The following is a 71,706-nucleotide window of genomic DNA, read 5'->3' as shown; positions in this document are numbered from 1 at the left end:
GTAAAATCAGGGTTACCTGAAAACAAGCTTTGCAGTACCATAACAGTAGGGCTGTTAACCAGGATGGCAAGTGAGTCACTCACAGGCAGGTAGTGTATACAACAGCTTGGAAAGGCTGGACAAGCATGAGTCACATCCTGAGCAGGACAGAGTGAGACAGTGCAAGATTCCATTGTACTACTCAGAAAGGGGTGCTACTTAAAACTTACAAATCGTGTCTTTCTAGAATTTTCCTTTTAATATTTTCAGATCATAATTGATCACGGATAACTGAAAGTGGGGAAAATGAAGCCATGGATAAGGGGGAGCCACAGCATTATCAGAAATAACTGTCATATTGGAAAAAGAGCCAAATCAATCACATAAGATTAAAAAGGGAATTGTTCAACTAGAAAATAAAGATGGAGAAAATACCTAGACTGTAGCATGCATTTCCATGGGACATTTGAGAGAGAAGGAAAAAATATATTCCAGATAGACTGAGACAGTCTCACCGTACCCAGACACAGAAATAATAGTCAGCAAAGGAGAAGTTTCCGTACTCATGGTCCATAGAAACAAGAGGTGCAGTATGTCTTAACCACACAGGGCGGGTCAGCAGGCAGAGGGTCAAAGGGGAGACATGGACAGGAGCGTTGGTTGTGGTTCCTGTGGGAAGGACCAAGCAAAGCAGGGAGGGAGGACTGAGGACTGGCGACATTGAATGACTGTGGTGTGCTCCCTCTCCAGTTGCCTGGTCCCTGGGCTGGGCTCAGGGAAAGGGAGAGAAGATACGGGGGTCCAGCATAGGGGGTGTAGGGTGCAAGAGCTCTGGATTGGTCAGTGTGCACATGAAGGAGCCTCTAGGGGTGTCTACTACTTCTAGGAATCAGCTAGCTCTGGGAGGGATGGACTCTCCAGGATCAGCAAGGCCCCAAGGTGCCAAAGAACCAGAAAACACAAGACAAAAATGTAAAACATGATTGACAGGCTAACACGTGTCTCCTATGAGTCTGAGAAACAGGGGATAGAGAAAATGGAGGAGATAAATAGCATCTGAAGAGAGGACGAGGCGTTTTCCAGAACTGATATAAACAAATCCAGGAAACACAACGTAACTCGGACAGGACAAGGTTTACAACAAACTATTCTCTAGCCGTCAAGCCCCTCTCCCAGCTTCTCACCGGCTGAGTACTATGCGGTTACAATCTTCCTGGCATTTGCTTCAACTGTTTTAGCCGTTCCTAACATCTTGTTTCCCTGAGAACGTTCCAGGAGCATGTAACGTAGCTGCTATGCTAGCTAGCTACTTGTCCACACACCTGCAAGCTGTTATACTGGCTGGTTGTCTACTCACAGGTGAACACCTTACTTTGGAAACGAGCCAAATAGCTTCACTTCTCACACTCAGGAGCCTGGACAGTCAGTGACAGATAAAAAGAACAGCAAGAAAGAAGGCCAACAGTTTAAGAACTTGGCCTGGACTCAAAAGCAGCACAAAACTGAGTGAGGAGAGAAACGGCTCCAAGAGCAGCTCAGAGAGAATGAGGGAAAACCCACGTTCTTTCTCTCCTGTTTGCTTTCTCTCTCACCCCAGCCCTCCAACATAGCAGCAGCAACAGTGATGGCCCCAGTAGTCAGCCAGTCACTTAGAATTTCAAAGGAGGGGGCCAGCACTATGGCCTAGCAGGTAAAGCCTCTTCCTGCAGTGCCAGCATCCCATATGGATGCCGGTTTGAGTCCCAGCTGCTCCACTTCCAATCCAGTTCCCTGACAATGGCCTGGGAAAGCAGTAGATTACCCAAATGCTTGAGCCCCTATATCCACATGGAAAACCTGGAAGAAGCTTTTGGCTCCTGTACCTGAGAAAGCAGCAAAGGATAGTCTAAGTGTGTGGGACCCTGCACCCATGTGGGAGACCCAGAAGAATCTCCTGGCTCCTGGCTTCTGCCTGGCCCAGCCCTAGCCTTTGCAGCCATTTGGAGAGTGAACCATTGAATAGAAGATCTCTCTCTCTCTCTTTCTCTCTCTCTTTCTCCCTCTGTAACTCTGCCTTTCAAATAAATAAATAAATCTTAAAAACAGAAAAGAACATGAAAAAAATCTCTGGAGGAATTAATCTAAAATAGAAGAAATTACAACTCAATATTAGCAATGAAAAATGAACATAATTGTATATCTTCAAACTGAGATGCTTTATGAGACAGTCCTGTCAACCTTCCAAACAATAGACCACCACTATTTTACAAACTTTTCCAGATACTAGAAAAAGAGAACATTCCTTAAGTTGGTTGATTAAATCATAATAGCAAAACCAGATAAAGTTGCCAGCATTGTGGAGTAGCAGGTAAAGCCTCCACTTGCAATGCCGACATCCCATATGGGCTCTTATTCAAGAGACAACTACTCTACTTCCAATCCAGCTCCTTGCTAGTGCACCTTGGAAAGCAGCAGAAGATGGTCCAAGTCCTTGGGCCCCTCCACCCGCATTGGAGACCTGAAAGAAGCTCCTGGCTCCTGGCTTTGGATTAGCTCAGCTCTGGCTTTTGCGGACATCTGAGGAGTGAACCAGCGGATGGAAGACTTCTCTCTCTCTCTCTCTCTCTCTCTCTCTCTCTCTCTCTCTGCCTTTGTCTCTGCCTCTGCCTCTCTGTAAGTCTGCCTTTCAAATAAATAAATAAATCTTTGGAAGGAAGGAAGGAAGGGAGGGAGGGAGGGAGGGAGGGAGGGAAGAAGGCAGGAAGGAAGGAAGGAGAATAAAGAAAAAAAGGAAGGAAGGAAGGAAGGAAGGAAGGAAGGAAGGAAGGAAGATCTCTTGTGATCAGGAAATGTTCAGTAATTCTCCTAATTCTTAAAAAAAAAAAAAAAAAAGAGTGGGCATTTGACTCAGAACTAAGATGTAGGTTAACATGCCCAGGATGGCTGGTTTCCTGGCTCTGCACCTAACTTCAGCTCCTGCTAATCCATACCCTGGGAAGCAGCAGATAAGGGCTCAGGTGGTTGAGTCCCTGCCAACCATGTGGAAGACCAGAATGGATTTCTCAGCTGCCAGTTCTGTCCTGGCTGTTCTGGGCATCTGGGGGCTAAATTAGTATATGTTCTCCCTCTCTCTCTCTCTCTCTCTCTTTCCCCCTCAAATTAAAAAAAAAAAAAAGAGCTCTTTTTTCTTTAAAGGCACATACAGAAAGTGAAAATGCAGACCACAAGCTAAAAGAATATATTGTCAATACATGTTATTAGCCAAGGGTGAGTATCCAATACATTTTTTAAAGTTTCAAATCATAAAAAAGACAAAAATCCCATAGAAAAATGGACAATACAAAAAGGCATTTCACAAAAGAGAAAACAAAATACAAACTGGATATATGAAAAACATGCTTACGTGAATTGATAACTAGGGAAGTAGAGGTTAGAATACAAGACAGCATCCACACCCATTAGTTAGCAAAGTCAGGATGTCTAGAATTCCAAGCGTTAGGGCAGGAATTTAAGGTTCTTATATGGCGAGGGTGGAAGGGTAATTTGGTGCAACAATTTTGGAAAATATTTTGGCATTATCTTATAAGTCGGTAGTTACATTTTCTTTTCTTTTTAAAGATTTATTTGTTTATTTGAAAGGCAGAGTTACACAGAGAGAGGAGAGGCAAAAGAGAGAGAGGTCTTCCATCCTCTGGTCCACTCCCCAATTGGCCACAACCTCTGGAGCTGCACTGATCCAAAGCCAGGAACCAAGAGCTTCTTCCGGGTCTCCCATGTGGGTGCACAGGTCCAAGGACAGGCCATAGCAGAGAGCTGGATCAGAAGTGGAGCAGCCAGGTATCTTACCAGCACCCATATGGGATGCCAGTGCTTCAGGCCAGGGCTTTAACCCACTGCGCCACAGCGCTGGCCCCAGTAGTTACATTTTTTAGCAGTCACATTAAAAAAACTTAAACAAATCAAATGGAATTTAATTTTAAGAATATATTGTATTTTATCCAGTATAGCTATTATAAAAAGAATTACTAGTGAAATAGCTTACTTTTTGTAAGTCTTCAAACAATCCAGATGGATTTTACACACAGATCACATTTCAATTCAGAGGCAAAATGGTCACTGGGAATTTTTTAGAGTTCATAAAATTTAGGGTTGAAAAAGTAATTCACATATTGAAATTATTTCAAACACAATGAAAATTTTGAGTATTAAGATCTTGAGTTTCAGTGTTTAAATTAAAATTAAATTATTCCTCATTCACTAGAGTTGCTATAATGAAACCATTTTTACTCTAAAATGCAAAGCGATGAACAACCAAAATTGAGATAGTGTTTACCTCAGGGTTAAAGGAGAGGCATAATGTTAGACTAGCTTCACAAGTTTCTGTTATTTTATTATGCTTTATAAATTATAGTGTGTCATGCTATGTTATTTTGATAAATTATAAATATGAAACATAATAAAGAACATAAAATATAAAATGTAAAATCAGGAGCTAGCATTGTAGCATAGTGGGTAAAGCTGCCACCAGTGATGCTGGCATCCCATGTCCTGTTCATGTCCTGTCTGCTCCACTTCCAATCCAGCTCCTTGCTAATGACCTGGGAAAAGCAGTGGAAAATAACCAAGTGGGAGACCTGAGTGAAGCTCCTGGCCCCTGACTTTGGCCTGGCCTATCTCTGGCTATGTGGTCAATTGGGAAGTGAACCAACAGATGGAAGCTTGCTCTCTCTCCCTCTCTCAATCTGTGTGTGTGTGTGTGTGTCCTCCTCTCTCAGTAACTCAAATAAATAAATCTCTTTTTAAGATGTGAAATCATATTATATATCACATAATCCCAAATATGTTAAAAATTCACACATTGATAGAAACAACGAAAAAAGTGTGGAAGAAATATATCCGGATGTTAACAGTATAACCACTGGGTTGTAGAATTTGGATGTTTTTTCTTTCTCTGTAATTGTAGGCTTTCTACAAAACACATGCAGTGCTTTCTACTTAGAGAAGCTTGTTTATTTTTGTCTTCACTGCATATGGAATTCAGCCTGCTATCTTCGGTTATTCCCTAAACCCTCTGTTCATTGCTGCACCACCACAGTGCAGATCTTAAAAATAACCCATTTCTATGCTGCTCAGATGCCTTCTCATGTTTTTATTAATGACATAGTGACAATGATGGCTGGCATTTATTTAGTGCCTACTATGTGCTTTTATGTTCCAACTATCCAGTGAACAAATGAGGTTAACTCTAACAAAACCCTAAGAACTGGATACAACTATCTTTCTCATTCTACAGACCTAGAAAAGGTGCTCACTTTCGTCATTTGGTTAAGTTGCTTGCCCAAGGCTATGTAGCCAAGAAGGTAGTTTCCTACCCACAAGATCAGTGAAAAGGAAAGCAACAAACTGTGTTTCATATCTAAGTCCTGTTTTATGGTCCATTTTCTCAAGAATCACTTAGTGAGATTATTCTATAAACTGACAAAAAAAATGGGTTGAGGACTCATGGAAAATTTATTAGATTTCCTGATCTAATAAATTAAAACAAGCAATTGTAATTACAGTCGATGACAGAACTTCCTGACCCAAATCAATATCTGTCTCCATGAGCAGTGTTTGGCTATTCTCAGTCTAATCAAGACAAGCAGAAACCTGGATGACATCAGCTGTGGTCAGAGTCAAAGCTCCCTCAGCTTCCTCGGGCCCCAGGGACTCATGTGATTTGGTTCACCTTCCAAAGGGAAGAGCTTAAGATTCAGTGGCTGTGCTATTGACTGCCAGAGCAAGTTTCCCTGATGCTCTCTCTCATTTTTCATGGGCACAGATATTTTCATCTTTGATGCTGAGAGAATCAATCATCTAGGTTGCAAAATACAATGGAGATAGATGTTATTGATTTCTTAAAGCACCATCATGCTGGCACACTGAGGCCACATGGGTCCACTGGCATTGCTTTTCAAACAAAAGTAGCCTGAGTCATCTCCAAACAACTTGTTTAATTCTATTCTAATAGAATCTTCAACTGCATCAGCATCTCTCCCACAGCCCAGCACCAGGACTCTTTGGAAGTGTCATATTTCTTTTTGTTTTCTTTCTACTTTCCTCATACTTCAGTGATAACTTTAAATCTTTAGAAATCCCAACTCTCTTCCTTTAAAAAAAAAAGTCCATTTAGTTTAATTTCATGTTAAAGAAGTGAGTGCCTTATTGAAAAACCAAAACCTCAAATCCTTAATGGCAGCAACACTTGAGTGCATTTGTGTGTATAAGCCTGAGCTACAGAGTTTGGGTCCTACCAGACCCAGAGTGACCACGAAGACTGTTGAGAGCTGTGTTAGATCAAGCTAATGATTTGTATCAGGTACCAGGAAAGACAGAGTAAAACCCCAACCCAGCAGCTGAGGACAGAGAATTCATGTAGGCAGAGGAACCAACACCCAAACAGGCCTTCTGACCAGAAGAAAATCTAGAACGTGGTCTGGTGAGTCATTTACAGCCTAGCAGTTGACCTGAAGAAGCAGTTTCCTCTGAGTGAATGCTAGAGCTGCTGAGATTTTGCTAGAAAAGCACTCAGCAAGGCGATCTCCAGGAGGAAGGGCCGTAGGCTGCAATGTTCTGCATTGGTTCGAACTCCCTTTCTGCCACTCCCTAGGATGAGATTCTAGGTCCACTACCTGAACTCCTTTGACCCAGTTTCCTCCTCTGTAAACATCATGATAGGATCTATGTTGGAAATTGGAGGATTAAAAGCAACTATACATATGAAGTGCCTAGTTCATGATAAGATCCTACAAACAGGACAAGGGTGGAGAACATGGCAGAATGGGACTCTGGTGATTTCTGCAGAAATGTGAATTTGAACAACCATCCACACACAGAAATGGCTTTATAAGCACTAAGAAAACCAAGTGAGGGATCATAGTACCTGCTTTTAGCACAATAATTAGGAAAGACACAAGGCTGGGTATGTGGCCTGGCAGTTGGGACACCAGTTGAGGTACACATGTCCCTGCTCAGAGTGCAGCATTCAGTGCCTACTTCTGGCTCCTGATGGTATGGATCCCAAGAGGCTGCAATGGTGCTCACCCCGGGTGATTCAGGGATTGGGTTCCTAACACCAGATGGGAAACCTGAATGGAGTTCCTGGCTCCTGACTTTGGCATCAGACAATCCCTGGTCATTGTGGGCATTTGGGAGTGAGCCAGTGAATGAGAGTCAGTCTCTCTCTCTCTCTCTCTCTCTCTCTCTCTCTCTTCTCTCTCTCTCTTTCTCTTTCTCTCTCTCTCACTCTATCTCTATCTCTCTCTCTCCTCCACCCTCTCCCTCTCCTTCTCAAATAAATAAGTAAAACTGTTTTTTAAAAACGTAGGAAGGATAATGTTACATGAGCCCTGTCACCCTTCCCCCAAGCCAAGCTAGCACAGTGTGAAGACCATTGCCATTTACTGAGGGAAAGAGAGAGAAATAAATGTAGGTCTCTGCTTTGGTTCCTAGTGAAACAGGAAGGCAGAGGGAGCAGTGGAGCTATGTGGGGCAGCTCCTATTATCTCAAGGCCCACAGGATGTGGGTTTGTTTCTTTTTGCTTTGAAGATACACACAACCCCCTTATGGATCAGTTCATATCAGTTTATGAAGCCAAACTTGACTTAGATTGGCCTTTATTTCCTTTATACATTCACTGTAATACATCAACATGCCAATGACACACTACTGCCATTCCCTGAGCACACCTGCACTCTGTGGAGTGTGCTATTGCAATAAAATGCTTGTTGATTTCTATTCACCATCTTCCAACTCACTCATGAACTCTTCCTTGAAGTGAAGTCGAGAATCTGGGTACTAGGCAGAGCTCACTGTCCACTGTCACTAGCACTAGGCCTGCCAGAGTGAAAACCATCATCGAACAGACCCCTGTGGTGCCAGGTTCAGTGCCAGTACCCACAGACTAAGTACCCAGGCTTCCTCAGTGTCAGATAGGAACCTACGGCTCCTGCTCCTGCAAAGCTGATGCAGTCTGCAGTCCACATCACCACCAGCTGACTGCAACAGGTTGAGGCTCCAGGAAGTTCTCAGTACCAGGAGGGCCTCAGTGGTGCAGGCATTGGCCACACATCAGTGCTGCATTGCCCTCAGCAATCACAGGGTACCAGCCTGACTAACTGCTGCCTGCAGTGATCACAGGCTTAGGATGCCTCCTCGTGCAGTCTCAGGCACAGAGGCCATGCCTGTTGGTCTGTCCAGAATCTCTGAACAGAGTTACTGGAGAAGGGCATTTCCAGACAAAACCCACATGCAAAGGTTATGATTAAGTACCCACTCATCACATGTGCAGGTGTATGTGCATGACCGCAAGGAGCAAGAGCAATCAAAGAAATAGAACATCACCAAGCAGACAAAATAAAGTGCCAATGACTGACCCTAAAGAACTGAAGATGTATGAATTCCTTGGCAAAGAATATGAAGTAACTGTTTTAATGAAGTTCATCTAACTTCAAAAGAGAAACAATCAAAATAGGTGAGAAAAACACAGTAAGTAGCGGCGCCGGCACACCGGATTCTAGTCCCGGTTGGGGCGCCGGATTCTGTCCCGGTTGCCCCTCTTTCAGGCCAGCTCTCTGCTACGGCCCGGGAAGGCAGTGGAGGACGGCCCAAGTGCTTGGGCCCTGCACCCCATGGGAGACCAGGAGAAGCACCTGGCTCCTGCCTTCGGATCAGCGCGGTGTGCCGGCCACAGCGCGCCAGCTGTGGCGGCCATTGGAGGGTGAACCAACGGCAAAAGGAAGACCTTTCTCTCTGTCTCTCTCTCACTGTCCACTCTGCCTGTCAAAAAAAAAAAAAATACATAGTAAGTGACCAGAATGAGAAACTTAACAGAAATTGAGAAAATGTTTTTTAAATCGAGGAGAGCTCCATGAGCTGAAAAATACAGTGAACAAAACAAAAAATGTAATAGAAAACATCAACAGTGGAACTGATCGAGCATAAGAAAGAATCTGTCAACTCAAAGATAGGATTTCTGGGAAAATGCAGTCAGATAAGAAAGAACAAATGAAAAATAAAGAAAAAAACTTATAGGACTTGTGGAACAGCATCAAAAAAGCAAATGTTAAAGTCAGTGAACTTAAAAGGACAAAAGAAAATAATAAAGGGATCAAAAATTTATTTTTAAAAATAATAGAAGAGGCCTGCACCGTGGCTTAAAAGGCTAATCCTCCGCCTTGCAGCGCCGGCACACCGGGTTCTAGTCCCGGTTGGGGCGCTGGATTCTATCCCGGTTTCCCCTCTTCCAGGCCAGTTCTCTGCTATGGCCCGGGAAGGCAGTGGAGGATGGCCCAAGTGCTTGGGCCCGGCACCCACATGGGAGACCAGGAGAAGCACCTGGCTCCTTGCTTCGGATCAGCGCGATGAGCCGGCTGCAGTGGCCATTGGAGGGTGAACCAACGGCAAAAAGGAAGACCTTTCTCTCTGTCTCTCTCACTATCCACTCTGCCTGTCAAAAAAAAGAAAAAAAAGAAAAAAAAATAATAAAAGAAAGCTTACCAAATCTGAAGAAAAAATAAATATCTAGGTATATGAAGACCAAAAGTCTCAATTCTGACACAATCCAAATAAGACCACTCCAAGACCTGTAATAAAACCATCAAAAGTTAAAGGCAAAGAGAGAATTCTAAAAGCAGCTTAAAGGGGGAGGGAGAAGAGAACATGTAAATGAGTTTGCATACACCTAGCAAAGCCCTTCAACAGAAACTTTATAGGCAAAGAGACGTTGGGATGTTATAGTCAAGCTGCTGAGGGGAAAAACTCCCAACCAACCAAGAATGTTCTGGCCAACAAGTCTTCCTGCAGAAACAAAGACAAGAATGACCATCCCAGAAAAACAAAAGCTGAGAGAGAACTTCATTATGAAACCTGTACTACAAAAAATATCAAAGGGAGCACTTAAAGCCAAAAGCAAGCATGCCAATAAGTCACACAAAAATTACTGAAAGCATAAAATTCACCATAAAAGTAAGTGCACAGTCAAATGTAAGATTTTCTATTACTGTAATGGTAGCACAAAAATCACTTTTATCTTTTGTATAAAGGTTAAAAGACAAAACCACTTGAAAATTTTAACTATAACAGTTCATTAAGAAATATGCAATATAAAAAGATGTAAATGGTGTAATCCAAAATTCAGAATGTGAAGGAAGAAAGTAAAAATGTAGAGGATTTTTCTTGCAAAGTTAAGTTTATATCAGCTTAAAATAACCCATCATCACTCTAAAATGTTTTGTAAGGCTTATGGTAACCACAAAGCCAAAATCAATAGTAGATGAAAATCAAAAGCTCATTATCTCTATGCCAACAGAGAAAACCACTTATACACAAAGGAAGACAGTCAGAGGAAGAAGAAAAATAAAAATCTACTAAACAAATAGAAAATAATTAACAAAATGGCAGTAGTAAGTCCTTAACTATCATTGATTGCCTCAAACACAAACAGATTAAATTCTCCAATTGAAAGATATTGAGTGGCTTAACCAGGTTTTTAAAAAACTAATTGTTTCCCACAAGAGACTTGTGTCACTACAAGGACACACAGAATCAAAGTGAAAGGATGGGGAAAATATTCCGTGCAAAAATGAGCAGGAGTAGCCATAGTCAAATCAAATAAAATAGACACTAAGTCAACAACTCTAAGATGAGACAAAGAAGGTTATTATACTGATAAAGATGATATAATAAGCACCCAGCATCAGAGTGTCTAAGTATGTAAAGTAAATGTGATTAGATCTGAAGGGAAGGTGAGGTTTACCACATTAAAAGCAGGTGATTTTATTACTCCTTTTCAGTAAAATCCAGATAGAAAGTCAATAAGGAAATATTGGCCTTATACTACATTCTAGACCAAACAGACGTAACACCAACTGGTATACAAGATATCCCGTTGAAAGACAACATTTTTCTCCAGTGAACATTGAATAGCCTCTAGGATAGATTATGTGTTGGGCCACAAAACAAATCTTAACAAATTTAAGAAGATTGAACTTATATAAAGTACTTTTTCTGATCACAAGGAAATAAAATCAGAAATCAATGACAAACTTCAGAAAATTCACAAATACATGGAAATTAAACAACACACTCCTAAATAACCAATGGATCAATGAAGTAGTCATAAAGTAAATTTAAGAGTATATTGAGAGAAAAATAGAAATATAGCATCCCAAAATGCATGGGCTGTAACCAAAGCAATTCTAAGAAGGAAGTTCACAGCAGTAAACACCCAAAGTTAAAAAGTATAAAGATCTAAAATTACAAATTGCACTCAAGGAATTAGAAAAAACAAGAACTAAACCCAAAATTAATATAAAGAAGAAAGCAAGAAAATCACAGAACAAATAAATGGAATAGAGACTAGAAAGAAACAGAAAAAAATCCACAAAATTAGTAACTTTTAAAAAATATTAAAAAATACACAGATTAAAAAAGCAAGAGTGAAAATTTTTATAAAATCAGAGATAAAAAAGGAAACATTGCAATCGATACCCCAGAAATTCAATGACTCAGAATACACTATTATGAATAATTATATACAAAAAAAACCTGAATAAGTTAGTGGAAATGTATAAATTCTTTGACCCATACAAGCTACCCAGATTGAACTATGAAGAAATGGAAAATCTGAACAGACCAGTGATGCAGAGATTGAATCAGAAATAAAAAGTTTTCCACCGGGGCCGGTACCTTGGTGCATGCAGTAGGTTAATCCTCCGCCTGCAGCTCCAGCATCCTATATGGCTGCCAATTCTAGTCCCGGCTGCTCCTCTTCCAATCCAGCTCTCTGCTGTGGCCTGGGAAAGCAGTAGAAGATGGCCCAAGTCCTTGGGCCCCTGCACCCACATGGGAGACCCAAAGAAGCTCCTGGCACCTGGCTTCAGATCAGCACAGCTCTAGCTGTTGCGGCCATTTAGGGAGTGAACCAACAGACGGAAGACTTTCCCTCTGTCTCTGACTCTCACTGTAATTCTACCTCTCAAGTAAATAAATAAAATCTTTTTTTTTTTTGACAGGCAGAGTTAGACAGTGAGAGAGAGAGAGAGAGAGAGACAGAGAGAAAGGTCTTCCTTCCATTAAGTTCATCCCCCAGATGGCTGCTACGGCTGGCGCGCTGTGCCGATCCGATGCAAGGAGTCAGGTGCAGGGCCTAAGCACTTGGGCCATCCTCCACTGCCTTCCCAGGCCACAGCAGAGAGCTGGACTGGAAGAGGAGCAACTAGGACAGAATCTGGCGCCCCAACCAGGACTAGAACCCGGTGTGCCGGCGCCACAGGCAGAGGATTAGCCTAGTGAGCCGTGGCGCCGGCCAGTAAATAAAATCTTTTAAAAAAAAGTTTTCCACCAAATAAAAGCCCAAGACCTGAAGATTTCACTACCTAATTCTACCAAATATTTTCTTAAAGATTTATTTTATTTATCTGAAAAGCAGAGTTCAGAGTAAGAGGGGAAGGAGAAGGAGGAGGAGGCTAAAAAGGAGGAGGAGGGAGAGAGAGAGAGAGAGAGGGAGAGAGAGAGAATTAGTCTTCCATCTTTCCATCTGCTGATTCACTCCCCAAATGGCCACAGTGGATGGGGCTAGGCAGGTTGAAGCTCAGAGCCAGGAACTCCATCTGGGTCTCCCCTGTGGGTTGCAGGGACCCAAGCACTTGGGCCATCTTCCTCTGCTTTCCCAGGCGCATTAGCAGGGAGCTGGATCAGAAGCAGAGCAGCTAGGATTCAAACCAGTGTCCATATAGGATTCCAGCTTCACAGCCAAGCTTAACTTGCTGTGCCACAATGCCAACCCCCTACCAAATCTTTACATAAGAACCAACTTATCCTTCCCAAAAGTTGAGGAGGAAGGAATTCTTTCAAACTCATTTTATGAAACCACCATTAACCTGATCCCAAACCCAGAAATGGATGCAAACTATAGGCTAACACCCTTAATGAACATGGGTACAAGGATCCTCAGCAAAACACTAACAAACCTAACTTAACAGCACATTTTTTAAAGATTTATTTTTTTATTTCAAAGTCAGAGTTACACAGAGAGAGAAGGAGAGGCAGAGAGAGAGAGACAGAGAGAGAGACAGAGACAGAGACAGGTCTTCCATCTGCTGGTTCACTCCCCAATTGGTCACAAAGGCCAGAGCTGTGCTGATCCGAAGCCAGGAGCTTCCTCTGGGTCTTCCCATGTGGGTGCAAGAGCCTAAGGACTTGGGCCATCTTCTACTGCCTTCCCAGGCCATAGCAGAGAGCTGGATCGGAAGTGGAGCAGCCAGAACTTGCACCAGTGCCCATATGGGATGCCGGCACTTGCAGGCAGTGGCTTTACCTGCTTTGCCACAGCGCCAGCCCCCTAACAGTGCATTAAAAAGATCATTCATCATGACCAACTGGGTCTCATCCCAGAGGTGTAAGGATTGCTCAACATATGCAAAGCAATAAACTAATACATCACATTAATAGAAGGAAGGACAAAAACATTTAAAGAAATTCAACAAGACTATAAACAGGGGCCAGCGCTGTGGTGCAGTAGGTTCATCCTGGGCCTGTGGCACCGGCATCCCATATGGGCACTGGCTCTAGTCCCAATGCTTCTCTTCCAATCCAGCTGTCTACTGTGGCCCAGGAGGGCAGTGGAGGATGGCCCGAGTACTTGGGCCCCTGCACCTGTGTGGGAGACCTGGAGGAAGCTCCTGGCTCCTGGCTCCTGGCTCCTGGCTTCAGATTGGCAACTCCTGCCATTTTGGTCATTTAGGGAGTGAACCAGTGGATGGAAGACCTTTCTCTCTGTCTCTCCCTCTTACTGTCTGTAACTCTACTTCTCAAATAAATAATAAATAAAATCTTTAAGGGCTAGTACTATGGCTCACTTGGTTAATCCTCCGCCTGCAGCACCGGCATCCCATGGGGGCGCCGGGTTCTAGTGCCGGTTGCTCTTCTTCCAATCCAGCTCTCTACTGTGGCCCAGGAGGGCAGAGGAGGATGGCCTGAGTGCTTGGGCCCCTGCATCCACATGGGAGACCAGGAAGAACCACCTGGCTCCTGGCTTCAGATCGGCACAGAGTGCCAGCCGTGGCAGCCATTTGGGGAGTGAACCAATCGAAGGAAACCTTTCTCTCTGTCTCTCTCTCTCACTGTCTATAACTCTACCTGTCAAATAAAAATAAATAAATAAAATCTTTAAAAATACATTTTAAAAGACTATACACAAGTCTAATAAACCCACATCTAACATGCTTTTTGGAGGAAAATTAAAAGCTGTTCTAAAATCCAGAAGAAGACACATCCATTTTCCATTCACCATGGTACAGGAAGCCCCAGACAGCAATTAGGCAAAAGGAAGAAACAAAAGGTACTCAAATTTGAAAGGAAGAAGTTTTAAATTGTCCCCATTTGCAGATGACATGATTTTATATGTAGAAAGCTTTAAAGATGCCACCAAAAAAAATTACAAAAACTGATGAAGAGGGGCTAGCACTGTGGCATAGAGGGCTAAGCCTCCATCTGTGGTGTCAGCATCCCATATGGGCACTGGTTCAAGTCCCAGTTGCTCCTCTTTTTTTTTTTTTTTTTTGACAGGCAGAGTGGACAGTGAGAGAGAGAAACAGAGAGAAAGGTCTTCCTTTTTCCATTGATTCACCCCCACAATGGCCGCTGCAGCCGGCGCACCGCACTGACCCGAAGCCAGGAGCCAGGTGCTTCTCCTGGTCTCCCATGCGGGTGCAGGGCCCAAGCACTTGGGCCACCCTCCACTGCCCTCCTGGGCCACAGCAGAGAGTTAGACTGGAAGAGGAGCAACTGTGACAGAATCCAGCTCCCCGACCAGGGCTAGAACCCGGTGTGCCGGCGCCACAGGCAGAGGATTAGCCAAGTGAGCCACGGCGCCAGCCAAGTTGCTCCTCTTCTGATCCAGCTCTCTTCCATGGCCTAGGAAAAGCAGTAGAGGATGGCCCAGGTGCTTGGGCCCCTGCATCTATATGGGAGACCTGAAGGAAGTGCCTGCCTCCTAGCTTCGGATTGACCCAACTCCAGCCGTTTTGGCCATTTAGGGAGAGAACCCTCTCTGCCTCTCTCTGTCTGTAACTCTACCTCTCAAATAAATAAATGAAATCTTTTTAAAAACAGTGATGAAGAAATTCAGCCAAATTGCAGAACACAAAAAGTAGCATTCCTGTTTAATAACAGAAAGCACCTAAAAACTAATCAAGAAAATTATCCCATTTATGACAGCTACCTAAAAGATACAACTGAACAGAGATGTAACCAATGACGAGAAACATTGCTACACTGCCAATTGTAAAACACTTGTGAAAGAAATTGAATATACAAATCAATGGAAAGATAGCCCTTGTTCATTAGAAGAACCAATATTGTTAAAACACCATGCTACCAAAAAAAAAGCTACAAATTCAGGTGAATCCCTATTAAAATATCAGTGATGTTCTTTACAAACACACAAAAAAAATTCTAAAATTTGTGTGAAACCATAAGGATCCTAAATAGCAATCTAATGCAAAGAAAACAAAGCTGGAAGCATCATACTACCTGAAGTCAAAATACACTACAAAGCTGCTGTAACCTAAACAGCATGGTGCTAGCATAAAAACAGACATACAGACCAACTGAACAGAATAGAGAGCTCACAAATAGACCCATGCATCCACACACAATAGGGAATGGACAATCTTCAAAAACAATGTTGGGGAAATGGACTATCCACATACAGATGAATGATATTAGAACCTTATCTTGAGGCCGGCCCTGTGGCATAGTGGGTAAAGCCGCCGCTTGCAGTGCCAGCATCCCATAAGGGCGCCAGTTCAACTCCCGGCTTCTCTACTTCCAAACCGGCTCTCTGCTAAGGCCTGGGAAAGCAGTAGAAGATGGCCCAAGTCCTTGGGCCCCTGCACCCATGTGGGAGACCTGGAAGAAGCGCCTGGCTCATGGCTTTGGATCAGCACAGCTTTGGCTATTACAGCTAACTAGGGAGTGAACCAGCGGATGGAAGACTTCTCTCTCTCTCTCTGCTTCTCCTTCTCTCTCTGTATAACTCTGACTTTCAAATAAATAAATAAGTCTTTAAAAAATTTAAAAAAAGAGGCTGCTGTAATGTTTTTTAAAAAAAGAACCTTATCTTACACCCTCTACAAAAAAAATCAACTTCAAATGAATTACAGATTAAGTGTAAAGCCTAAAATTATAAAGCTACTAAAAGAAAGTATAGCAGCTAAGTTTTATGACATTGGTCTGGCAGCGATCTTTAGACATGACCTCAAAAGCACAGGCAACAGTTGCTGAAGTAAAAAATGGATAAGTCTAACTAAGAAGTGTCTGCACAGCAAAGAAAACAATCAACAGAGTGAAGAAGCAGCTTACAGAATGAGAGAAAATATTTGCAAACCATATTGATAAAGGGTCAATAACTAAAATCTATAAGGAACCCAAGCAATTCAATAGCAAGAAAACTGATTTAAAATGGGAGAAAGACCTGAACAGACATTTCTCAAAACAAGGCACACAGATGACCAACATTTTGAAATGTTCAATATCACTAAGCATTAGGGAAATGCCTCGTTAACACCCTAATGACATACTGCCTCACACATGTTACAACGGCTATCATTGAAAGGACAAAATACAACAAATGTTGGTGAAGATGTGGAGAAAAGGGAACTCTTGCACACTGCTGGTGGGAATGTTAATTAGTACCATCATTGTGGAAAACTGTGAATGCTCTGCAAACAATTAGAAATGGAACAATTGGGACTAGTGTTGTGGTACAGCAGGTTAAACTGCTGCCTGCAACACTGGCATCCCAGATCAGAGTCATGGTGTGAGTCCTGGGTGCTCTGCTTTCGATCCAGCTCCCTGCTAATGTGCCTGGGAAGGCAGTAGAAGATGGCCTAAGTGTTTGTTTGGCTCCTGGCAACCCACATGGGAGACTTGGATGGAGTTTCTGGCTCCTGGTTTTGACCTGGATCAGTTCCAGCTATTGTAGTCATTTAGGGAATGAACCAAAGGAAGAAAGACTCTCTCTCTCTCTCTCTCTCTCTCTCTCTCTCTTTCTCTTTCTTTCTCTCTCTCTGCAACTGTTTTTCAAATAAACAAATAAAACTTTAAAAATACAACTACCATATGATCTAGGAGTCCCACACCTGGGAAAAGTAAGTGCAAGATACTCCAATACTCAAATCAGTATGTCAGAGGTGTCTGCACTCCCATGTTTACTGCAGCACCATTCTCGATAACTAAAATATGGCATCAACCTGAGTATCCATCAATGAATCGATGTGTAAAGTGGATGTGATGCACACATATCCACACTCAATGGATACTCTTCAGCCATTAAAAAAGAAATACAGTAACCGGAGAGAACATGAATGAACTGGAAGATGCTATATTAAATGAAATAAGTCAGGCACAGAGGCAAATATCACATGGTCTCCCTCATATGTACATGGACGAAAGCTGATCACACAGAAGTAGAGAGTAGAACAGTGGATGCCAGAGGCTAGGAGGTTGGGGCTGAGGGGACTGAGGAGTTGCTGGTCAGACAATAGAAGATGACAGTTAGATAGGAGTCATAGATCCCAGGGATCTAAAGCACAGCATGGTGACTCCAGCACGTGATGATAGACCGTATTCTTGAAAAAATGCTGGAAGTGGCGTGTTCAGTGTTCTCACCACAGAAAATGATAGCTATGTGAAGCGTGTGTGTGTATGTATTTATAATGTTAATTGGCTGGGCTTCACAAATTCCTCACTGTATATGACTTCAAAACATCTTTGTTGTACATGATAAATATAAGGAGTCTGCAAATAGAATGTGTATTAAGAAAAAATGCACAGATTTTAACTTTTTTTTTTTTTGACAGGCAGAGTGGATAGTGAGAGAGAGAGACAGAGAGAAGGGTCTTCCCTTTTGCCGTTGGTTCACCCTCCAATGGCCGCTGCGGCCGGCGCATCGTGCTGATCCGAAGCCAGGAGCCAGGTGCTTCTCCTGGTCTCCCATGCGGGTGCAGGGCCCAAGCACTTGGGCCATCCTCCACTGCCTTCCCGGGCCATAGCAGAGAGCTGGCCTGGAAGAGGAGCAACCAGGATAGAATCCGGCACCCCAACCGGGACTAGAACCCGGTGTGCCGGCGCCGCAAGGTGGAGGATTAGCCTGTTAAGCCACAGCGCCAGCCCAGATTTTAACTTTCTTTGCACCAAATAAACTTACATTATTTCTTAAATTATTTGTTTATTTTCTTTGAAAGACAAAGACAAACAATAGACGAGATCTTTGATCTTTTGTGTCACTTCCCAAATGCCCACACACTGGGGCTGGGCCACACCAAAGCCAAGAGCTGGGAACTCATTGTAGGTCTCCCATGTGGGTGGCAAGGCCCAGTCACTTGAGCTATCACCAGTGCCTTCCAGGGACTGCATTAGCAGCAAGCTGGAATTCAGAGTGGAGCTGGGACTCGAACCCAGGTACTCCAGTAAGGGATGCAGTCATCCAACTGGCTTCTTAACCACTATACCAAACTCCTGCCTGAAACTTACCTTGTAAATCCCATTTTTCCATGAGCTTTTAAAATTATTCCCACACATACAATTTTGTCTGTCAATTGTTTTAAAAATGAAGGAAAGAGGGCTGGTGCCATGGCTCACTTGGCTAATCCTCCAGCATCCCATGTGGGCACCGGGTTCTAGTCCCGGTTGCTCCTCTTCCAGTCCAGTTCTCTGCTGTGGCCAAGGAGGGCAGTGGAGGATGGCCCAAGTGTTTGGGCTCCTGCACCCACATGGGAGACCGGGAAGAAGCACCTGGCTCCTGGTTTTGGATAGGTGCGTTGCTGGCCGTAGCGGCCATTTGGGGAGTGAACCAATGGAAGGAAGAACTTTCTCTCTGTCTCTCTCTCTCTCTCTCTCTCTCTCTCGCTGTCTATAACTCTACCTGTCAAAAAAAAATAAAGGAAAGAAAAAGTTTTTAATGGACTCTACAAATAGTAGCTGCAAAGGGCAATGGTGGGAGACCTACCTTTGACTGTGAGCCAAAGAAATGGGTAGCCTCTTCCAGAAGCTAGGAAAGGAAAAGAAACAGATGTTCCCCCAAGATCCTACAGAAGGAAAACAGGCCTGCTGAACCCGTGGTTCTAGCCCAGTGAGGTCTGGTTTAGACTTCCAGCATTCAGAATGCAAAGACAATATATGGTATTGGCGAAGTACAAAGTTCTTCTATTCGTTATAGCTGCGATAGAAACTAACCTGCAGACCTAAATGCAAGAGCTAAAAACACAAAATTCCTAGAAGAAACCAAAAGAGTAACTGTTTGTACCTTAGGCAATGGTTCCTTAAATATAACACCCAAAACAGGAGCAATAAAGAAAATAGATAAGATAGATTACATTACAATTATATTACATTACAATTAAATTACATTACATTACAAATTAAAAACTGATGCTTCCATTGTAATCCATAAGCTGTACACTGGAAATTTATATTCATTAAATAAAAGTTAAAAAAAAAATCGGAGTTGGCGAACTCAAAAGGCTTCCACAGCCTTGGCAACTCATGACAAGAGCCTCAGGTGATTACTGACGCCATAAACAAGAGTGTCAATTGTTAAGTCAACAACAGGAGTCACTGTGTACTTACTCCCCATGTAGGATCTCTGTCCTTAATGTGTTGTACAATGTAAATTAATGCTATAACTAGTACTCAAACAGCACTTTGCACTTTGTGTTTCAGTGTGGGTGCAAACTGTTGAAATCTTTACTTAATATATACTAAATTGATCTTCGGTATATAATGATAATTGAAAATGAATCTTGATGTGAATGGAATGGGAGAGGGAGAGGGAGAGGGGAGGGTTGCAGGTGGGAGGGAAATTATGGGGGGGGGGGAGCCACTGTAATCCAAAAGTTGTACTGTGGAAATTTATATTTATTAAATAAAAGTTAAAAAAAAAAACTGATGCTTCAAAGGGCACTGTCAAGAAAGGGAAAAATCAGTTCAGAGAACAAAAGAAAATGTTGCAAATTATATATGTGATTAGGGAGGACCACTCTTCAGAATGCATGGGAATTCTTACAATTTAACAATAAAGACACAAATAACCCAATTTTTAAATTTGCAAAAGATCTTAATAGACATTTCCCCAAAAAAGATATGCAAATGGGCAATAAATATATAAAAAGATGCTTGGCCACAATGTGATACCACTTTACACTGAATAGAATAGACATAAATTTTAAAAAATATATATCAAATTTTGACAAAGATGTGGAGAAAATGGAAATTTGTTTTTCAAGATTTATTTTATTTATTTGAATGGTAGAGTTACAGAGAGAGAGAGAGAGAGAAAGGGAGAGACAGAGAGGAGATCTTCCATGGTTCTCACAGTTCTGGAGGCAGGAAGTCCAAGATCAGAACGCCAGCATGATCGAATTCTTACAAGGGTGCTTCCTCCTGCAGACTGCTCATTTCTCATTCCACCCTCAAATGGCAAAACGTGGCAACAGAGCTAACTGAGATCTCTTTTATTTACTTACTTTTAGGATTTGCTTTTTATTTATTTATTTGAAAGGGAGAGAGAGAGAGAGAAAGGGGGAGACAGAGAGATCTTCCATCTGCTGGTTCACTCTCCAGATGGCTACACCGGCCAGGGCTGGGCCAGGCCAAAGCCAGGAGCCTCATTCCAGTCTCCCACGTGCATGCAGCATTAGCTGGGAGCTGGACCAGAAGTGGAGAAGCCAGGGCTCGAACCAGCGCTCATATGGGATCCTGGCACTACAGGTGATGGTTTAACACAATATGCTACAACACCAGCCCCAGTGCAGCCACTTTGGAAAACTGTTCAAGTTCCTCAAAAGGCTAAAGAAACATATGACCCTGCAATTCCACCCTAAGTAAAAACCCAAGATCAAAAATGTGTGTGTGTGTGTCTGTGTCTGTATATATTTCACAGCAGCTCCTTCCATAATCGCCAAAGCAGAAACAATGCAAGTCTTTAACCACTTGATGAATGGCTGAATTGGTTGTGCCATTTTTATCTAATGGAATACCATTCAGCAAAAAAAAGGGGGGGGGGGCATGAAGTATTGATACATTCTACAACCTGGATAAACCCTGAAAATACTACACTCAGTGAAAGAAAGCACATACTGGGGCCGACGCTGTGGTGCAGTGGGTTAATCCTCCATCTGCAGCATCGGCATCCCATATGGGCGTCGGTTCAGGTCCTGGCTGCTCCTCTTCCGATCCAGCTCTCTGCTGTGGCCTAGGAAAGCAGTAGAAGGTGGCCCAAGCACTTAGGCCCCTGCACCTGTGAGGGAGACCTGGAAGAAGCTCCTGGCTCCTGGCTTCAGATCGGCCCAGCTCTGGCCATTGTGGTCATTTGGGGAGTGAACTAGCAGGCAGAAGACCTCTCTCTCTCTTGTCTTCCCTCTCATTGTCTGTAAATCTACCTCTCAAATAAATTAAAAAAGAAAGAAAGAAGGCACATACCAATGACCACATTGGTATGATTCTACTTATGCACAATATTTTCAGAAGAGGCAAAGCTATACAGACAGAACGCAGATTAGTGGCAGCATACAGGGGGTGCCAGTGGGCGGGACTTTTTGTTTTTGTTTTTTTGTTTGTTTGTTTGTTTGTTTTTTGACAGGCAGAGTGGACAGTGAGAGAGAGAGACAGAGAGAAAGGTCTTCCTTTGCCATTGGTTCACCCTCCAATGGCTGCCGCGGCCAGCGTGCTGCAGCCGGCGAACCGCGCTGATCCGAAGCCAGGAGCCAGGCGCTTCTCCTGGTCTCCCATGCAGGTGCAGGGCCCAAGCACTTGGGCCATCCTCCACTGCCTTCCCGGGCCACAGCAGAGAGCTGGACTGGAAGAGGAGCAACCAGGACAGAATCTGGCGCCCCGACCGGGACTAGAACCTGATGTGCCGGCGCCGCAGGTGGAGGATTAGCCTAGTGAGCCATGGTGCCGGCTGGGATGTTTCTTTTAGGGGGTAAAAAAAATACTTTGTTGGGGCTGATAAAAACATACTGTGGTGAAGGTTTCAATGCTCTGTGAATATACTAAAAAACCACTAAATTTTGTTTATCCATACTTTAAAAGTATGGATTACATGGTCTGAATGTGTCCCCCGGAGTTCGTATATGAAAATTTAATCACCAACGTGATCATCTTAAGAGGCAGTGTCTTTAGGAGGTCATTAAGTTACCTCGCAGATGGGATTAGAAACCTGATAAAGAGGATGCAAGGCATTTCCTTATAGCAATACCCATGCATTAAGCCACATAGTCTATGAGTCACATCTCAATAAAGGTGTTAAAAATTAAACTACTACCAAAAATATCTCTTCCCACCCATTTAATCCCAGGTCAGTAGGGTCACTGCTCAAATGATCAACAGATATTTCTTCCTTTGTAGTTTTATTTATGTTTTTAAGCAGTGATAGCCTGGAGTGTCTTCCAAAACATAGCTCATTTTGCTCTGCCCAAGCTCAGTGACTGTGGACGCTAAGTCTTTGTACCCAGTTTTCCAAAGTTGCCAATAGTGACCATGTTCAGCCTGATACTTGGCAAAGGAGGTAATTCAGGAACCAACTCAACCACTTCTCACCTTACGATCTTTAAATTCTTTCCCAGTGCAGGCAAATGTTTCCCAGCCACCATCAGACACTACTGCCTATAGTCCGGATGCCCTATATGGTCATCTCATTCGTGTTACTCTCTAATAGAATGTGGATGAGTCAACTTGGGGTGGAGAGTTAGGGGCAATTATTTTTTATATAACTAGGTTATTAGTGAACCCGTGTCTGTTGTCCGGAATCCTGCAGCTGCAATCCAAAAGCTCCCTTGGGAGACGGTGTTGACAAGAATTGGAAACATGGAAAATCCCCTAAGCTTGGGTGTGGAGAGGCGCTCCAAGAGAGAGCCACCCTAACCCGAGCAACACCATCGTCTCCAAGCTGCCGTCTTTCCTTCATGTCCATCTCGTCTACGTAAACTCTCCACTGCCATGCCCATCACATACTGTCACCTTGATCTTCTGAATTCATCTTTAGACTCTGCTGAGAAACATAGTCCACATTCTTTCGTGAGCTATGCACACAGCCGCTCGTAGCAAGCATTCCTCTCAATTCCCTTTCTTGTGCTTCTCTGTTTCTCTATTTCTCCAAAGAGAGCAGAACACAGAGGCCTTGGTGCAGCAGTCAGTACATGCCAAGCCCGTCCCTCCAGGACCCAGAAGAACACAACAGATCCTTAACGCCAATGCCCTGCACTTCCCCAACCATTTCATTCCCCTGACTTTGAAGAACCTTGAGCCATTTCAAAGAATTCTCTCATCCAACAAATATTTGTTGTGCTTCCACTATGGTCCAAGCATCGTGCTTGTCTCTGGGGATTCAATGGCTAGCATACTACACAGCATTCTTGCCCTTGAGAAGCTATGAAGGGAAAGGAGTAAGCCATCACTAAAAAGAAAAAGCAAGTAGGGGTGGGCATTTATTGCAGTAGTTGTGACACTGCTTGAGATGCACGCATCCCATTTCAAAGTGCCTGGGTTCAAGTCTCAGCTCCACTCCCAATTCCAACTCCCTGAAATTGCACACCCTAGGAGGCACTGGTCATGACTCAGGTACATAGATCCTTCCACACATGTAGGAAAACTGGATTGAGTTTCCAGTTCCCACAGCTTTGGTCTGGCCAAGACCCAACTGTTGCAGGCATGTGGGGAATGAACCAGTAAATGAGATCTCTCTTTCTCACTCTCCCTCTCACTCTCTGATGTTTGTGCCTTTCAAATAAATGAAATAAAATAAAAGCAAACAAAATATTCAGTGTCTAAGTACTTAGTACACATTCATGTTTCATTTTCCCAGTTATCCTAAGAGTTGTTATTATTTATTTGTCCAATTTACAGGTGAAGAAGATGAAGTTCGAAGAGACTAAGCAACTTGCCTAAGGTTATTTACCTAAATAGTAATGGAGCCATGATCCAAACCCATGCCATCAGGGTACAGATTTCGTGTTCTTGCCTTTTGCAATGTGTTATCTCTATGACATCATGAACACAAATATTCCCCATGCTATGCATTCATCATTTTGCAGAAATATCTATTTTCTCTATAGTGACAGACCAGAAAGTAGACTGTTGGAACCAGGACAAAGAAGAAAATGATCAATCGTGTGCCTGGCATCAAGCTTGGGAACTCAGCCAAACTGGAGGGGAGTCTTTGGAAGCTCTAGGAATGAGCATCAGCCTTGGCTCGCACTTCCCAGAGGCAGCCTTCAACGCCCTCTACCATTTGCAACGGTCTTGACCGAGGGAGTGTGACTGCCCTGTGGGTGACAGTTCTGGATGAGCCTACTCTGGCCCCAGAATGGATCCCTGGCCTCATCCAAAATCAGACCCCTGACGCTACCTGTCACTTTCTCACCTAGTGCGGTAGCCTTGCCCTCTACCTGAGACCCTGTGTACAAGGAGACGCATCCTAGCATCCACACTACTACAAGGAGTAGTGTGAGATCACAACAAAACCTGCCCTCACCCAGAAACCACTTCTTCTCCTTCCAAAACTCAAATATAAGCAGCTCCATGGTGGGCACTGCTCAACAGTGTGCAGCTGCAGGTGCAGCTTGCAGTATCACTGAGGGGGCTGTCCCAGTATCACTGAGGGGACTGTCCCAGGGCCAGAGCCTCATTCATTGAGGACACACCCAGCTTCAGCTGTAGCATACACTTAGATGTCAATCTAAGAAGGGAATAAATTTTTTATAAAACAGTGAACAAGACCCCAAACTCCATGCACCTGTCTGCTGAGACCATGAGGCCTCAGCCAGGTTCTGGGAGAGAAATCTACAGAGAAGATGAAGCCAAAGCTGCACTACTGGACAGAGCTTTGCCCTCACCCTTCTCTGTGGAACCCTGGAGGGGTAGATGGAATCCTATGGCAGCAGGTCTTGCCTTGGCTGCTCTACACTGGCCTGAGCAGTCTGACTGAAACCATGTGCGTGGCTTCTCTCTCCCGCGGTCCCTAGGCCCACACTCTCTCTGAGTCCTCAAGCTCTTACCCATGGTGAGAAGAGAAAAGGAAAGAGAAACCTGTGGGGAAATATGACTAATAAAAGAAGAATCTTTCCTGGATGTACTCACCCTGGAATCTTCCTAGGACGAGGAGGAAGAGGAAGACTAGCAAGGGACAAAAGACTCCCAGCCTTTCTCTCAGCTTGAAGGGAGGGAAGCGTCCCACAGACGACAGCTCCAGTAAGAAACTCCCAAGTAGTATTTCATACCAGTATACTCAGCAGCAGCATTCAAGACAGCCAGAGGTAAAACAACCCAAGTGCTGTACAATGCAATATCGTGCAGCCATATGGAATGAAATCTTGGCATGTACTACAACATGGATCGATGTGAAAAACGTTGTGCTAAAAAGTCAATTGTGGAAGGCGGCAAGATGGCGGAATAGGCAGGGAGCACACTTAGTCTGGGGGGAGAGAAAGTTTAATATAAGTGGAGATACTGCAGGGTCAAGGAAGAGTAGGGGATGAAACAGCAGAGGAAACTCTTCCGGAACTAGTGATTCACAGTGGACCTGCGTGGAGAGCGTGGGAGCCCAAGTAAAGGACACCAGCGGCAGACTCAACGCACCAGCGCTGGAACGCGAGGTGAGCCGAACCTCCATAGCCCGAGATACCAGCAGGCAAGCGGAAAGAGGAGGCTAGAGGGAACGAGGCTTGAAACTCCGTGGGGAAAAGTTCACCAGGCTAACTAGAAGAGAGAGAAAAAAAATTAAAAAAGTGACCGATACAGACACAAGTTTCTCTCTCTCTCCGCTCACCTCTCAAAGGCGAGCAAGACAGAGCAGGCACCATTTTGGACATACGTCATAAGCAGGGCGACCTCAGGTCTGCACCAGCCCTGAGCCTAGCAGAAAAACCTGACTCTGGGGGCAGGGGTGAAATAACAGGAGATTAGCATCTAACTTGGCAACCCAGTGGGAGACTACAGGAGAATTGGAGCCCACACTGAGGGCAGCAGAGATTCCCTGTGTGGCCCTTGGGAAAGAGCTTCCAATCTCTGGCTCCTGTGGGTATATCATTTGCCTGCTAACTACCTCCAATTACGTTCAGCTGTGCGGAATTACTTCCCTTTTGAATCAAAAAAAGAAAGAGAGATTTACCATACCTAACCTGGGAGTGTCATCTTTGACACACCCTCAGCCCTGAGGAACCAAACCCAGCTCTCAGTCCACACTCACCTCAAGCCTCTAAGGCTCCACTGAAAGCAGACAGTCCACTTAATATAGAGCCATAGTGTAACAAGAAAAAACACCACAGTGAAGAAACCAAATATCTCCAACATGCCAAACAACAAACGCAAAAACCAAGCTAACAAGAACAAGGAAGAAACTATGACGCCCCCAAATGAAAAAGACACCCCAATTCAAGATTATGAAGATGATGAGATCAAAGAAATGCAAGAAGCGGATCTCAAAAAATTGATAAGAACATTAAGAAGTTCTCAAAAACAAATTCTTGAACTACAGAAATCCTTCATGGACAAGATAGAAATTCTCTCTTGAAAGTGAAATATTAAGGAGGAATCAAAATGAAATGAAACAACTAGTGGAACAAGAAACTCTGATAGTGACTAGAAATCATAATGAAATGAAGACTTCAATAGATCAAATGACAAACACATTAGAGAGCCTTAAAAACAGAATGGGCAAAGCAGAAGAGAGAATATCAGACTTAGAAGACAGAGAACAGGAAAGGAAACAGGCAAACCAAAGAAAAGAAGAAGAAATTAGAAATCTAAAAAATATTGTCGGGAATCTACAGGATACTATTAAAAAACCCAACATTCGGGTTCTAGGAGTTCCTGAAGGCATGGAGAGGGAGAAAGGATTAGAAGGCATTTTCAGTGAGATACTAGCAGAAAATTTCCCAGGTTTGGAGAAGGACAGAGGCATCTTAGTACAGGAAGCTTATAGAACCCCTAATAAACATGACCAAAAGAGATCCTCACCACGACATGTTGTAATCAAACTCACCACAGTGAAACATAAAGAAAAGATCCTAAAAGGTGCAAGAGAGAAACGTCAGATCACTCTTAGAGGATCTCCAATTAGACTCACAGCAGACTTCTCATCAGAAACCCTACAAGCTAGAAGGGAATGGCGAGACACAGCCCAGGTACTAAGAGAGAAAAACTGCCAGCCCAGAATATTATATCCTGCAAAGCTCTCATTTGTGAATGAAGGTGAAATTAAGACTTTTCATAGCAAACAGAAACTGAAAGAATTTGTTGCCACTCATCCTGCCCTGCAAAAGATGCTTAAAGATGTGTTACACACAGAAACACAGAAACATGGTCACCAATATGAAAGAAGGTAAAGGAAGGAAACCTCACAGCAAAAGATCACAGGAAGCTCAATTTCTCTTTGACATAGAATTAAACTCTGATGCTCTGTTAAAGCAATGTGTTAAAGTAATCTATTATGTTCTCTTGATGTCTGTTAAATTCTAATTGTTCAAAAACAGCTGCATTTTTATTAAGAGCTATGGGTTATTTAAATATGTGTTTTTTTCAAAAATTTGAATAATCACCTTGTAACAATGATCAAATTTGGTCTATGTTATGTCATGATTTTAAGAAATCTTATTTCAACCAGATATATTGGATTTTGAGCCTTCTTGGCATTCTTGACAGGCATTCAAAAAATCAAAGTTTCAAACAATCTGGTCTCTAAAATTTCCAGTAAATCCTGGACTTTGGTTTTTCCAGTTTGGGCCCAACTGAAAAAATCGAAGGACCTATGTCTCTCATCTTATAGAGACACCAACTAATCAGTCTATTTGGAGTATATTAGAAGGACTGTCAAGATGTGATGTGGTACCAGACTTTAAGTTTCTATAATGGAAAATGCTATTAATACAAATGTTTGAGAATTAAAAAGTCTAATGATCTTGTGTTACTAGACATGATAGTTATCTTAATGAGAAAGCCCCAGAGGCTTAAAGGGTTAAATACTTGTAAAATCCTACAGGTGCTTTCAAAAATACTGTGAAGTAAGCAAGTGCCTCTTGTTGGTTGATGAGTTTATAATTTTAAACATGGCGACTTAAAGTCTTTTGTCATCCACAGTTATATATGATCTGCTGCTCATAAAACTAAAGCGTTGTTGGTTCTGTGTTTAGCTGTCCTCCTATAGGTTCCTATGGACTTTTACCAGCCACTTTTATTGTATTCAGTATTTTGGGATGGCTCTGTAAACAGATGAAGCCAATAATGTATTAACAGTACCAACTGAGAGAAAGTATGGTTAACTGAGGTTACTAAAAAGAAAAAGCAATTCAAATCAATTGGCAATCTACAAAAAGAGTTAAAGATTTTAAAAGCTATTATTAAAATTGCTATATTGGTCTATTATGCTATATTATATGTGTGTACATATTGTATGTCCACATGGGGAAATTTTATTAAGAGTTTTATTTTAAATGGCTTATAGATAAGATTGTCCATAAATTTAAGCTGCTAAAATCAATCAAAGATACATTTTAATTTGTGTGACCTGAATCTGTGTATCATATGTTTTAGACTTGTTGGTAGAAAGAAACTAAAAACATTTTAGATGGTTGTGCTTAAGTTTACTGGCTAAACAAACTACACCATGTTAGATATTTAAGAGGTGTTTTCAAATACATGATTCTTAAAATTTATAGAAGGCATTGGACCTTCTGGTAAATGTTTTCTTAAGTTGTTATCTAATGGTTGAAACGGTTTGCTAAGTATTCATGTGATATTGCTATTGTCAGCAAGCGATCTAGGACTTGCTCCCTCATTTCTCTATTCTAAGCCCAACTTGTTCTTTCATTTCTCTATTCTCTTCAAGGTAGGAAACTAATTCTATTATGAAGGAATCTGTAGGATGCACAATTTAATCTTTAGACCTTATAAAAGAGATGACTAACATTTTTCTGCAATAGCATAGCCAAAATAAGAACTTAAATAATAATCTCATAGCTAGATTCACTTCGCCATCAGCAAAGTATACAGTAAGTAGAAAAAACCTCCCTTTCAGACCAAAGGGAAAGAAAGTTTTAAAGTGAGAATATAATTTTCCTCATGGGCATTGTCTACCTTAGAAAAACTACTACAGAACATGCCTGTGACTATAGACTTGTAGTTCAGGCCACCGAAGATTAGAGATGGGAAACGGGCACTCCCTTGACTTGCATCCTCTGGTCTGCTTTAACACAAACCAGGAGGAAAAGAAAGCTCGGCATCAGAAGCAATGGGTGGCAGGCCTATTAATGGCTGATCTGTACAGTGATCTGCCCTCAAGGAGACCCAACAGGCCAGTCCACTGCAGTGGCTTTCAATGTGGTAAGCCTGGGCTTCAGCAGAAGTCAGCTTGTGAAGAGCCCTGGCAGCTCTGCCAAGAGTTGGATCACTGGAAATGGACCTGCCCTGGAGTCGAAGGATGCCCAGGTCAGAGCCACAGATCTTATTGGCTCTAAGCTGAAAAGCCCTTCACTCAGCCCAACTTCCAAAGTGACCACTGCAGCTGAGGGGATGGTCAAGTAGGGTCAGCAACATTGCAGGCAGAACTGTAAATTTCTTGTTAGAGATGCCCCCTGCCTTTACCTGGCCAGCTCTCCTCCCAGGCCAGCCAAGTAATGAAAGTCAACAGAGTGCCTTCCCCTAGGAGGTTCACACCTCCCTTAAGATGTACCCCATGTGAAGAGATAGATAGGTCTGGGCCTCTGAATTTACAAGGCCTAAAGCCCACCAGATTATTATCAAGCCCCTTCTGTCAGGTTCTATTTGCCTCTCAGTCAGAAAAATTACTTGTAGCTTAGACAGCACCTTTCTTAGCTCCTCTAATAATGACTCTGTCCTTTGTTCTAGGCCCTGTCTAGCACACTTGGGCCTCATTCCTTTGTAATCATAACCTCTACTCTACCACCAATGGCTCTACTCCCAACATGTGTGTACTGATGGTCCTCTTCCCCACTTAATGCTGTATAATTGTTCAGACCTGGTTAATGCCACTCTTAGGATCATTGGTTACTATCCTCACTCTGTCTTTTATGACCTTGTCTAAATATGATCAGAGTCGGCAAACTTGGAAGGCTTCCATAGCCTTGGCAACTCATGACGACAGCCTAGGATGGTTACTGGCGCCATAAACTAGAGTGTCAATTTGTTGGGTCAACAACAGAAGCCACTGTGCACTTGCTCCTCATGTGGGATCTCTGTCCTTAATGTGCTGTACATTGTGATTTAATGCTATAACTAGTACTCCAACAGTATGTTTCACTTTGTGTTTCTATGTGGGTGCAAACTGTTGAAATCTTTATACTAAATTGATCTTCTGTATATAAAGAGAATTGAAAAATGAATCTTGATGCAAATGGAAGGGGAGAGGGAGCGGGAGAGGGGAGGGTTGCGGGTGGGAGGGAAGTTATGGGGGGGGGGGAAGCCATTGTAATCCATAAGCTGTACACTGGAAATTTATATTCATTAAATAAAAGTTAAAAAAAAAAAAAACGTTGTGCTTTGTGAAACAAGACAATCACAGAGGATAAGAATTATATGATTCCACAGACATGAGGCACCTAAAATAGGCAAAGTCACAGGAAGTAGAAGTGACCAGGAATGGAAGGGAAGGCATGATGGGAAGTTATCATTTAATGGGTACAGAATTTTTGTTGGGAACAAAGGAAAAATTTAGGTATCAATAGTGATAATGATTACACAACATTGTGAAACATGTTGTATCACCGGAATGTGTTCTTAGAAATTTTTTAAATAACCAATATTGTGTATATTTTATTATAATTTGAATCATCCAGGAAGGAGCATTTGGCCTAGTGATTAAAATGCCTGCATCCCACATTAGAGAGCCTAGATTCAAGTCTCATTTCCACTCCCAATTCTGGCTTCCTTCTAATTCAGACCCTGGGAGACATTGCTGATCACCCAAATACTTGGGTTCCTGCCACCCACATGGGAGACCCAGATGGAGTTCCTGGCTCCTGGATCAATCTGACCCAGCACCTGCCATGGCAGGCATTTTGGAAGAGTAAATCAGCAGATGGGAGCTCAACCGCCCCTTCTTCTCAAATAAATTTAAAATAAATAAATAAAGCTCTAAACAAATAAAATAAAAAAGACTTACACAGAGAACACCAAGACTGAGCTTCCTGGGAAGGATCAGAAAGGAAAAAGCCCTCCAAGGTTAAACAGATTTTCTTGTTTTCTCTTTACTCAGTTTTCATGAAAATAGTAATAAAGTTAGTAGTAGGTTAAAATAGGAAAAAAATGTTTTGACATCTAAGATAGAGCTTGTTATTAAAATACTTGTTGGCTGAATGCATGTTCTCTTACTGCTCAATAAAATTGTCACCCGTCCAGAGTGAGTTGGTGATTCTATTGTAACGACGCCAGCTCCAAAGCCTCCAGCTCCCTGCCTGCCTTGGTCTAGAGTATCCCATCTGGGCGTCTACTCAGAGCTCTCTGGTCCTTCTTGCTAAGAGGACGTGATTGGCCAAACAGTTGCTCGGATGCATTAGTGAAACCTCTCTGTTAGGTCCCATGACACCTGCAAGGGACACGTCATGGAACAAATCTTGTGGAAGGCATCCACTAACACGCAAGTCCACAGAACACGGCAGAACTTCCTTTTATTCTTTGGAATGGCTGACCCTTACTGAGTACTTTATAGTTTTCAGATGCTCTTCGTGCATATGAACTGATTCATTGCTTCATGAATCAACAAAGTCAGCTTCAAGGGGGGAAAAATATCATCTTCTATAGCAAGGGTGGTGATCTGGTTAGGGCATCAGTGACTTTACTGGGCACTCTTGCTTTAGAAGGCTGTGTCTAGTTCTTGGTGCCTCATTTGCAGAAGGTCCCCACCTCTGCTGAAAGACGGTCCAGTAAGGGTGAGGAGCCCCCTCTTACTAGCAGTCTTGGGCTACACACCGACACTGATAACCACCACCAACTGTCTCCCACTTCCCTCCAGGTTCTTACGCCTACTTCCACCTCCTCTATCTCTGCAAGGGGAGAGTTCAAATGAATTCAAAGCAAAACACCCACCCCTGATTTACTTATGAAATATGATCTGTCTACACAGTGCCTGCATTCAAGGGGGAATTATATTTTCCTTTCTCCAGAGAGACATCATTACCACAGTGATCATTAATGACAGGCAGCAGCCAGAGTCGGGTAAATTATTAATGGTTTCAATCATCCCAAGAGCAGACTGCCCTGGGTGGAGTTGTCCTTAGTGACAGCATGGAAGTGCTCTGGGGAACAGGACTGGCGGACAGAGAACCGGAGCCATGTGTGTGTGGCTCTGCCTTCCGGAGTCTGCACGTGGGTTCAGCTGTTCTTGGCCAAAAGAGCTGGATTTTCCTGCAAGCGTGTTCCTGTTTTGAAACTGGGAGTGGATCCCTCTGGCAGACGGGGGGTACTATCAGACAGCGGGACCACATGGGAATGAGGACTGATCCCAAGGACCTGTTGGAAAGTTATGGACACAGAGCTTGGAGCCCAGAGGGTAAAACTGAGAAGTGCATAAGCCAATGGACAGAAAGCAAGCATCCGGAGCTGAGATTCCCGGGAGGAATCACAGGCAAATGATGAGAGGTGAAAGAGGTGAAGACCTGGACAAATTCCCAGAGTTCCCAGGGCAGGGGGACTCATTGCTGCAGGAGGAACCTCTCTGCCATCACAGGCCCAGCTCCACGTGACCGCTCCATCTTCTCCTTCGAGATCATAAGCTCCTCGTGGGTGGCCATCTGAACTGTTCTCTTCTCTGCCGTAACTGCAGAGCTACGCCGTGCCCTGTACAGAGCAGGTGCTCAGGAGCGATTGCTGAAAAAAGAGTGAAGGGACGGACAGGCAAACGCAGCTCTCTCACAATGCTGGATGTCGATCGAAGGAAAGAAATATCGGTAAGCATGGGTTTGTTTTTTTTTTTTTTTTTCAATGAAACCACATCAACCGCTACTTAGAGTAATAATTTACTGAAGGATTTGTTGGAGAGCCAGAAGAAAGGTTTCCAATACACGCCACACAGCAAATAACAGGATCAATGTTCATTAGGTATTTATAGTCCCCCCTCCAATTTTCTCCAGATGTCTCTTCCTTCAGCCCTCCCCCAACACACAGCACAAGCCCAATTTCTCTCCATCACCTCCTCCTTTCTCTCTCCCAACCTCCTTTACTGAATGCCAAGTTAAAAACATTTAAAAATTAAAATTCCTCTTATTGCTTGTGTTAGAAACAAGCAAACAAGACTGCTTTTTAAAAGATTTATTTAGCCGGTGCCGCGGCTCACTAGGCTAATCCTCCGCCTGCGGCGCCGGCACCCCGGGTTCTAGTCCTGGTTGGGGCACCAGATTCTGTCCCGGTTGCCCCTCTTCCAGTCCAGCTCTCTGCTGTGGCCTGGGAGTGCAGTGGAGGATGGCCCAAGTCCTTGGGCCCTGCACCTGCATGGAAGACCAGGAGAAGCACCTGGCTCCTGGCTTCAGATCGGTGCAGTGCGCAGGCCATAGCAGCTGTTTAGGGGGTGAACCAACGGCAAAGGAAGACCTTTCTCTCTGTCTCTCTCTCTCTCTCACTGTCTGACTCTGCCTGTTAAAAAAAAAAGATTTTTTTTTTTGAAAAGCAGAGTTACAGAGAGGCAGAGGCAGAGAGAGAGAGAGGTCTTCCATCAACTGGTTCACTCCCCAGATGGCCACAATGGCCGGAGTTGCATCAATCCAAAGCCAGGAGCCAGAAGCTTCTTCCGGGTCTCCCATTGGGTGCAGGGGCCCAAGGATTTCCTAGGCCATAGCAGAGAGCTGGATGGGAAGTGGAGCAGCCGGGACTCAAACCAGTGCCCATATGGGATGCAGGTACTGCAGGTGGCGGCTTTACCTGTTACTGCTCTTTTAATCAGGATGTAGTTGTAAGGAGTGCCCTTCCCTTGGGCCATCTCAGAGCCCTAGGAACTCTGCCTTCCCTTGGGGCATGTGCTTAGCCTTGGAGGTCACCAGCCAGTGTGAAGGGGGCAGGGCTGGTCCACTGTCGCTCAACAGGACCCTGATGCTTCGGCATCTCTACAGTCACTGAAAAGGAGGTGATGGAGAACCCACCCCCCTGAAGATGCAACAAAGCAACGATCTGCCCCTCTCAAGGGTGTTTGCTTTCTACACCAGAGCTATGAGGAACGGGAGTTTGGAGCAACAACCCCGATCCAATGAACACATCAGAGGACAGTCTCAAGACTTCCCCCCAGGACACAAAGGAGAAAAAGCAAGAGGAAAAGGACACAGTCTGTATGAACATGGACATGTGGAATATCCATCATAAAAACAATCCCAGAAAGAGAACCAAGTGAAGAGAAACATCTTCCACTTGACCCAGGAAAACCTTTCAGCTGAAAGAGCTCCACAAGACAGGCAAGACCATCCACCCACACCCACACCAGGATGCCCTGAGTGAAGTTTCTGAAGTTCAAGTCTGAAGAAAGACATAGGAGGCAGTGTTCAGCCCAGAGCTAAGATGTCACTTGGGGTGCCCACATCCCATTTCGAAGTGTCTTGTTTGAGCCCCAGCTCCGTACCCAATCCCCCCTGGGAGCCAGCAAGTGGTGGCTCACGTGAATGGGCCCCTGCCATCCACATTAGAGGCCCCAACTGAGTTCCTGCCCCCTGCTGCAGCCTGGCCCATTTATGCACGCATTTAGGGACTAAACCAGCAGATAGGAGGTATCTCTGTCAATCTCTCTATATAGATTGATTGATTAGATAGATAGAGATATAATTCTAGACATATAATTTTCTTTTAAAAAAGGAGCTGGCTGGCCGGCACCATGGCTCAACAGGCTAATCCTCTGCCTAGTGGCGCCGGCACACCGGGTTCTAGTCCCAGTTGGGGCGCCGGGTTCTGTCCCGGTTGCCCCTCTTCCAGGCCAGCTCTCTGCTATGGCCAGGGAGTGCAGTGGAGGATGGCCCAAGTGCTTAGGCCCTGCACCCCATGGGAGACCAGGAGAAGCACCTGATTCCTGCCTTCAGATCAGCGCGGTGTGCTGGCCACAGCGCACCGGCCACGGCGGCCATTGGAGGGTGAACCAACGGCAAAGGAAGACCTTTCTCTTTGTCTCTCTCTCTCACTGTCCACTCTGCCTGTCAAAAATTAAAAAAAAAAAAAGGAGCTGGCGTCCATTTAAAAACAATCTTCTCAGAGACTGAGACAAGATATCTAATACAAAACAAAGCAGACACAGCTACAGTGAAAGACTCCTCCTACCCTGATGCTAGAAGTGTGTACCATATGTTCCTCGTAAGAACAAAACAAACAGTCTCAAGAATAAAAGGCTTGAGAAACGTAATTCTCCAGTGCTGATCTCCAAAAATCACCTGAAGAAAGCTCACAATGAATTGGAATAAAGAACTCAAGAATTAGGTGATGTTATACGGATAAAAATTGATGAGAAGAATGAAGAAAACTGTGCTATGTGGTTGAGAAATTTAATGCAAATATTAACAAATTACCCCCAGCATGGAAATAGAGAACAATTTTAACATCAAGCATCTGGATCTGAAATATCAGGTTGTTTAAAAGGAGACCAGGAAGTGGAAGGGAGTTACGTGTTTAAGATTCTACCGTACAGCCGAATCAGAGCTGCTGTGAGGAGCTGGGAGAAGGAAACCCTGGAGATAGGGGCCAAATTAAAGCAAAAAGAGAAGAGTTTCCAGAACCGCATCTGATGCTCTGAAAAGTAAAATTGTATGAGAATAGAAACAGAGCCACTGGGTTTATAAACACGGGTTTGATTGAAGGTGGAAAGGGAGCAGCTCTGAGGTGTGCTACGAGTCAGAATCAAGTTGTGCTGAATCTGAGAAGGGGTGGATATGTTTACTTTCTCCGTGCGCCTCCCAACTGGTGCCTGCAGCGCATGCCAGGAAGCAATCCCTTCTCAAAAAAAAGAGAGAGACAAAAGAGAAAGCCCACCTTGAAAGCAGAGGTGAGCATCCCATGAACAGGCTGAAGCACAGGGGATGCTGGGCCCCGGGTGTAGAAGCAAGCAGTGGCAGTGAGGAGTTTGAATCCTGTTGGCGTAGAGAGCAATCCTGCTCCAAATCAGGGGCTGGAGTGGGACGGACTCTTCCATTCGTGAAAACCAGCTCGGCTGCAGAGGACTTCCTGGGGCTATAACCTATGAAAAATGACAGACCCAAGGGAGGAGGCAGAAGACACTTCCCTGGCCCTGAAGCCGGAACTTGAACATGCCACCCACTAGCTGGATCCCTGAGCCATCACCTGGAGAAGAGGCAGCATCTAACCCTCCCTGGCATTGCCAACAGGACAGGAGACCCAACGCACCACTGCCAAACCCGGTTCCCAGTTGGAATTCCAAGGGGCTGAGTAGAGGCAGCCACAAGGCACCTGGATAGTGGAGGGTGTAAGACAGAGGATTTCCATTCAAGATGAGCTGGCAAGGGGCCAGTGCTGTGAGTAAGGCCACCGCCTGCAGTGCCAGCATCCCATATGGGCACCGGTTCAAGTCCCGGCTGCTCCACTTCCCATACAGCTCTCTGCTATGGCCTGGGAAAGCAGTAGAGAATGACCCAAGTCCTTGGGCCCCTGAACCCACATGGGAGACCTGGAAGAAGCTCCTTGCTCCTGGCTTCGGATCGGCGCAGCTCCAGCCATTGTGGCCTTCTGGGGAGTGAACCAGTTGATGGAAGACCTCTCTCTCTGTCTCTACCTCTCTCTATAACTCTGTCTTTCAAATAAATAAAATAAATCTTAAAAAAAAAAAAACATGCGCTGGCAAGCCCAAGTTCCAAAACACACAAGGAAATGTAATATTAAGAAAGATGACCAATAAAATTGACAATCAAAATATGCAATCTCAGGCACTGTGCAATCTATGGCACTGTGGTGCAGTGGGTAAAGCCACCTGCAGTGCTGGCATCCCGTATGGGTACTAGTCCGAGTCCTGGCTGCTCAGCTTCCAGTCCAGCTCCCTGCTGATGCATTTGAGAAGGCAATGGAGGATGGCCCATGTGCTTGGACCCCTGCACCTGCGTGGGAGACCTGAAAGAAGCTCCTGGCTCCTGGATTCGGATTGACCCAGCTCTGGCTGTTGTGGCCATCTGGGGAGTGAACCAACGGATGGAAGATATATCTCTCTCTCCTCTTTACAAGGCACTTCACTGCCAGCGCCGTGGCTTAACAGGCTAATCCTCTGCCTTGCGGCGCCAGCACACCGGGTTCTAGTCCCGGTCGGGGAACCGGATTCTATCCCAGTTGCCCCTCTTCCAGGCCAGCTCTCTGCTATGGCCTGGGAAGGCAGTGGAGGATGGCCCAAGTCCTTGGGCCCTGCACCCCATGGGAGACCAGGAGAAGCACCTGGCTCCTGGCTTCAGATCAGCGCGATGAGCCGGCTGCAGCGGCCATTGGAGGGTGAACCAACAGCAAAAAGGAAGACCTTTCTCTCTGTCTCTCTCTCTCATTATCCACTCTGTCTATCCAAAAATAAATAAATAAATAAATAAAAGGACACTTCAGAAAGATAGAGAAGGTGGAGGGAAAACAAAATTTTTTTTTTTTGGTTTGGAGTCACAGGTTCTCTCTTTTTTAATAGAAAACTTTTATTTAATAAATATAAATTTCTAAAGTACGACTTTTGGATTATAGCAGTTCTTCCCCCATACTCACCCTCCCACCCCGAAACCATCCAATCTCCTACTCCCTCTCCCATCCCATTCTTCATTAAGATTCATTTTTAATTATCTTTATATACAGAAGATCATCTTAGTATATACTAAGTAAAGATTTCAACAGTTTGCACCCACACAGATACACAAGTATAAAGTACTGTTTAAAGACAAGTTTTACCATTAATTCTCATAGTACAACACATTAAAGACAGAGATCCTACATGGGGGGTAAATGCACAGTGACTCCTGTTGATTTAACAATTGACACTCTTATTTATGACATCAGTGATCACCCAAGGCTATTGTCATGAGCTGCCAAGGCTATGGAGGTCTCTTGAGTTCACAAACTCCAACCTTATCTAGACAAGGCCATAATCAAAGTGGAAGTTCTCTCCTCCCTTCAGAGAAAGGTACCTCCTTCTTTGATGGCCCCTTCTTTCCACCGGGATCTCACTCACAGAGATCTTTCATTTAGGTCATTTTTTTGCCACAATGTCTTGGCTTTCCATACCTGAAATACTCTTATGGGCTTTTTCACCAGATCTAAATGCCTTAAGGGCTGATTCTGAGGCCAGAGTGCTGTTTAGGGCATTTGTTATTCTATGAGTCTGCTGTGTATCCCACTTCCCATGTTGGATCATTCTCTCCTTTTTAATTCTATCAATTATTATTAGCAGACACTGGTCTTATTTATGTGATCCCTTTGACACTTATTCCTATCTTTATGATCAGTTATGAACTTAAACTGATCGCTTTAACTAGTAAGATGGCATTGGTACCTGCCAACTTAATGGGATTTGGAGTCCCATGGCTTTCTCTCTCTTTCTCTCTCTCTCTCTCTCTCTCTCTCTCTAATGAATAATTATTTTTTTAATTTACCACTCTAGAAGCCAGTGCTGTGGCATAGCCAGTTAAGCCATAGCCTGCAGTGCTGTAATCCCATATCCCATATCCCATATCCCATATCAGAGTGCTGGTTAGAGTTCTAGCTACTCTGCTTCCAATCCAGCTTCCTGTTCACGTGCCTTGGAAGGGACCGGATCATGGCCTAAGTATTTGGGCCCCAAAACACTATTCTCATGGTGTCATTCCCATGCCTTACAATTTTCTGTCCTATAATGATTAAAAATTGGGTTTGGAGTTTAAAATTTCCCAATCCCACTGGGGATAAAACTTCCTGACCTTGGGCACATGATTTAACCCAGGAGGCCTTTTTTCCCCTCACCTGTTATATCCATATGATGGTAAGTCCTACGTGATGTGGTGTGTGAGGGTGAAAGGCAGTCTTTCTTGTGGAGTACTTAGCGTGGAGCCTCGTGTTCAGCATACTGTAAATATTAGCATTTGTGGCTCTCACTGTTAGGGTCCTACACAAATTGACCAGCCTTATGTTTAACATAAACCCTCTGCTCCAGTAAGGCTGAATGTATTTTTTTAATTTTTTTTTTATTTATTTGACAGGTAGAGTTTTAGACAGTGAGAGAGAGAGAGACAGAGAGAAAGGTCTTCCTTCTGTTGGTTCACCCACCAAATGGCCGCTACAGCCGGAACTACGCCAATCCAAAGCCAGGAGACAGGTGCTTCCTCCTGGTCTCCCATGCAGGTGCAGGGGCCCAAGCACTCAGGCCATCCTCCACTGCCCTTCCAGGCCACAGCAGAGAGCTGGACTGGAAGAGGAGCAACCGGGACAGAATACAGTGCCCATATGGGATGCCGGCGCCACAGGCAGAAGATTAACCAAGGGAGCCACAGTGCTGGCCCCTGAATCTATTTTTTTATTGTTGTTGACTGATCTCTTTTTCTGTTGACTTCTATCCTCATCTCTAGTCTGCTCTAAAATGCTCCCTCTCTGGCTGTCATCGTATTCTCTTTTCTGTGTTGCCAGTAGCAGTCATAATCTGCTGCAGAACACTGGGGTTTACGGGGGCCATGTGTTCTCATGCTGCTCTTACACAAATAGGAATCTCACTTTCCTGACCAATTTGTCAGCTCCCTATGGCTAAAGAACTCCGTTTTCTATAGCTTTTGTATCTCCCAGTATAGTAGGTTCTGGAGTAGACAGGTGGATTTGAATCCTAGCTCCAAAAATCAGTGTGTGAATATGGCCAGCTTACATAATACCCTAGTACCTCAGTTTCAGCATAGGGTTGTTGCGAGATGCTAATTCACATGCAGCACTATGACATTGCTGGCACATGGTAAAGTCTCGATGTTTGTCATTATCCCTGGATACAGCAGTACATAAATATTTATTCTAATGCCTGGTGGGTCATAGGTATACACTGAATACTTATTCGATGAGTACCACCCATTTCATGTCTTCATTGATGAGGTCTTTTTTAAAAAAAAAAATTATTTTATTTGAAAGGCAAAGATACAGAGAGAGGGGGAGAATGTGTGTTCATGGTGTAGTGAGCCTAGCTGCCTTCCAGAGAGAGAGGGAGAGAGAGACAGAGAATCTTCCATATACTGGTTCACTCCCAAAATGACCACAATGGCCAGGACTAACCCAGGCTGAAGCCAGGAGCCAGGAGCTTCATCTGAGTCTCTCATGTGGGTGCAGGGGCCCAAGCACTTGGGCCATCCTCCACTGCTTTTCCAGGTGCATTAGCAGGGAGCTGGATAGGAAGTGGAGCAACCAGGACAGGAACCAATGCCTATATGGGGTGCCAGCGTCCCAGGCAACAACTTAACCTGGTGCGTGACAGTGCTGGCCCTGATTAGCTCTTATATATATGATAGATAGATAGATAGATAGATAGATAGATAGATAGATAGATATCTTATATACCAGTTCTTATATATTCAATATTTCCTCAGTTATTCCAAGTTTTTTAGTTACAGTATTTTTAATTGTTCATGTATGAATCCTACTAAAGGAACACATTGTGCTGAAAAGACTACACAAGCATGAACCAACCTAACACAGAGCATTCCTGTATTTCATGACCACTGTTCATGTACTCAGGTCAACAAGCAGGTCCTCAGTGGCTTAAAGACAGTCCAGATATGTGTGGGTGGCTTCACTCAAAGCAGTATTGGAGGGGCCAGCTCTGTGCCATAGTGGATGAAGTCACCACCTGCAATGCCAGCATCCCATATGTGTGCTGGTTCAAGTCCGGGCCTCTCCACTTCCAATCCAGCTCTCTGCTATGGCCTGGGAAAGTAGTAGAAGATGGTCCAAGTCCTTGGACCCCTGCACCCAGATGGGAGACCTGGAGGAAGCTCCTGGCCCCTGGCTTTGGATCGGCCCAGCTCTGCCATTGCAGCCATTTGGGGAGTGAACCAGCGGAAGGAAGACCTCTCTCTCACCCTCTCTTTCTCTCTCTCCCCCTCTCTCTCCCTCTCCCTCTGCTCTGTAACTCTGTATTTCAAATAAAATAGATAAATCTTTAAAAAAAATTGTTGGAGAGGGGAGGGAAGGCCCCCAGAGCACACACTGGCTCAGCAGGGTCAGCACCACCCACAAGCACAGGCTCTGAGTTCCCAGTCCACAGGGTGGATGGACACGTAGCACAAGCTCAGCTTTACTCTGTAGATAATCCTCAGTACCTGGGAAGTGGAGCAGCCAGGACTCCCACCGGCACCCATATAGGATTTACCCACTACGCCACAAAGTCAGCCCCTCGGAGGGGGGGGGGGTGTTAAACTGTCACAGACTATACTTGAAGGTTACTACAGAGCTACAGAGAACACTCCCCTGATTTGAATCTTTAAGCCCTCAGTACATGCACACATGATGACATGTATGACAAAGCCAGGAAGCACATGCAGGAATCCTACACTTCAGCTTTTCTCCCACGGTCTATGGAAGAAGCACTGACACTCCTGCAGACCACTCTTTTGCATTTGTGAGTTTATCCATGTCTTTGTCAAATGCAGCAAACAACCCAAAGAAAACACTGCCTAAGTGAGTTGTAACTTTGTTGTAATTGTAGCATGGATGTGTGACTAGAGAGATTTTTTTTTTTCTTGCAAATTGAAGGGGGAGAAAGTTTTAAGAAATCAGAAGGGATGGAAATGTGTTTCCCCCTCATATTTTTTTTTAAAGATTTCGTTTAATTATTTGCCAGGCAGAATGACAGAGAAGGAAAGGGGGATTTAGAGAGAGATGAGGGGGGAGATTAAAGTTGTTACTGAAAAGCATCCCAGGGCCTACAGAGTTTTTATCATTAGAGGTGACTAATAATATGGTTATGATTATACATTATCATTGTTATTATTCCCCTAAAATGTAATATAATTTGGAAGAAACATTTATCTTTGAGACCTTGAGGGAGAGGAGGGAGACCGCCCTGTGTTAATTAAGACTTTAGGAAAGCTGGGGGGGGGGGGGGGGAACATGCCTCCTGCACACGTCAGCCTGCTGGTCCCACGCGGATTCTGCACCTTGGAGTGGAGTGGAGCCGGAGTTCCAAGAGCGAGCTCAGGTTTTTGCATCAGGGACAAAATACGTATTTACACGACTGAGCCTCCTGACTGCGGGGCAGGCGAGAAGCCACAGCCTTAGCATGTGGACGAAAGTATGCGTTTCGTTGTGGGCTAGGTGGGATCTAAAAATCCTTACTGCAGGTCCTTGCCTTTTACCTAGAGAAGCACTCTAAGTACAGGCACAAATACCACGTACAAAGTGATCAAGTTTATTTGAAAGGTGAGGAAATCACACACACACACACACACACACCTGTAAGCATTGTTCAGGAGTGGGTGTTGATGGGAAAACATGAGAGAGAGAGAGAGAGAGAGAGGGAGAGAGAGAGAGGTTTCAGTGCCCTGCTTCCTCTGGGTCGCCGGATGAGAGCAAGCCCGCCCCAGTCTCCAGCCTCTTATGAGATTGGAAAGAGGAGGGGTTATCTATAAGGCCCCCAGGCCCCAGGTCAGGGCGGTACATCCTGGGGTCCTGGGGAAGGGGTCATTTGACTGACAGTGGGCAGATAGGATTACACAGGTGGGGGAGGCGTGGCTTCCAGCTCATGGCCCTCATCTAGTTCCTGCCTTAGCCCACTGCAGCTTCTCACATTTATGATGAATGCTTTCCTTCTCCAACAGGCTCAGGGAAAGCTCCCAGCGCATCTTTCTTTGTTATGAAAAGCACGCATTACATTTCAGTAATGCCCAGAGCACAGCCCTTCATCAGCAAACAACCCCAGGAAATAAGAGCCAGAGCCCAAGAAATTCACAGCCAGATCAGGTTTATTCAAAAGGGAAAGAGGGCTGAGTGCCAGCGAGCACATAGCGGGAACACGTGGCAGAAGGCAAGAACTCTGTTGTGGGCTGAGCTTCTGTAGCTTGAGCCAGCTGAGCACCACGGTGGAGGGAGGGGCGTTGCTGAGCTTCTTTGGGGGGTGGGTCAAGGGTGGAGGAGGGGAGCTGAGTTGGGTGAGGGGAGGATCAGGGAGGGGTGGTGAGTTTAAGGTATTTGAAGAAGGCAGCAGGAGAACATCTCAGTGAGGTGGGGGCTGGGCCTGCGTCTACATCGTCAGGTGGACTAGAGGCCAATACAGATAAAAGGCTGCTGTCCTTGCTCCATTGTGTGTTCCAGTAAAGATCTCAGATCCTAGGCTAACAGTGGCAAGAGCAGGAAGGCCGTGGGGCCTGCGCTGTGGCGTGGCAGGAGAAACCACGCCTGCAGTGCCGACACCCAACTCTAGCAACCATGTGTCCCCCTCCTCTGCTTGGGTTTTTTTGCATGTATATACCCCGTTGCTTTGAGCTTCTGGGGGGCATGAGCCCTTGACCACCAGCAATAAAGACTCCAAAGTTTATCAGGGTGTGACACTCCCCTGTCAGAACTCGCTCAGCCACAACAGTGTGAGCTTGGGAGGTTGTGCAACCCAGGCTGGTCCAGTTCCAAACTCCATTCTCCAGAGAGGAACCCCTGCCAACCTCCAGACCCCATTGCCGCACCTGGACAATGGGCCCAGCTGCACACAGCAGTTCACAGGAGGAGAAAGCCAGGCACGTTTTAAATGTCCAGCAGCCACTGGAATCAGAGAAACCCAAACTCCACACCAAGGGTGCCTCTGTGTGGGTGTGACTCTCCAGGGGAGCTGTTGTGCAGGGGACCTCGGCTCACACGGCTGCACACTCGTGCCAGACTTCCAGAGGGTAGCTTGCCCATAAACACACAGCCAGACCCAAAACTACACACTCGTCTCAATCCCCAAATTGCACTTGTAAACATCTATTCCCAGGGGTTTCTATTTTAGTATCATTTATAACCCTGAGAAGGAAAGAGTCTAAATGGAATATGTTGGTGTGAAACGTTTCGCCCATGACATAACGTTAAGTGAAAAATACAAGTCAGAACATCTCGGTCTCCACTGTGGGGAATCCGATGGCCGCTCTCCTGGAAGTGCAAGGGACAGGGCAATGGAACGTGGTGGCTGTGTGTGCGAGGTGTCACCCACAGGGCACTGGGGCTGTGCTGTGTGGACACAGTGGGCAGAAAACAGGTTCCCTCGGGTCTTGGAGGTGTCCGCCTGCACCTGTCGGGAGAGGGCAGTGGTGTTGTGGCACAGCAGATTAAGCCTCTGCCTGCGACATTGACATTCCATATATGCACTGGTTTTGGTCCTGGCTGCTCCACTTCTAGTCCTGGGAAGGCCGTGGAAGATGGCCCATGTGCTTGGGCCGCCACCACCCACGTGGGAGACCTGGATGGAGTTCCTGGCTCCCTGCTTCTCCCTGGCCCAGCACTGCTTGATGCAGCCATCTGGAGAGCGAACCAATGGATGGAACATCTTTCTCTCTCTCTCTCTTTCTCTGTCTCTCCCTCTCTCTGTATAACTCTGCCTTTCAAATAAATAATAAATATTAGCAAAAAACTCACAAAAGATAGGAGGAATTAAAGATTTATGTATTTACTTGAAAGGTAGAGTTACGGGGTTGGGTCAGGGGAGGCACAGCAATCTGCCAGACACTGGGTCATTCCCCAGGTGGCCACAATGGCCGGGGCTGGGCCGGGCTGGGGCTCAACCCAGTGCCCATATGGGATGCTGACACCATAGGTGGTAGCTGAACCCACTCCCTTTTAAGGGCAAGAAAGAGTTTCCCAGGTAACTCCACCCCCCACACTACCAAGACCCCCATGCACCTCATTGGCTGGAAACACATCCCAGGTCCAGTCCTGTGCCGGCCACAGCCATGGGAATGGAGGCACTTTCTCCACGGTCCCCAAGGGCACCACCTCCTGACCAGTCCTGAGCAGTGCAGGGATGCCCCCGGGGCTGATCTTCCCCCTTGGAAGTCTCAGAGCTGCTTCCACAGGCGCTCCCAACTCCTGGGCCCGTGGCACAGAAATGCGGTGTTTTTGCACATGATCATCACCAGCATGGCCAGCTGTGATGAGGACAGCCAGCCTCTCAGGTCTGGCTTGGGGCAGCTCCATCCAGGGCTAGGCACAGCCTCAGCATAGCCTCAAAAAGGACTGGGACCCAAAGGAAAATGCCCATCTGATGGAGAAGCAAACAGGCCTGGTCTTTGTCTGGGCTGCAGCCAGGTAGCGTGCAGGCAAACCAGCAGCTCTTGCCCTTTCTGAATGTCAGCCCAGCATCTGCAAAACAGGCCTGGCCAGACCAACCCAGGGGCCTGGGCACAGACGGGCAAGGGAAGCTCAGTCCAGGGTGGGGACTGCTGTTCTTGAAGGGCCAGACCAGGCAGCTCACCTGGCAGCTCCCAGGGCGCAGGGCTGATGTCAGGAGGTGGGAGCCAGCCCAAGAACAGCGGCTCCTGGAAGGCCGGGTGCTACTCTCCGCCCTACCTTCCCGAGTGGCTGCAGCTCTCCTGGCACTGGCTGCCACCTCTGACCGGGACATCAAAGTGAATAAAGAAGTGTTTGGGGTCCCCACTGCAATAGGCTGAAGGTCCCCTTTGCCAGAGGAGGTGCCGAAGTCCCAGCGGACAAAGCCCCAGACCCCCAGCAGCTGTCCCTGCTCTGGGACACGAGCCACTGCTGCCTTGCATGCTGAGGGGGACACAGATGTCTCAGCTGCTCCTCCCTGAGCCCCCACATCTGAGGCTACAACCTGAGCCCATCTTCAGCTGTTTCTGATTATTCCCTGCTCACATCCCTCCCTCTCACCACACCTGGGAACACAGGAATCTGGCTGGAGAGCCGCTGAGACTCCCTGGACATTTTTAGACATTGAACTTTAACTTGTAGAATATGTAAGTAAGTAGCCCCAGGAAATCTTGTGTGTGTGGCAAAAAAATTACAAAATACTAGTGGGGAATGACCTTTGACAGGTGATCTGACCCATATCCTAACTTTTTTTTTAAAGGTTTATTCATTAATTTGAAAGTCAGAATTATAGAAAGAAGGAGAGAGACACACAGAGAGAGACAGGGAGGGGGAGAGGGAGAGAGAGAGAGAAAGAGAGAGAGAGAGAGAGAGAGAGAGAGAGAAACTTCCATCCACTGGCTCACTCCCTGAACTCCTTGGATGGTCAAAAAGGCCAGGAGTTGAGCCAGGCCAAAGCCAAGAACCAGGAGCTTCATCCCTGTCTACCACACGGGTAGCACAGGCCCAAACACTTAGACCATCTTCCACTGCTTTCCCAGGTGCACTAGCAGGGAGCCAGATTGGAAGCGGACCCATCAGAACCAACAAGTGACCAAATAGAAAGAACAGCTCTGTAAACAATGGCTTTACCCGCTGCAACACAAGGCCAGCCCCCATATCCTATTTTTCATAGGTCAGAAAACTAAGACTCAAAAGGCTTGCACCTGGCCTGTGTCACCATGGCTGAAGCAGTGGCAAATTAAGGATCGAAGCATCGGAGCGATCCAGCATCGCTACACTGGGACCGGTGGGGCTGTGGGCACTACAGCTGGGCTCTCTTTCATCTGAGCATTCTAGCATCTATCTGGTGGCCAGAAAATTGGGCCCAATATATTGTTCCTTTTAATAATAAAGTTAGCATCGTGATGAATCCATATAGAAGACTACTCTGACGCTGCAGCAACAACAACAAAAAGCAGCTTTCTACATAATGGAAAAACTATCTACCTAAGTTACATGGAAAATGCAACAGAGCAGAGAAACGGGTGTTACAGATTGCCTTTTGAGTGGGGAGGAAGAGGATTAGACTGGAGGAGGAATAGTTAGACCTGCTGGACAGATAAATAAGGAAGAATAGGGACCAACGCTATGGCGCAGCAGGTAAATCCACCACCTGTGATACCAACATCCCATATGGGTGCCAGTTCGTGTCTGGCTGCTCCACTGCCGATCCAGCTCCCTGCTAGTGGCCTGAGGGAAAGCGGCAGAAGGTGGCCCATGTATTTGGACCCCTGCCATCCACGTGGCAGACCCAGATGAAGCTCCTGGCTCCTGTCTTCAGCCTGGCCCAGCACTCCATCTGGGGAGTGGACCAGCAGATGGAAGCTCTGTCTCACCCTCTTTCTCTGTCTCTCCCTCTCTCTGTGGCTCTTTCAAGTAAATAAATAAATCTTTTTTAAAAAATTGGAAATAACAGTGATGACTTCCAGGGCAAATGGGAGGAAGGGAGAGGGAGAAGCCTGACCCTGTCTCCCTGTTTATCCTTTTTAACTTTAAACCACAGGAATGGGGTCCCTGATCAAGAAATACAAGTTCTGGCCGCAGACTGTGTTAACATCAGTGATGAAACCAATCCATGGCCCACTTGTCTCTCACACTCTCACCTCACCTTTTCCATTGTAAAGACTGGGTCATGACAAAGAAGACCCTGGCTGCAGACATAGACACCAACAAGCTCAGACAAGACTTGCACACAGGTGTGTCTGCACCACAGCAGCTGCCCTGGACACCTCTCCTTGCAGTGCCCGCTCTTGTCCTCCTTGGCCTCACTTGTCCCTTTGTGCTATCCACCGGGAGGGCACGTGGGCACGGCACCAGGCCCCTCCAGGGAGGGGGGAAGCCATGTGGCGTCATCGCCACAGAGACTCTGCAGGAAACCCAGAACACTTCTAGAAACTCAGCGGCCTGCTCTCGGACACACAGGGCCACCACTCTTGCAGCAGCGCTGGGTGGATTTGTGCCCGGGACAACACAACTGCGGGAGTGGGAAAGAAGATGACCGTAAACTTGACACTTGTCTCGACACAAGCACGAGTAGCCGGGAGGCTGCGATTGGGCCTCTGGTACCAGAAGTTCCTAAAGCGGATGTGTGTGATGACCGCTAAATCCCATGGTGAATTCAGTGTGGGACAAAGGTAAAGCAGCCGGGTCATTTGAGAGACTGTGGCTTCAGAACTGACCAGTAACGACACAGAGAAGGACCTGTGGGAGTCACAGTATTTGGTATTTTTAGCGTTTTGCTGTGTTGTTCTACAAGTCTCTGTTAACTGTGATTCACATTTATTTGCCCTGATTCTGTTAATTCTTGGTTTAAACAATGAACAGACATTTTACATCCCTGTAGATTCAAAATATGAAAGTAGTCGTGGGGCCAGCGCTGTGGCGTAGCGGGTAAAGCCGCCGCCTTCACTGCCGGCATCCCATATGGGTGCCGATTTGAGTCCTGGCTGTTCCACTTCCAGTCCAGCTCTGTGCTATGGCCCGGGAAAGCAGTAGAAGATGGCCCAAGTGCTTGGGCCCCTGCACCCACGTAGGAGACCCAAAAGAGGATTCTGGCTCCTGGCTTCGGATCGGCACAGCTCCGGCCATTGCGGCCAATTGGGGAGTGAACCAGTAGATGGAAGACCTCTCTCTCTGTCTCTCTCTCTCTGTCTCTCTCTTTCTACCTCTCCTTCTCTCTATGTGTAATTATTTCAAATAAATAAATAATCTTTAAAAAAATAGTGGCTTCAGGCACTTAAATCAGTCTGTGAGAACGGAACCAGGCCTCTCTGAAAACTCCCAGGCCGCTCTGATCTGAGCCAAAGCCGAGAGGAAAAGCTACGACAGGTGATTTGTCTTCAATTCTAAGTGACTACAGATGGCACCAAATTCAAAAGGCCCATTTGGCCTCTGTGAGAAAGACAGCCTCGGAAGACAGTGAGGTTTCTAAAGACAGGGCTGTGAGGTCCCTCAACAGTCAATGTATTCTTTTTTTTTTTTTTAAGATTTTATTTATTTATTTGAGAGGTAGAGTTATAGACAGTGAGAGAGAGAAACAGAAAGAAAGGTCTTCCTTCCGTTGGTTCACCCCCCCAAATGGCCGCTACAGGCGGAACTATGCCGATCCGAAGCCAGGAGCCAGGTGCTTCCTCTTGGTTTCCCACACAGGTGCAGGTGCCCAAGCACAGGATGCCGGCGCCTCAGGCGGAGGATTAGCCAAGTGAGCCACGGCGCCGGCCCCACAGTCAATGTATTCTAAGAGCAGCACCAGAGTGCACTATTCAGCTGATCTCTTGAAATCTGCCTTAACTTTTCCGTAACCACTGCCATTGCCAAAGCACAGATAAGAGGAAGCTAATGCACGGATTAGCTTGTATTTTGCAGTGGGGCTAAGGGAGCCTGAGGCAGCCGAATTTCCTTTTTCACCTGGAAGTTGCTGTCTGCCGGAGGACTGTTTCATAACAACCAAGGCCCATGGACACACTGCGTGTGCCTGCATCTGCAGTGCTTCTGGGTGTGCCGCCTGGCAAACTGAGGCACAGAGCAGGGACGTGGCCCTCTCGGCTAGAGCTGACTGCAATTCTTAAGAAAAAAAATGGTGGGGCTGGCACTGTGGCGCAGTGGGTTAACGCCCTAGCCTGAAGCGCTGGCATCCCATGTAGGCGCCGGTTCGAGACCTGGCTGCTCCACTTCCAATCCAGCTCTCTGCTATGGCCTGGGATAGCAGTAGAAGATGGCCCAAGTCTTTGGGTCCCTGCACCCGCATGGAAGACCTGGAGGAAGCTCCTGGCTCCTGGCTTCTGGATCAGCTCAGTTCCGGCTGTTGCGGCCATCTAGGGAGTGAACCAGCGGATGGAAGACCTCTCTCTCTCTGCCTCTCCTCTCTCTGTGTAACTTTTTCAAATAAATAAATAAATATTTTTAAAAAAGAAAAAAAAATGGTAGAGCCCAACTCTATTATTATTTTTTTTTTTTTTGACAGGCAGAGTGGACAGTGAGAGAGAGAGAGAGAGAAAAAGGTCTTCCTTTGCCGTTGGTTCACCCTCCAATGGCTGGTGCACCACGCAGATCCGATGGCAGGAGCCAGGTGCTTCTCCTGGTCTCCCATGGGGTGCAGAGCCCAAGCACTTGGGCCATCCTCCACTGCACTCCCGGGCCATAGCAGAGAGCTGGCCTGGAAGAGGGGCAACCGGGACAGAATCCGGCGCCCCAACTGGGACTAGAACCCGGTGTGCCAGCACTGCAGGCGGAGGATTAGCCTATTGAGCCACGGCGCCGGCCCCAACTCTAGATAAATAGTAGAACACCAACAGAGAAATACTCAGTACAGCGTATACAGCAGCTAAGGGTACTTGGTTGTTTTTTTTTTTTTTTTTAAGATTTATTTATTTATTTGAAAGAGTTTCACAGAAAGAGAAGGAGAGGCAGAGAGAGAGGTCTTCCATCCTATGGTTCACTCCCCAGATGGCCACAACAGCCGGAACTGAGCCGATCCGAAGCCAGGAGCCAGGAGCTTCTTCCAGGTCTCCCACATGGGTGCAGGGGCCCAAGGACTTGGGCCATCTTCTGCTGCTTTCCCAGGCCACAGCAGAGAGCTGGATCAGAAGTAGCCAGGTCTCAAACTGGCACCCATACGGGATGCCAGCACTGCAGGCAGCAACTTTACCCACTACGCCACAGCACCGGCCCCGGGTGCTTGGTTTCGGATGAAGACGGCCACTGCCCAGAGACTCACTGCCCACACTGTTCTGATGCTGTGTTTGGCTTTTCCCTAGGGAAACGAAGGGTTAGGCCGTGTTCTGCTCCTTTCACCAAAGTCTTCCTCCCTCCCCCACCCGCCAGGCACCTGCGTCTCTGAATCCACTGAACGTTATGAGTGATTCCAGAATGTGAGATCAGGGCATCTGTGTCCGTAGGACGACAAATGGGCCGGCACTGCGGCTCAACAGGCTAATCCTCCACCTAGCAGCGCCAGCACACCGGGTTCTAGTCCCAGTCGGGGCGCCGGATTCTATCCCGGTTGCCCCTCTTCCAGGCCAGCTCTCGGCTATGGCCCGGGAAGGCAGTGGAGGATGGCCCAAGTGCTTGGCCCTGCACCCCATGGGAGACCAGGAGAAGCACCTGGCTCCTGCCTTCGGATCAGCGAGATGCGCCGGCCTCAGCAGCCATTGGAGGGTGAACCAACGGCAAAGGAAGACCTTTCTCTCTGTCTCTCTCTCTCTCACTGTCCACTCTGCCTGTCAAAAAAAAAAAAAAAAAAGACGACAAATGACTTCAGATCTGTAAAGGAATGCTAAAGTGGAGCACGCGTTCTCCTCCTCCTCCCCCCATTTTCTTCTTATTCAATGGCTTTGGAACTGCTACGCCCATGAGTGTTTGAACAGAAACCTTTGCTCTCTGCCTCGGTCTTAAGCTGTGCCTTGTGCTTGGGCCAGCACAGACTGCCCTGTCTCCAAGACGAGGGGAGGACTGATCAGCTGGCTGGCCATCCCACCTCTTCTCACAGTTTTCTTACTCTCAGACTGGGAAAAGCTAGACTGGCTTTTAGTGGTTCTGTTTTCCTCTTTAAACGAGGCAATTTTTTGTTCCTTTTAGAGGACAAGCTGGAGCAGGTGAACATAGGTCATCCATTAAAATACAGAAGAATGTAAATTGTTAGCAACAAATCACTAACTCTAAATAGAACATTTTTTATTTTTATCCTCAGAGAGATGTTTATTCTTTAAGGGATTTCACCGCTAATATTTTTTAATATGCTCTTTCTTGTAATTTCATCCAAAATATGTGTCTAATTTGATCCTTAATATTGCAGAAAATACCCTTTTTGTAATCTGAAAGATTTCATGTATTTCATAGATATGGTTCTTTTAATATATTCTTTTTTATTTATTTATTTGACAGGCAGAGTTAGACAGTGAGAGAGAGAGACAGAAAGAAAGGTCTTCCTTCCGTTGGTTCACTCCCCAAATGGCCGCTACGGCCGGCACACTGCGCTGATCCGAAGCCAGGAGGCAGGCACTTCCTCCTGGTCTCCCATGGGGTGCAGGGTCCAAGCACTTGGGCCATCCTCCACTGCCTTCCCAGGCCACAGCAGAGAGCTGGCCTGGAAGAGGGGCAACCGGGACTAGAACTGGCACCCATATGGGATGCCGGCACTGCAGGCAGAGGATTAACCAAGTGAGCCACGGCGCCGGCCCCTTTTAATATATTCTTTTTCTTTTTTATTTGACAAGTAGAGTTATAGACAGTGAGAGAGAGAGAGACAGAGAGGAAGGATAGATATGGTTTTAAGAAGATAAACATTCTTCCCTCCCTGCCGCCATCCTCTGTCCCCCTCCTTCCTTCCTTTTCTCTTCTTTAATTTTTACAACAATGTAAACTTTATTATCACAGGCTTAATGCACCACTAGCCATAGTCTTCAACAAGTAGAAAGACCATTGTTCCACAGGAGTATGGACAGGGGCTCAAAATAATAATCAAATCATCAGATGTCAGTTCCATTCTTGTGCATTGTGGGGCTTTTGTTGCATTCTACAGTAACTACCACATAACGGAGAAAACGTGATGTTTGCCTTTTGTGGACTTGCTTATTTCACTAAGCATAGTGGTCTCAGAAACAGTGGTTAGAGGCCACGAAGCAGCTGGCGATGCTTTGACCGTATGTGTGCTGTCAGGCCAAAGGGCCTCTCTCATCCTCGTCAAGGGGCGTGCTAACGTTTCCCCCTCCGCACGGCACCAGAGACTGTTCTCATGTCACATTCAGTGACTACAAGTCAAGACGTCTCTGAATGCCAGGGCTTCAAATTGAAGACAATTCTGTAAGGTAGAAAAGTTCATAAACTCTTAGAGCTGAAACTGGAAGATTTTACATGCTTCAGTTCACCTCTAAGAAGAATGTACTTGACCTACAGCCATGGAAACCATCAGTGCTTGTAAATTCTGCACTTCCACCGTTACTTCTGGCACAGCCATGCTTTTTTTCCTGCCAGTGGAGCCCAAATCAGAAAGCCAGGTATGTCTTGGCTCACTCCATTTTCTTTACTGATGGAAATACCCTGGGGAGGTAGGTGTTTGGTGTAGCGGTGGAGAGGCCATGTGGGATGCCTTCAGCCCATATCAGAGTGTTTGGGTTCAAATTTCAGCTCTGCTTCGATTCCAACCTCCTGCTAATGTGCATCACGGAGGGAACAGGTGGTGGTTCAAGTGATTTGGTCCCTGCCACCCGTATGGGAGATTTAGATTGAGTTCTGGGCTCCCGGCTTTGGCCTGGCCCTGCCCTGGCTATTGCAGGCATTTGGGGAGTGAACCAACAGATGCAAAATATTTCTTTGTCTCTCTGTCTGTCTTTCAAATAAAATACTTTAAAAGAGAGAGAGATGGGGCTGGTGTTGTGGTACAGTGAGTTAAGCCCATGCCTGCAGGCACACACATCCCATGTGAGCATGCGTAGGAGTCCCGGCTGCTCCACTTCCAAGCCAGTTCCCTATTAATGCACGGGAAAACAGCAGAAGATGGCCTAAGTGCTTGGGCCCCTGCACCCATGTGGGAGACCTGGAAGAAGCTCCTGGCTCCTGGCTTTGCCCTGGCCCCAGCCCTGATCATTGCAACTTTTTGGGGAGTGAACCAGTGAATGGATGCCTTTCTCTCTCTCTCTCTCTCTCTCTCTCTCTCTCTCTCTCTCTCTCTCTCTCTCTCTCCCTCTCTCTGTGTAACTCTGACTTGCAAATAAATAAATAAATATTTAAAAGGAGAGAGAGATAAGAGGGTACTTCAAAATCTTCATGAAAAATGGAATTAAAACAGAAGTTTATTTTGGTGCAAAAAAATTTGAAATCCATGAATACAAGGAGTTTTCAAAAAGTTGACGAAAATGCACGTTATAAAAAAAGCTATGAATGGATTTCAAAGATTTGTGAGACCAATCTCAACTTGCCCTTTAACTCCATTTCCCCACAGACCTCTGAAGCACCCTTGTTAATCAGTGAACACGCATGGCCCTTGCTCACTTGTGGAGAAAGCGAGTGAGTAGGTACAGTGTGCATGACGTGTGCTGTGGGGACACGTGATGGCACAGGAGCATGCCAGGCAGTGTCCTAAGGGGCTGGCAATAGCATCCACAAAGGCACAACAGGTGTCTGGGGGAAAGGCATTCCCATGGGCCAGGGTGCCCAGAGGGAAATCAGGAAAGGCAGCCCTCGGTCCCTTCTGCAGGCACATTTTATGTCAGAGCTCAACAAAACCCTGGCTTAAGAACCAGCAAAACAGAGAATGCGAGGCAAAGACAATGTCTTAACTTGCAGGCTGGAAAAGATACAAAGACCCCTGGAATCTCATGGGCTCATGGGCTCATGGGCTCTGAGGGTGACAATCAGTGAGCAAGCATGAAGAATCAGGATCAATATCTCAGGACACGGAGGCATTTCCATTCATTCATAGTCATATTCTCTCTCTCTCTCTCTCTCTCTCTCTCTCTGTCCCCGCCCCCCTCCCCCCATCCCCTTATCTCACAACCTCTGTCTGTTTGGCTTCATTCTAAACACAGGCTCTCTTCACAGGAGAGATGACTTCCCAAATCCTGGAACTCCCAGCCGGCAGCTTGGAAACCCTGTGGGAAAGAGTCTCCTTCTGGGCCGGCGCCGTGGCTCACTTGGCTAATCCTCCGCCTGCAGCACTGGCATCCCATGTGGTTGCAGGGTTCTAGTCCCAGTTGCCCCTCTTCCAGGCCAGCTCTCTACTGTGGCCCAGGAGTGCAGTGGAGGATGGCTCAAGTGCTTGGGCCCTGCACCCGCATGGGAGACCAGGAGAAGCACCTGGCTCCCGGCTTCGGATCGGCTCAGCGCGCCAGCTGCGGTGGGCATTTGGGGGGGTGAGCCAACGGAGGGAGGACCTTTCTCTCTGTCTCTCTCTTTCTCACTAACTCTGCCTGTCAAAAAAAAAAAAAAGTCTCCTTCTGAGACCCGTGCTTCCAGCCCAGCAAAGCCCTGGGATTGACCCTCTTGGATGAGGTATTCATCCAGTTCAGGCACTGCTACCAGGAGTGGCCAAGCCCTGGGGGCTGGACCTGGATCACATGACCTTCCTTGCAATGGGTGAGTGTGCTATTCTGTGATTGGCTGCCCCATTAAACCGGCATTTTGTAGACAATTTCTCTACGGGTGAGTACCCTGTCATGAATTCTGCATTTACACCCACAGAGATATCGTTCCCAGTAGACTTGAGTAGAGTCCCTAAGCATGCAAAAAGTTGGGTAAAATACGTTCAAAACACTGACAGACTATTCCTCACCACACCCACTGATACCAAGTTTGAGCAGAAGGCTAGTGATACCCCTCTCTGAGGAGGAGCAAAACACCTTCACGTCGGTGATACAAGATTTACAGCAAGAAAGAAATGTTGATTCTTGGGGGGCTGGTGTTACAGCACAGCAGGCTAAGCCACTGCTTTCAATGCCAGCATCTCATATCAGAGCACCAGTTCGAGGTCTGGTTCAGGTGCTTGGGCTCCTGCCAATGGTATAGGATGCCCTGATGGAGTTCCAGGCTCCTGTCTTCGACCTGGTCCATCCCTGGCTGTTGCAGGCATTCGGGGAGTGAACCAGGGGGTGCTGGAAGTGCTCTTTCTGTTTTTGTCTCTCAAGCTCACCGCCCCCCTCACTTTGCCTTTCAAGTAGATGAACATAAGCAATTAAACATTTTTTAAAGTTCATAGAGGGGAGAGGGGCCGGCGTTGTGACACAGTAGATTAAGCTGCCACCAGTGGTCTCAGCATCCCGTATGAGTACCAGTTCGAATCTGACAACCCCACTTCCAAGCCAGCTCCCTGCTCATGTGCCTGGGAAAGCAGCAGAAGATGGCCCCAAATACCTGGGTCCCTGCCACTCATGTGGGAGACCAGGATGGAATTCCAGGCTCCTGGCTTCACAGCCTGGCCCAACCCTGGCCATTGCAGTCATTTAGGGAGTGAACTAGCAGATGGAAGATCTCTGTCTCTCCCTCTCTTTCTGTAAATCTGCCTTTCAAATGAATAAATATTTTATAAAATTCACAGAAAAAATATTTTTAAAAGATTCGTAACTAGTAGGAAGATTTGGGAATATTACAACATATTATTAATGCATGTGAGCATATAGACTTGTAAACACAACAGATAGCATTTGTCTCCGTTCAAGCTGCTATCACACATTCACACAGACTTGAGGATTCATAAACAAGATGGTTCTCACAGTTCTGGAGGCGGGAAGTCCAAGATCAGAACGCCAGCATGATCGAATTCTTACAAGGGTGCTTCCTCCTGCAGACTGCTCATTTCTCATTCCGCCCTCAAATGGCAAAACGTGGCAACAGAACTGAGATCTCTTTTATTTACTTACTTTTAGGATTTGCTTTTTAATTATTTATTTGAAAGGGAGAGAGAGAGAGAGAGAAAGGGGGAGACAGAGAGATCTTCCATCTGCTGGTTCACTCCCCAGAATGGCTGTAACAGCCAGGGCTGGGGCAGGCTGAAGCCAGGAGCCTGGAAAGCTGTCCAGTGGGAGCAGCAGCACTCGATAAAACCCACAAAACCTAACTGCTTCAGAACCTTCACTTACAGACTAGGAACCGAGAGAGAAGCGGACAGTGACAGCCAGGGACTTATACGCTCAGGAGCTCCACCTTAGAAGCCACTGCTTGGCACTGTCTCCCGCACCCTTATCCATGTAAGAGACCCTCCTCACTTCCTTTTGGGACTATTGCAACATCTTCCCACCTGGCCTGCCCTCCAGGGTGCCCCTCTCTTAGTATGCTGCTAGACTGGGCTTCTTAGAGCACATCTGTGATCCCTAGGAATGAAGTAGTGAAGACAGTACCCTAGCACTGGACACCCCCACAACCCGGCCCACGCTGACCTCTCCTGCCATACACCCAGTGGACTCAGCCACATCCAAGCTATTTTTGAGCATATTCTCTTTCCCCTGAATACTTAGGTTCCCACTGTTTCCCAGACCTTAGCTGAATTTCCCCCAGTCTTCACCTTTTGACTTACTATGCATTCTTCAAAGAATATTCAGATACCACTTTGTCTACAAGCCTTGATAAGCTACCTCTTGCGCCCTCCAAATTCATCTTCCTCTCTGTATAGTGCTTAACATCTAACGAGGGGCAGGGGTTATGGCGCAGTGGGTTAAGACACTGCTTTGGGGGCTGGCGCTATGGCCTAGCAGGTTAAGCATCTGCCTGCAGTGCTGGCATCCCATATGGGTGCTGGTTTGTGTTCCAGCTGCTCCATTTCTCATCCAGCTCTCTGCTAAGGCCTGGGAAAGCAGTAGAAGATGGCCCAAATGCTTGGGCCCCTGAACCCATGTGGGAGACCTGCAAGAAATTCCTGGCTCCTAGCTTTGGATCAGCCTAGCTCAGGCTGTTGCAGCCATTTGGGGAGTTAACCAGGCAATGGAAGACCTCTCTCTTTGTCTCTCGCTCTCTGTCTATAACTCTGCCTCTCAAGTAAAATAAATAAATCTTAAAAAAAAAAAAAAGATACTGCCTGGGATACCAACATCCCACACCAGAGTGCCTGTCTGGAGTCCTGGCTACTCCACACTACCTGCCTGGAAAGCAACAGATGATGGTCTAAATACTTGGGTTCTTCCCACCCACGTGGGAGTTCTGAATGGAGTTCCTGGCTCCTGGCTTCAGCCTGGCCTATACCTGGCTCTTGTGAGCATTTTGGGAGTGAACTGGTGGAATGGAAGATCTCTCATGTCTCTCCCTCTTTTTCTACCCCTCTGCCTTTCAAATAAATAAAAATTAATGCATTATGTTTCATCATTGTGACTGCCACTCTGCAGCAGAAGCCTGGCAATCACTAGTTTTTATACTGCATTCACAGAAGGATTGAATAAGTAATTCCTCACCTCCTCCTATGCAGACTTCATATCTTTATTTCCTTGGAAAGTGGAAGTCACAGATTATTTACCGCAACTTCCTGCCAACCCACATACAAAGTCGCCTGCCTCTATACCCATCACGTGACCCTCCTCCTCATCACTGATCTTCTTCCTGCCTCTGAATTCCACACTCAGCCCCGACAAGAGCCTCACTCCATCAATTACTCCCTCTTTCTTCCCTACAGTTTTAACCTCTTGCATCTAGCTGATTCTGCAGATTGAGGAAGCCCATCTAGAAATAGTCACAGAAACAAACTATTTTCAAGCCCAATCAGGTGTGCTGGTAGGCCCCCTAGAGTAGAACCCCTAAAGAGCACACTCAAGCTTAGGAAGGTAGGGGAAGTAAATCGTAAGCATGCATTAATCAGGCTGGAGAGAAATGTAGTCACTCATCAGTGAAACGAAGAAGACTGGAGCTGACAGCAGGACAACACCCTCTTCGCTCTCAGCCCCTTTTCCCTTGGGATGCTCTTGACCGATGAACAGCTAATTCCACCTTACACCTGTGCAAGATGACTGTACGCCAGAGGGGGCTGAAATATCCCAGTGCAGCAGTAGCTACTCGGATCTCTCCTCATCTGGATGTGCATTTCCCAAGAGTCCTTGGCCACCTTTCAGTTCCTTAGGCATGGCAACCTCTCTGAACTTGAACTTCAATCAATGCTGAAGTCTTTGGATTTGTGTCCTGGCCAAACTCTTTGCCTGAAGCTCTCTACCTTTCTGGTGCTTCCCTTCACCTTCTCCTCCTCCACCTCTTTGCATAGATACCACCATTTGCTCCTTTAATGTCCTTCCTGTAATTTCTCATGGCTTATAACTTTCATGTGTTTGTTTCTTATTAATTGTCTCATGAGAACAAGGATTATGTCTGTCTCATTTAATCAATATGTTCTCAGCACCTGCTACATGAAAGGCACTCAGAAATGTGTGGAACAAGTGAATGAATAAACTATAATAAAAACTAAGTCATCATTGCAGAGCTTCTCGGGGAGCTTGCTTAGCCCATGGGTATTATTTAATTATACAACCTAACAATGCTCCCCCTACTCAGATGTGCTATTACCAAGATTGGAAGGGGGTGTAGGTACCCGGGTATCGTGCATGGCTCACAGACCTCCAGATGCTAGCATCGCGTAAGGGGTGTGGCATTAGTAATTACTGTGGGGGGAGTGCTCACGAGCAGTTGAGAGAAGTCATCTGACAACTTTCCTGCACTGGTTCCAGGCCCCTGTGAGAACCACTGCTCCAGGTGCTCATCCCCAAGCCTTGTAAGAGTCCACAGAGCATTAGATGTGGTTGCTTGTCATGACTCAAGGCCCTGGCTTTCCAGCCAATCTTAGATGGTCTCTGGGCCTCGCAGGGGGTGACTACTGCCTCGTTAAAATTTTCCTTTTCTGTAACCTTCTTGTCCCCACCCCAGGGATCTTCGATCATTAAACATACTGATGCATTCTGTTTGAAGGGAAGCTGTAGTTGTGGTAAAATGGGAAGGCAAAGTGATTTTAATGAGCCGTTTCAGGTTAAATGTCCTCATCACCAGTGTGGAATGTTGTTAGCCCCATTTTTTAAATTTTTATTTATTTATTTATTGACAGGCAGAGTGGACAGTGAGAGAGAGAGAGAGACAGAGAGAAAGGTCTTCCTTTGCTGTTGGTTCACCCTCCAATGGCCGCAGCGGCACGCTGCGGCCAGTGCACCGCGCTGATCCGATGGCAGGAGCCAGGTGCTTCTCCTGGTCTCCCATGGGGTGCAGGGCCCAAGGACTTGGGCCATCCTCCACTGCACTCCCGGGCCATAGCAGAGAGCTGGCCTGGAAGAGGGGCAACCGGGACAGAATCCAGTGCCCTGACCGGGACTAGAACCCGGTGTGCCGGCGCCGCAAGGCGGAAGATTAGCCTATTGAGCCACGGCGCCGGCCAGCCCCATTAACTTAAACCTGGACCCCCGACATTTTTAGAAAAAGCCTGTTCATACTCAGCCTACATATTCTCTATCACCACTCTCTGCAGCCACTGTACAGTGCCCTTTATTCTGAGTAAACAAGAAAGGAGGGGATGTGCCAGAAGTGGGCATGAGAAGGACAAATTGAAGGAATCCAGAGCAGAGTCCATAGTCCCTTCTTTAAACTACACCTTCCTCCAGCACTTGTTGCTTTGGGGAAAGCATCCAGGCTGAAGAAGAAAGAAGATCTAAGTGTTAGCCCTGAGGTCCTGGCTATGCACCAATCGAAGACTAAAGAAATGTTCTGGTCTGACTTATTTTGGATTGGCACAGGTAGGAATAGTTACGGGCTCAAGAACAAGGCGAGGCACTCAGCCCTCTGTCCTCTGCTGAGCCGCCTGCCTGGCCTGGTCAGGTGTAATCTCTCCACTCAACATGTAACCTCGCTCCTTCCCCTCTCCCCCAGTCTCTCAGGCTCTGTCTGGAGAGGTGCCCATCCGTCCTTACAGATGTCCCTTCCCTAATAAACCTTGCTATTTTACCTCCCACTGGGGAAAAAAAATAGAAAGAAAAAGAAAAAGAACAAGGCGAGGGTCCAGCATGGTGGCACAGTGGATTAGGCTACTGCTGACAATGCCAGCATCCCGTATTCAAGTTCAAGTCCCATCTGATGTGCTTCCAACCCAGCTCATTGCTAATGTACCAGGGAAAAGCAGCAGAGGATGGCCCAAGTGCTTGGGCCCCTGCCATCCACATGGGAGACCCAGATGGAGTTCTAGGATCCTGGGTTCAGTTTGGCTCAATCCAGGTTATTGGGGCCATTTAGGGGGTGAACCCAGAAGATGGAAGATCTCTCTCTCTCTCTCTCTCCCTCCCTCCCTCTCTCCCTCCCTCTCTCTTCTCCCTCTTCAAAGTGTCACTCTATCTTTCAAATAAATAAAATAAATCTAAAAAGAACATTAGAATTTTAAACAGAAATGATTTCTGAAAAATAGCAGCAGATTGTGGAACTATTAAACAATTCCTTGCAGTTTTAAAAGATTAAAACATAATACATTTCAATCACAAATAGCCCTGTTATAAGGGACTGAAAACAGGAACATGACACCAAAAAATACACAATGGCCTCCAGTGAGTGAAAGAAAGAAGTTCTCTCTGGGGAACTCAGCACCCCACCAGCCTGTGGCTGACTGCTCAAGATGACATGGAAGAAAAAGGTGACTCTTTGGAGTCAAAGGGATTAATCCTGAAATCAAGACTTAGAATTGTATGATTTAAGCAAATTCTATAATCTTGTCCTAAAAATGGCAATAACATCTATCTTGCAAAATGAGAGAGATTGGGCATGCTTGTAGTAACAATGACAGCACTGCAACTGTGTATGAAAATTTTTTCTCTTTTTTTTTAGAAAAATTTTATTTAATAAATATAAATTTTGAAAGTACAACTTTTGGATTATAGCAGTTTTTCTCCCCATAACCACCCTCCCACCCGCAAACCATCCCATCTACTCCATGAGAATTATTTTTAGGATTTATTTATTTATTTGAAAGGCAGATTGACAGAGGAGAGAGAGAGAGAGAGAGAGAGGTTGTCCATCCTCTGGTGCACTCCCCAAAAGGCCATAAAAAACAGGGCTGGATCAGGCTGATGCCAGGAGCCTGGAACTCCATGTGGATCTCCCATGTTGGTGGCACAGGTTCAAGTACTTGGGACATCTTCCACTGCCTTCCCAGGCACAATGGCAGGTAGCTGGATTGGAAGCGTAGCAGCTGGAACTTGACGGAGTATTCTGATGTGGGATGTCGGCATTAGAGGCAGCAGCTTAACCCACTGCACCACCACGTCAACCCTGAGAATATTTTCTACCAGCATACTCTTGCTCCCCATCTATCAGTAGGGGACTTCACTTGTAAGTTCTATTGTCCCACAGGTGCCTCTTGCATTTCAACGAGAAAGCTGTTCACATCCATACCTCTCATGATGCTGCTGCTTACATGTTACTTCATTGAGCTTAAAACTTTAAAAACGTGATCTGATATAAGCAAATGAGGTACATTTGAAGCCTACTCAATATTTTTATATTTCTTGAGTTGAATTTGCCCCACCAGTATTCATTTGTACCCCTCAAATCTGTGTGCTAAAGTAACTGTTTTCCCTTGCACAGTTTTTAGAAGGTGTGTATTTAAGTGGTTTCCCTTCCTTTGGACAAACACCAACTCCCTAAAAGTCTTTTTGCTTGTTTAATCAATGTATATTTTCTTACAAAGGAGTTGCCAGAACTGAAGTTCTGAGTCTTCCAATTGCTTTTAATGTGGCTGAAGTCTGAAACAATTGGTCTTTTCTTGGTCTTATTGTTTAAATTAAGGGGCTAGCTAAGGATCTTAATGAACAAAATTAAATCACCCCACCTGCCACCATCTCCACCTCATCCCACACACCCATGCACAGAGCACACAGCACTGAGATCAAAGGAAAACAGAGTAGAGAGGAGCTGGTGTGCCAATCTGCTAATTAATGATCAAAACTCCTCCGAACTGAGGTGCCGATCTCCCAATGGACTGCTATTTTTAAAAGTATTTCTCTTTGAAACAACAGCATGATTAATTTCACTATTCCTACTTAAATTACCTTTATAGAAACAACACTGCACTATGAGTAGTTATTAAAAACACTTTATTATGTATAATTTGTACATGCTTCACTTTGTGTTGCTTGGGGTGATTTAGTTTCCAGGAGGTGATGTCATCTACCAAGATTAACTAGACCTAATTTTCACTCCGCCATGCCACATAGAAAAATACAATTTTCAAAGCAAAGTTCTCCTTCCTTACACAACAGTACACAAGAGTTCGTCAAATAAAATAAGAAAAGGGTACTTTGCACACATAGCAACACTGCAACACCGTATAAGGCATTATCCTTCACGCAGTAACATATAATGTGTTCTTTTACTTTGAAACAGCAGGAAAAGAGCCCCTTGCCCTTAGAGGGAAATGCAAACTTTATTTGTCACTAAAGCCAAACTCCAGGGAGGAAGGTGTGGTCCTCGGGGTGGGGGGAAGTGGAAGGGGTCGGGGGGAGTGACCGATGGAGGAGCGTGGAAGCCCCTTCATAAGCACTTCAGGAGGAAGGAGTTGCAGGAGGTCCCTCGGGGACAGTCGCACAGCTTCCCAATCCTGGCTCCTTTCCGCACTGCACACTGCTCACCGGCATCACACTGCAAACAGCACAATGGGTGGTCATCAGCCTGAGCTAACCCAGGTCCCATGGGCAAGTCTCCCCACCAACACAGTGTCTGCTGCTTGGAGAAAATTGGCTGGACCCCAGCAGCAGCAGCACCAGAGGTCTAAGTACGGTCAGGCCTGGAACATGTGGAGCTTTGTGACATTATAAAACGTCAGTGAGAAGATTGCTTTTAAAAAAGAAAATTGAATTGTTGATCCCCTCCTAGTTTATTCCACTTTTTAGTGGAGAGAAAGGGGTCATATTTCCTAGCTCCTTTTTTTTTTCTCAACCATGGGGAAAAAAAAACCTTTTTTTTAGGAAATAAACAATATAGACTGATATTTTCTCACAACTCCTGTTTCCTGTTTTACCACTTCCTCATCCAAAAAAAAAGGGGGAGTGGGGAGAGGAGCTTAAAGAGTGTGTGTGTGGGTATGTTGTGCCTTTTACCCAGAGCCACCCAAGGTGACTAGTCCAGATTGAAGAATTCAGAAGATTCTACAACTTAGGATCTGAACAACACGGACTGTGCTCTGGAAGGGTAGAGGAATTGGGGAGCAAGAAGTGAGTGGATGCAAAGGCTGTCCAAGGCAGAGAATTCTCCCAGAGGTGAGACCCAAAGCTCCTCCCCAGCATAGGCTCCCGCCTGCAGATTCCAGCACAGACCTCCAATCGTCCCAAGTGGCCGGTGGTCTCCCCTCTGCCCTTAGAGATCAAGAGACAAGGTACTGGAGATGGAAGCAAAAAGGAGCCCCCAGAATTCTGCAAACCCATAGCCTGCGTCATTTAACCACATTCTGGGGGTAAGTCTGAATTAGACTTAAGGCGAGCGTTTGCTTCTGGCAAATCAAGGGAAGGAAATGACCCCACATCCTTACCATGGGGACCTGGCCGTACTTCTTCTCGTAGATAGGAATTCTTTTACTCTTGAGCTTCTTCAAGACCTCCTGCAGCGCTTCGATCTGCAACACACCGTCCGCAGCCCCAAGTTGCGCCTTGGCTGTGAGCCCAGCCCAGGTGCTAACTTCCAGCCCTAGTTACCAGGAGCCAGGGACCCAGGCACACTCTGCAGCTGGGCTCGGCGGGCAGAGGGGGTGTGGGAGGGATGGAAAGTCAACGGGCGCTGTCCCGGGTGCTGACCGCAGGACCCGGAGCCGCTGAGGCTCCTGTTGATCCGAGGGACAGGGGGCCGGGAGGCGCTCTGCAGACTGCCCGGAGCCCGTGGGCTCGAGACATCGCGCAGAGTGGGTTTTGCGCTCCGCTCCCCGTGCCCTGACTCCCGGAACGGAGTGGAGGGAGGAGGGGAGCGTGCAAAGGCAGGGACCGCGCGGCGGCTCGAAGGGGCCCGGGGCGAGGGCAATACCGACCAGCTCCTTCTCGTGGGAAGCGTCCTCCACGGCAGAGTAGATGTCCAGGGCTCGCGGCTGGAGATCGGCGTCCTCCTGGGCACGCGCGCCCAGCAGAGGTAGCATCAGCAGCAGGGCGGCGCCCAGGAGGGGCAGCAGCCGCAGGCGGGGGCTCTCCATGGTGCTGAAACTCGTCGCTGCCAGGCGCCCCTGGCTCTCGCCTTTTATAGCGAGCTGGGGTCCGGGAGCGGAGAAGAGGGAGGGGGCGAGGAAGGAAGGGGGTGTGGAGGAGGGCCCGGGTCAACCGTCTGTAGGCAGCGCTCCGCCGCCGCTTGACGTCAATGCCCGCCGGGCTCCCGGCGCCCGGGAACGAGGCTCTGCGCGCAGATGGCCTTAGCGCAGAGAACAGGACCCTGCGCCCCCAAATGCTGTCAGCCCCGCGGCCAGAGACGCTCCCCGAGGGGCCTGAGCTGAAGTCGAGGGACCAGAGGTGAGGGATGGAGAGCGGAAGGGGCCAAGGAGATGGAAAAAGCCTTCGGGGCATTGCACAGGCAGAAGAGTCGCTTCCCACCGCCTAGAGCCGTTAGGGCAGAGGGAGCCACCTCGCCTGCCCTGCCGCCTGGCCCCAGACCCCGTGTGGCTGCAGGGGTAGGGAGCGTTACCTCCAGAAAACTCGGTGGGATCGGGGAGGCAAACATAAAAGAAAAGAGATCAGGGCCCTCTCCACGATGGATCCCTAGACGGAAAGAAGGGAAAACGAGAGGAACCCCAATTCGGCAGCAATGTGAGGAGCACAGGTTGCAGCCCAGGCCCCACCACTCTCAAGCTGCACCAACTAGAACAAAATAAAGAACCTCCAGAGCCTCAGCCTTCTCTTTTTGTAAAAACTGGGATTTTAAAAAAAGGAATTTCACACAGTTATCTCAAGGATGAGATGAGAGACTGGGTGCAAAAACTCCTGCCCCTTGATAAATACTAAGCCACCCATCCCTCCCCTTTGAACTTTGAGGCTGTCTCCCGCTGTGTGAAAGGCAGACCTGCGGGAGATGTTAGGAGCATTTTTCCTAAAGCAAATATTTTATGCTGCTACCATGTGTGCTGTTTATCAGCAGGGGTATTACTTCTTGAATTGCTCTCAGCTTTTTCTGGGGATGAATCCAGCCATTCCCAGAACCCTCCTGCCCACCCACCCTGGTATCCAAGAAGCTGCTAAGAAGGAAAATCGCAGAGTTCAGAAGTCCATGGTGAGCCAGGTCCCCAGAGACTTGTAAAGACATTGTGTTTTTTTTTTTTTTCAAGGCTAAGGTCCCTACATGCCTGAATGCAAAAATAGAGTTCCTATAGGAGAACTGATACTTTGCCACTTAAACCTAGAGAACTAGCCCACCTGCTTGTCCACCTGGCTTTGTCTTTGACCACACCCTCTTTCCAGCAACTGTTCCTGAAACTACATCCTCTTTTTCAGTCCCATTATACACCCCGGTCCTAGACAGCTGCCCCCGCCTACTTAATGGTTACTGCTTGATTCCCACCCCATCTTCCTTTGGCTTCCTCTAATCTATAACTCACCTCCATCTAGAGTGCTTTTCTCCTTTAAATCCCATCTAAATTCCCCACCCTGACTTACAAAGGATTCCATCATCTGTACACCACCTCCAACCTCATGCTCTACCACTGTGCCTGGGACCCCTCCGCTCACTGGCTCCTTCTTGCTTCTCTGGCAGGCCAAGCTCATTCCTGCTCTGATGCCTCTGATTACCTTACTGGGAAGATCTTCCTGCATCTCACAAGCTTCTTGTCATTGAGATCTCAGTCTTATTCAACCCAAATTATCCACCAAGCGATTCTCCCACAAGTCTATTGCTCAGCAGATAGTAGGGGTCATTGTGATACTTAATACATAGTAATTTTCTTGCTACTTCAATTATCAAGTACTTCTTTGTTACTCAAATGTACCCTAGGAAGCAATTCAAGAAGTAATACCTCTACTGATAAACATCACAGATGTTAACAGCATCAAAATATATGCTTTAGGGAAAATGTACCTACACCTCCCTCAGGTCTGTCTTTCACACACACACCTTTTGATTCTGCACAAGAAAACTTCAGTGGCAGAACATATTACTGCTTAAACCATGCATGGATACTTTGGCACTCATTGCAAAAACTGTCTCCAGTCATCCTAAAATCATTGGAAATTTCAGAAGAAAACCCAAGACAAGATTTTGACCCAACCTCCCAAAGAATGTGGATATTCCCAATGTAGTTCTTTTTCCCAAATCTTGTTCTACCCAGATACAAGTGTCACATTTTTGAAAAAATAACTCAAAAATTCAAATAATCCTATCGTTGCCTGGTGTTATTGTCTTCTTGTAAGGAGGAGCACAATCAGTTAAGGGGCTAAGGAAGGGATTTTTGGACAATCTTGGGAAGTAAACCAGGATCATTTACCATGCATTTTAAAATTTTAACAAAATGACTCTACTTATTTTCATTTTATTTGAAAGGCAGACAGACAAAGAGATATCTTGCATCCATCAAATGGTCACAACAGCCAGCACTGAGCCAGGCCTAAGACAGGATCCTGAGACTCACATGGGTGGCAGGGACCCAACTGAGTGACCACCAGCTGCCTCCCAGAGAGCATAACAGAGTTAAGACTCAAACCCAGGCACTCTGATATGGCTTGTGTCCAATCCCATCCACTGTGCCAAATGCCAGCCCCAAGAATGACTTTTTAAACTGTCTTTAAGAAGCATCCTGAGGAGTCAGATGGGCTAATAGGTAGTCAAGGTGATCCCAATAGAACTTGGGGTGTAAAATATTTGCTTCCTCCCCCAAAACATTTGCAAGAACACACAGGCCACCCTACGTCCTTCAGAATCTCCAAATTTACCATGAAAATAGCAAGAGAGCTCTTCCTGAGCTCACAACTTATTATGAAAACAAGTTACCTGGGTTAAAGCCCGGCCTGCAGCACCGGCATCCCATATGGGCATGTCCCAGCTGCTCCACTTCCTATCCAGCTCTCTGCTAATGGCCTGGGAAAGCAGTAGAAGATGGCCCAAGTCCTCGGGCCCCTTGCACTGCATGGGAAACCCGGAAGAAGCTCTGACTCCTGGCTTTGGATCAGCTCAGCTCTGGCTGTTGTGGTCATTTGGAGAGTGAACCAGTGGAATAGAAGACATCTCTCTCTCTCTCTCTCTCTCTCTCTCTCTCTCTCTCTTTTAAAAGATTTATTTATTTATTTGAAAGTCAGAGTTACACAGAGGGAGGAGAGGCAGAGAGAGAGAGAGAGGTCTTCTGTCCAATGGTTCACTCCTCAGATGGCCACAACAGCCAGAGCTGCACCAATCCGAAGCCAGGAGCCAGGAGCTTCTTCCAGGTCTCCTATGTGGGTGCAGGGGCCCAAGGACTTAGGCCATCCTCCACTGCTTTTCCAGGCCATAGCAGAGAGCTGGACTGGAAGAGGAGCAACCGGGACTAGAACCAGTGCCCATATGGGATGCTGGTGCTTCAGGCCAGGGCGTTACCCACTGTGCCACAGGACCAGCCCCTAGACCTCTCTCTCTGCCTCTACCTCTCTCTGTAACTCTTTCAAATAAGTAAAAAAATTTTTTTAAAGTTACCTATCCCACCCTTCTGGATGGTTTGTTTTATCCTGAGCAGGCCAGATAGGATGGAGAATTGTAAATCGGTCTTTTGATGGGTTTTGTCCCCACTGGTAACTGATTGTAAAGTGTTTTTTTTTTTTCCTTCAAAATTGTACTTAAAAAACCCCAGTACTATGAGGTTCTTTGGGTTTTTTCCTCTCTTGGAAGCCCCCCTTCATGCTGGTCTGAGTGGAGTTCTTTGACTCTAATAAATCTTTTTAGTTCTCTCTGCTTTTCTGCTTGGAAATTCTTCCTCCGTGTGAGACAAAGAACCGAGGTAGTAATAGTAACAATAATTTCTCTGCCACCATTTTCCTGTAACAGTATGATATCTGCTTTCTAAAGCTAAGGACATTTTCTTCCCAAAGACAACTTATGTAAGTTACTAGAGAAAGAACAGAAGCATGAGATGTTGCACAATCTTTAGTCATGCCTTTACAGAATTTATGTATTTTTGCTGTTTTGTAAGTGTCTCCATTAGAGGGGGAAAGCCCACCTTTGTTGCCCCCAAACAAGTAGAGTCCTGTTTGGATTTCATCACTTCTCCTCCCACGTATAGAAAATGGACAGGCATCACCTCCCAGAGGGGCGGCAGTGACCAGGCGTGTCTGCGGAGGTGTGCTGTGGGCACACTCCCTTATCCAGCCCTCTAAGATAGAGTGGGACTCCAGTTCTGCTCTTTGAAATAGCTCAAGTAGAGAAATCTCATCAGCAGAGAGCCAAGCACTAGTGCCAGTAAGATTACTTCCAACATGCTGCTATCTGAGAAGAAAATTTAAAAGGCTGAAAAAACCTCTTCTTACTCATGTCTATCTCTTAGAGTTCTGAAACTTTCACTACAAAATAACCTAATTGATTTGTGACAAAGTCTGCCTTGCTTTTGATTAAAAAAAAAAGAACCTTAAAATATAGGGGCTGGTGAGAACCATAAAGGCCCACAATGTTAAACAATGGGGTCGTGACAACTTAGGCACCAAAATGATGTTTTTCCCAAGCTCCAGAACTTCTCTCTCCCTCCTTACTTTTGAATAATTTCTTTGTCTTAAAGAGCCTTTTAGGTTGTCATGGTATCCAAATGTCAGACCTCTTTGCTATCCATTAATGCCCTCTCCATCCCCCTCTCCTTTATATTGGAGACATACCCCTTAGAAGTCCCATTTCTGTGACTGGGTGCTTATTAATAAATTCAGAATATTAATAAGTATTGTGGGCTCTTGCCTAATATTCAGAGAAAAATTCTGAATACTGGCACATGTAACGAGGCAGCATGATAAGTGGGAAAAATACATAGGAAAGTGAGGACTCTGAGAAAGGGAAATCTGGATTCACACTGAGTACCAGGAGCCAGCCATGTGGAGGAGCACATAGGCCAAAAAGCATCGGGTGAGTGGCCCAAAGGCCATGCACCAAAGGCATGGGGGCAGAAGCGGGTCCAGAACAAAAGGAAAAAAGGGACAAAAGGGCTTGGCCCACAGTGCCCCAGGCCTTTAATCCACTTCCATAGGGGAGTGGTTGATTAGTCTGATTGGCTGGTAGGCACACAGGCGTGGTCAGCTAGGAGCATGCAGTCACACAGGGGTATGGTAAAGGCGTGGTCTTCCAGCTCACAAACCTGATCAATTCTATCCTGTACATCCTCAGTAAAAGTCCTTTTTGAAAGGCAGAGAATTAGAGCAATCTTCCATCTATTGCTTCACTCCCCAAATGACTGCAAAAGTCCAGGCTTGGCGAGGCTGAAGCTAGGAGCCCAGAACTCAATCCAGGCCTCCCACGTGGGTGCAGGGGCCCAAGTACTTGAGCCATCTTCCACTGCTTTCCCAGGTGCATTAGCAGGGGGCTCTGTATTAGCAGAGCAGCCAGGACTCGAACCAGCACTCTGATGTGGGATGTTGGCACCGCAGGCAGGGTCTTAAAGCACTGCACCGCAGTGCTGGCCCCTGTATAGTAAAAGACTTAGTCAACAATAAAACCCGGGGCCAGCACTGAGGCATAGTGGGTTAACACCCTGGCCTCAAGCGCCAGCATCCCATATGGGTACCGGTTCGAGTCCTGGCTGCTCCACTTCTGATTCAGCTCTCTGCTTTGGCCTAGGAAAGCAGAAGATGGCTCAGGCCCTTGGTCCCCTACACCCACGTGGGAGACAATAAAACTCCTTCAATTTCCTTGACTTCTTAAATACCAGTATTGAAGTCTATTCCTCTTCATTTGTGTTCACTACACTTTCCTCCAGATCGAACATCACTTTGATGACATTTGCAATCTGTTAGGGGGTACCCTTTTCCTTCTACATTGTCTGTTCCTGAAGAGAGACTGATTCCCACAGACATTCATCTTCTGGTTACTCTCTGTCCATTCAGAGCCTTCTGAAGGAATGGGTATTCACTGTGCTCTAACTAAACACCTTAGTTACCATTTGGCAGAAGATCATCTTCGCCTGAAGGGAACTTGAGTTAGTCAACTTGGAGGTGCTGGGGATGTAGTAGGAAGGGAGCCTTGGGAGCAGGAGCAAACTGGAGAACTTAGGAAAGTGTTCCATTCACCTTTGTAAGCTTTGAATTAAAAGGCTCTCAATTTTCAAAAACTCTAGCAGGTGCCCCTGTGTTCGCGGCACTGCTACTCTGAGATACCCAGACACCTTCTTGCCCACGACGATCTTGGGGTCTGGGTATATCCACAAACTCCCATCGCACAACAACTCCGTCAGGTGAGGGTTCTAAGAGAAAAGTCAGAGCTTAGTTGCTTGGTTCTCTCTGGGGCAGAGGGTATCTTCATGGGGGAAAACAAACCATCATTTGGAAAACCTGCTGGGTCTTAAAGGGTGGGTAGAGTTTCAGCAACAATGACTGTCCCACTCTGGAGCCTGGAGGCCAAGCAGGCAGTAAAGTGAAGTCACAGGGGCAGGGTATCTGAGGGATCACCAGGTGCTCTGGGCTGCTCAGAGCAGGGTCTGTGGGGATGCGAGAGCTGGGCAGGTGCAATGGGAAAGCCTGGGAAGGAACAGCAGAGCAGAAAAAGGCAATTGGTATCTCCGAATTTGGATCCAATGAGCAGGGGGTAGGAGCAAAAGTGAACTCAGAGCATTTCATTTTCCAAATGACCACACCAAGAGCAAGTCTTTCGATCTAAAAAGTCTAGCCTAAGCAAAGCGGCCCCCGTCAGATACAGGAAGGTACTACTGCTGGCCCAGAGACACTTGCCAGCACAGCACTCCCTGCTGGAGTGCGACAGCAGAAGTGGCAGAGCTCAGCTATGCTTCTCATGCCCGGCTAGCCCTTCTTCTCTAGACCCCCTCAGTTTATACGAAGTGTGACGTTAGCACTAAAGCAGTCCACAGTGATGTTAACTGTGTGGCTTAAGAGAAATCCACTTTGAATCCTTCCATGGCTGTTCATTGCCTATAGGTTCAAGTCAATTTCTCAGCATGGGGCCAGAGTTTCTCATAATATGGTCCTGGCACTATTTCCAATCTCATTGCCTTCCATTCCCTACCAGGCCCTTAGATTCTGTTCTGTAGGTACACCATACTTATTTCTTAGTTACACTGAACTAGAGGAGAGGCCAGGTCATGCCGACGAATAGCCACCATCTCTAAAGTTGCTGGTTTTATTCCAGAAGGATGGAGGATGTTCAAGATAGTCTAGAACAGCAACTAAAAGCTTCGGCCCAGAACTGAAACCTTGCTTTTTAAAAAAATATATTTATTTATTTATTTGAAAGTGAGAGTTAACAAAGAGAGAGGAGAGGCAGAGAAAGGGAGAGAGAGAGAGACAGAGAGAGAGAGAGAGAGAGAGGTCTTCCATCCACTGGTTCACTCTCCAATTAGCCACAACAGCCGGAGTTGTGCCGATCCG

General features: G+C 46.2%; 1 protein-coding gene and 1 non-coding gene across 2 annotated transcripts; both read right to left on the bottom strand.

Annotated features, from left to right (window-relative positions):
* Positions 1 to 52,375: 52,375 nt before the first annotated feature.
* Positions 52,376 to 52,500, bottom strand: LOC133774743 (U6atac minor spliceosomal RNA). The gene has a single exon (XR_009868139.1). It is a non-coding gene; the product is annotated as a U6atac minor spliceosomal RNA (small nuclear RNA).
* Positions 52,501 to 62,740: 10,240 nt separating this feature from the next.
* Positions 62,741 to 64,382, bottom strand: CARTPT (CART prepropeptide). Its single transcript, XM_062212437.1, has 3 exons — positions 64,224 to 64,382; positions 63,735 to 63,818; positions 62,741 to 62,848 (listed from the first exon to the last, which is right to left on the bottom strand). The coding sequence occupies exons 1-3, from the start codon at positions 64,380 to 64,382 to the stop codon at positions 62,741 to 62,743; spliced, it is 351 nt and encodes a 116-aa protein (XP_062068421.1).
* Between the last annotated feature and the right edge of the window lie 7,324 nt (positions 64,383 to 71,706).

This window comes from Lepus europaeus, chromosome 15 (assembly GCF_033115175.1).
Source record: "Lepus europaeus isolate LE1 chromosome 15, mLepTim1.pri, whole genome shotgun sequence".
Classification (NCBI taxonomy): Eukaryota; Metazoa; Chordata; class Mammalia; order Lagomorpha; family Leporidae; genus Lepus; species Lepus europaeus.
This window is presented reverse-complemented; position numbering and strand designations above follow the sequence as displayed.

What these genes read in the sequence shown, in the direction of transcription:
- CARTPT (XM_062212437.1), bottom strand. Translation starts at nt 64,382, where the DNA reads ATGGAGAGCCCCCGCCTGCGGCTGCTGCCCCTCCTGGGCGCCGCCCTG. An exon ending in CTTCCCACGAGAAGGAGCTG is followed by an intron (nt 63,819 to 64,223) that starts GTCGGTATTGCC and finishes GGTGTGTTGCAG; the next exon opens with ATCGAAGCGCTGCAGGAGGT. An exon ending in AGTACGGCCAGGTCCCCATG is followed by an intron (nt 62,849 to 63,734) that starts GTAAGGATGTGG and finishes TGCTGTTTGCAG; the next exon opens with TGTGATGCCGGTGAGCAGTG.